Genomic DNA, 72,089 nt, shown 5'->3' with positions numbered 1-72,089 from the left:
AAGTACGGTTATGACGTTCGGACACACCATTATGCTGTGGTGTTCCAGGTGGCGTGAGTAGTGAAACTATTTCACATTGTTTTTAACTGAAGGCCAAACTCGTAACTCAAATATTTGTCTCCGCGATCAGATCGTAGAAACTTTATTTTCTTGTCACGATGATTTTCCACTTCACTCTGAAATTCTTTGAACTTTTCAAATGTTTCATACTTATGTTCCATCAAGTAGATATACCCATATCTGCTCAAATCATCTGTGAAGTTCAGAGAATAACGATACTTGCCGTGAGCCCTAACACTCATCGGACCGCATACATCAGTATGTATTATTTCCAATAAGTCAGTTGCTCACTCCGGAGAACGGAGTCTTAATCATCTTACCCATGAGGCATGGTACACAAGCATCAAGTGATTCATAATCAAGTGATTCCAAAATCCCATCAGCATGGAGTTTCTTCATGCGCTTTACACCAATATGACCTAAATGGCAGTGCTACAAATAAGTTGCACTATCGTTATTAACTTTGCATCTTTTGGCTTCAATATTATGAATATGTGTATCACTACAATCGAGATCCAATAAACCATTTTCGTTGGTGTGTATGACCATAGAAGGTTTTATTCATGTAAACAGAACAACAATTGTTCTCTAACTTAAATGAATAACCGTATTGCAATAAACATGATCAAATCATATTCATGCTCAACGCAAACACCAAATAACACTTATTTAGGTTCAACACTAATCTCGAAAGTACAGGGAGTCTGCGATGATGATCATATCAATCTTGGAACCACTTCCAACACACATCGTCACTTCACCCTTAACTAGTCTCTGTTTATTCTGCAACTCCCGTTTCGAGTTACTAATCTTAGCAACTGAACTATTATCAAATACTGAGGGGTTTCTATAAACACTAGTAAAGTACACATCAATAACATGTATATCAAATATACTTCTGTTCACTTTGCCATCCTTCTTATCCGCCAATCACTTGGGGTAGTTCCGCTTCCAGTGACCAGTTCCTTTGCAGTAGAAACACTTAGTCTCAGGCTTAGGACCAGACTTGGGCTTCTTCACTTGAGTAGCAACTTGCTTGCTGTTCTTCTTGAAGTTCCCCTTCTTCCCTCTGCCCTTTTCTTGAAACTAGTGGTCTTGTCTACCATCAACACTTGATGTTTTTCTCGATTTCTACCTTCGTCAATTTCCGCATTACGAAGAGCTTGGGAATCGTTTCCGTTATCCCTTGCATATCATAGTTCATCACGAAGTTCTACTAACTTGGTGATGGTGACTAGAGAATTCTGTCAATCACTATATTATCTGGAAGATTAACTCCCACTTGATTCAAGCGATTGTAGTATCAGACAATCTGAGCACATGCTCACTAGTTGAGCGATTCTCCTCCATCTTTTAGTGATAGAACTTGTTGGAGACTTCATATCTCTCAACTAGGGTATTTGCTTGAAATATTAACTTCAACTCCTGGAACATCTCATATGCTCCATGATGTTCAAAACGTCTTTGAAGTCCCGATTCTAAGCCATTAAGCATGGTGCACTAAACTATCAAGTAGTCATCATATTGAGCTAGCCAAACGTTCATAACGTCTGCATCTGCTCCTGCAATAGGTCCATCACCTAGCGGTGCATCAAGGACATAATTCTTCTGTGCAGCAATGAGGATAAACCTCAGATCACGGATCCAATCCGCATCATTGCTACTAACATCTTTCAACACAATTTTCTCTAGGAACATATCAAAATAAACACAGGGAAGCAACAACGCGAGCTATTGATCAACAGCATGATTTGCAAAATACTACCAGGACTAAGTTCATGATAAATTTAAGTTCAATTTAATCATATTACTTAAGAACTCCCACTTAGATAGACATCCCTCTAATCCTCTAAGTGATTACGTGACCCAAGTTAACTAAATCATGTCCGATCATCACGTGAGATGGAGTAGTTTCATTAGTGAACATCACTATGTTGATCATATCTACTATATGATTCACGCTCGACCTTTCGATCTCCGTGTTCCGAGGCCATATCTGTATATGCTTGGCTCGTCAAGTATAACCTGAGTATTCTGCATGTGCAACTGTTTTGCACCCGTTGTATTTGAACGTAGAGCCTATCACACCCGATCATCACGTGGTGTCTCAGCACGAAGAACTTTCGCAACGGTGCATACTCAGGGAGAACACTTCTTGATAATTAGTGAGAGATCATCTTATAATGCTACCGTCAATCAAAGCAAGATAAGATGCATAAAAGATAAACATCACATGCAATCAATATAAGTGATATGATATGGCCATCATCATCTTGTGCTTGTGATCTCCATCTTCGAAGCACCGTCGTGATCACCATCGTCACCGGCGCGACACCTTGATCTCCATCGTAGCATCGTTGTCGTCTCGCCAATCTTATTCTTCCACGACTATCGCTACCGCTTAGTGATAAAGTAAAGCATTACAGCACGATTGCATTGCATACAATAAAGCAACAACCATATTGCTCCTGCCAGTTGCCGATAACTCGGTTACAAAACATGATCATCTCATACAATAAAATTTAGCATCATGTCTTGACCATATCACATCACAACATGCCCTGCAAAAACAAGTTAGACGTCCTCTACTTTGTTGTTGCAAGTTTTACATGGCTGCTACGGGCTTTAAGCAAGAACCAATCTTACCTACGCATCAAAACCACAACGATAGTTTGTCAAGTTGGTGCTGTTTTAACCTTCGCAAGGACCGGGCGTAGCTGCACTCGGTTCAACTAAAGTTGGAGAAACTGTCACCTGCTAGCCACCTTTGTGCAAAGCACGTCGGGAGAACCGGTCTCGCGTAAGCGTACGCGTAATGTCGGTCCGGGCCGCTTCGTCCAACAATACCGCCGAACCAAAGTATGACATGCTGGTAAGCAGTATGACTTATATCGCCCACAACTCACTTGTGTTCTACTCGTGCATATAACATCAACATATAAAACCTAGGCTCGGATGCCACTGTTGGGTTTCGTAGTAATTTCAAAAAAATTCCTATGCACACGCAAGATCATGGTGATGCATAGCAATGAGAGGGGGAGAGTGTGATCTACGTACCCTTGTAGATCGACAACGGAAGCGTTAACTTGGTTGATGTAGTCGTACGTCTCCATGGCCCGACCGATCAAGCACCGAAACTACGGCACCTCCGAGTTCTAGCACAGGTTCAGCTCGATGACGATCCCCGGACTCCGATCCAGCAAAGTGTCGGGGAAGAGTTCCGTCAGCACGACGGCGTGGTGACGATCTTGATGTACTACCGTCGCAGGGCTTCGCCTAAGCACCGCTACAATATTATCGAGGACTATGGTGGAAGGGGGCACCGCACACGGCTAAGAATATGATCACGTGGATCAACTTGTGTCTAGAGGTGCCCCCCCTGCCCCCATATATAAAGGAGCAAGGGAGGAGGAGGCCGACCCGAGGAGGGGGCGCGCCAAGTGTGGAGTCCTACTAGGACTCCCTAGTCCTAGTAGGATTCCACCTCCCATATGGAATAGGAAAAGAGGAAGGGAAAAGGAGAAGGAAGGAAGGGGGCGCCCCCCTTCCCTAGTCCAATTCGGACCAGACCAAGGGGAGGGGTGCGGCCACCCTTGAGGCCCTTTTTCTTCTTTCCCGTATGGCCCAATAAGGCCCAATACGTATTCCCGTAACTCTCCGGTACTCCGAAAAATACCCGAATCACTCGGAACCTTTCCGATGTCCGAATATAGTCATCCAATATATCGATCTTTACATCTCGACCATTTCGAGACTCCTCGTCATGTCCCCGATCTCATCCGGGACTTCGAACTCCTTTGGTACATCAAAACTCATAAACTCATAATATAACTGTCATTGAAACCTTAAGCGTGCGGACCCTACGGGTTCGAGAACAATGTAGACATGACCGAGACACGTCTCCAGTCAATAACCAATAGCGGAACCTGGATGCTCATATTGGCTCCCACATATTCTACGAAGATCTTTATCGGTCAGACCGCATAACAACATACGTTGTTCCCTTTGTCATCGGTATGTTACTTGCCCGAGATTCGATCGTCGGTATCTTAATACCTAGTTCAATCTCGTTACCGGCAAGTCTCTTTACTCGTTCCGTAATACATCATCTCACAACTAACTCATTAGTTGCAATGCTTGCAAGGCTTATGTGATGTGCATTACCGAGAGGGCCCAGAGATACCTCTCCGACAATCGGAGTGACAAATCCTAATCTCGAAATACGCCAACCCAACATGTACCTTTGGAGACACCTGTAGAGCACCTTTATAATCACCCAGTTACGTTGTGACGTTTGGTAGCACACAAAGTGTTCCTCCGGCAAACGGGAGTTGCATAATCTCATAGTCATAGGAACATGTATAAGTCATGAAGAAAGCAATAGCAACATACTAAACGATCGGGTGCTAAGCTAATGGAATGGGTCATGTCAATCAGATCATTCACCTAATGATGTGATCTTGTTAGTCAAATAACAACTCTTTGTCCATGGTTAGGAAACATAACCATCTTTGATTAACGAGCTAGTCAAGTAGAGGCATACTAGTGACACTCTGTTTGTCTATGTATTCACACATGTATTATGTTTCCGGTTAATACAATTCTAGCATGAATAATAAACATTTATCATGATATAAGGAAATAAATAATAACTTTATTATTGCCTCTAGGGCATATTTTCTTCAGTATTCCATTGTAAAAACAATGTTTTACTGAATTATAAAGGTTTGTTCATACTTTTGCCTGAAAGTATTATGATGCCTCCTGTGCGGCCGTTTAAGTATATATGTATATAACCTGAAAGTTTGCAGTCGTCGGCTTCAGCCCCCACGCATATAATGCGGGGGTGTTCGCAAAAAACACGTATTCACACTTGATCCAATGTCTTGGTCCATTAAGGAGGTGGTAGCGCAGCGAACGAGGCAATCAGACTATATTGCTTTAACACTTTCACTTAGCCATAGGAGTTTGGCGATGGGACTACTATATAGCCCCTGGTACCTCCGCGCTCGCATGAATACGGTGCGCGTACGTACATGACCGGGAAACGGCCCTTTGTTAATGTGGAGGAATCCCGAAGATTCCGCTAAGTCATCAAGTGGTTGACCAGTCTCGCGCTTTATCACGGCAGTCCGTTTTCGGCTTTCTCTACTGAGGTGCTCATCCGGATGAACCAGGGCACAATCGCAGTAGTTCTCCCGGTGCTGCCTTAGCCGATAGAGCGGAACGTAAGGTAGCAAAACATGGGAGCCGGGCAAACCCAACATTTGACCAAAGATATGATTCGGAGCTGATGCATACAAGGCCAAACTCGCGACGCCGAACACTCCCTAAGGTATTCAGTCTTTATAACATATGCCGGGCTGAACAATGCCCTTAATAATAAACCCCGAGTGTCCAGGTACGTGAAATATTCTGACATGGCGAAATGCCAATAACGTCAGCATCCTTCTCGGTTGTATTGAGTATCCGGAGGATGTGAACAACAAGAGACAGTAACAAAAGGTTTACGAAGGGTCTTAATCTGAAAAGAAACCTTTGAGCGGGTCCCTGCTGCACGTCTGCGCCTGTGTCTCCATTTTGCCGTGTCCTGGACAGGTGTAGCATGATTGTCATCTATACAAGAGAAGAACTTAGGTGAAAGTTGTCGTGCCAAAAAATTGATTATTCTCGATAAACCATTAAAATTCAAGATAAGTCAAGTTGAGCCGAACTAGCCCTGATTACACGCAGGAAGCCCCTGGTACCGTCTATGAGGGTTTAACCATCAAACCAATCTCAGGTATATCTAGTGATGCGCCGGACTCGTCTAACCGTGTCCGCGGTCTTGACGACGTGTCATTTATTCTGGTTGGTGAGGCCGTCTAGTGCTTGGCTGTTAAAGCCGCCGCACGTTCTTCCGCACGTAGAGAACACTCAATATTTCCACTAACTGTGATGGTGCCACGTGGACCAGGCATCTTAAGCTTAAGAGAAGCGTAATGTGGTACCGCATTAAAACGAGCGAAAGCCATTCTTCCGAGTAGTGCTTGATAGCCGCTTCAGAATGGAGCAATGTCGAAGTCTAACTTCTCACTTCAGTAGTTGTCGGGTGAACCGAATACAACCTCTAGTATTAGAGAGCCCGTGGAGCGGGCCTCTGGGCCTGGTTTTACGCCCTTGAAGGTAGTATTACCGTGGCTGATTTTTGTCGGGTCTATCCCCATTTTGCGGACTGTGTCCTGATATATCAGATTTAGACTAGCGTCGCCGTCCATAAGGACTCGTGTGAGATGGTATCCGTTTATTATTGGGTCTAACACCAAGGCAGCCAATCCTTCATGCCGGATGCTTGTCAGGTGATCCCTGCGATCAAAAGTGATCGGGCAGGCCAACCAGGGGTTGAACTTAGGGGTGACGGGCTCTACGGCGCGTATGTCTCGGAGTGCATGTTTGCTTCTCCTCTTCGTCACATGGATCATGTTTACTGTTTTAACCTCTGGTGGGAATTTTTTTGTCCTCCAGTGCTTTGCTGGCGAGGTTCGTCCTCGTCTTCGCTTGCTGTCTCCCTCCCCTTGTGTTCGGCGTTTAGCTTACCGGCTTGCTTGAAGACCCAGCATTCTCTGTGGGTGTGATTTGCAGGTTTATCAGGGGTGCCATGAATCTGACATAGTTTGTCTAGAATCTTGTTTAGGCTGGACGGTCCATCTCTGCTGCCTTTGAAAGGCTTTTTCCACTGACCTGGTCGAGAGCCCCTGAATCCGGCGTTTACCGCCGTATTATCTGGGCTGTCTTCTTTATTTCGACGCTTGCTTTTACTACGTCGTGGTTTTCCATTGCCATCCCTGACTTCAGATGTGCTTGGGTCACTGGCGCTACTGCGGGCTAACCAGCTATCTTCGCCCGTGCAAAAGCGGGTCATGAGGCTTGTCAGGGCTGCCATTGTTCTTGGTTTTCCTTGGCCGAGGTGTCTGGCGAGCCATTCGTCTCGGATGCTGTGCTTGAAAGCTGCTAAGGCTTCGGCATCCGGACAGTCGACGATTTGGTTCTTCTTAGTGAGAAACATATTCCAAAGCTTTCGGGCTGACTCTCCGGGCTATTGAATTATATGACTTAAATCGTCTGCATCCAGAGGTCGGACATAGGTCCCTTGAAAATTAGCCCGAAAAGCATCCTCGAGCTCCTCCGTACTTCCAACTGAGTTTTCGGGGAGGCTTTTCAGCCAGTGCCGAGCTGGTACTTTAAGCTTGAGGGGCAAGTACTTGATGGCGTGGAGATCGTCTCCGCGAGCCATATGGATATGGAGGATAAAGTCCTCAATCCAGACCCCAGGGTCTATGGTCCCGTCGTACGCCTCTATGTTCACTGGTTTGAATCCTTCTGGAAATTCATGGTCCAGCACCTCATCGGTGAAACATAGGGGGTGTGCGGCACCCCTGTATTTGGATGTATCATGGCGTTTGGACGGTTGTAGCATTCGGTTTTGATTTTGTGTCGGAGCGCGCTTCCTTGATCCATAGATGGATCTGGTCATACTGGATTTTTGGCGCAAGTCCTCACGTAGATCGTGTGTTGACTTATGTGCTACCTTGTTAGCCGCTCTATCGCGGTCACAAGGTGGTTGATCCGGCCGGTTGGCCGTTTTATTTTTCGGCTGTGTGGGCTCTAAGGCCTCATCGTCGAATTCAGGTAATAGCTTGCGCTTTGGATAGCTCTGTGTGGTAACTTCCACCATACTTTTCTTTGTTGTCGATCACTTTGTTCCACCTGCTGTTGAGCGTATTTTGTGCGGCCTTAAGCCTTTGCTTCTGCTTCTCCAGACTCCTCGCTGTGGCAATAAGCCTTCTGCGGAGGTTCTCTTGTTCCAAGTGCCTTTCCGGGATGATGTGTGCATCTTCGTCCGGACTGTTTTCCTCCCCAGAGGGAGGTTGATGAGCTTGATCCTCGGCGTCGCCGTGTTCGGACATCGGATCCGTACTATGTTCGCCGTTTGCAGTTTCATCGTACTCTGCCGCTGGGTCGGTGTGGTCGCCGTTTCCTCTGGAGTCGACTGGGGTGTTATTTTCTCTTGCGTTGTTATCGCTGTTTTTGCCGAGGCGGGATTTGGGGCGGCGCCGACGCCGCGCTTTGTTTGCTTCTTGGAGGGGTCATCCTCCGCTGTCTTGTCCCCATTGCCTTCTTTGGGTGTATCCACCATGTATATGTCATGTGATGAAGTGGCTGTGCAACTCCCTGTGGGCACTGGTTCCTGTTCCTCTCCTGCATCGTCGTCCATGCCGTCAATGTCTTCCAAGTCGAAATCGAGCATGTCGGTTAAATCGTCAACAGTGGCTACTAAGTGGGTGGTGGGTGGGCAGCGAATTTCTTCGTCGTCCACATCCCGTTCTAGCCGGACATAGTTCGGCCAAGGTTCCCCTGACAAGGAGAGAGACCTTAATGAATTTAGCACATCACCGAAAGGCGAGTGCTGAAAGATATCCGCGGAGGTAAACTCCATGATCGGTGCCCAATCATATTCGATAGGCATGGACGCAGGCGGCTCGAAGCCTATGGCCGGGGACGAATCCAATGGTTCGGAAACACGGCTCTCGCAAGGGGCGAAGTCAGTATTCAGCTCTATCGCCACTGAGAGTGCGGCCTCCATGGCGGGGTCTATCCACCCGCCCTCGGATGGTGTAATTTGCTCTGGATTGAGGGCCGGAGTAGTTGCAGGTGTAATCTCCCGAACACTGTCCGGCGGAAGAGTTACGTCATGCTCGTCGTGATTGTGCGGCGCACCTGACATGGGCTCGAATCCGTCGAAGATCAAGTCTCCGCGGATGTTGGCAGTGTAGTTTAAGTTTCCGAACCTGACCTGATGGTCAGGAGCGTAGCTCTCGATCTGCTCCAGATGGCCAAGCGAGTTGGCCCGCAGTGCGAAGCCGCCGAATACGAAGATCTGTCCAGGGAGGAAAACCTCGCCCTGGACCGCATTGTTACCGATGATCGAAGGAGCCATCAAGCCTCATGACTACGTCATAGTAGAACTCTCAATGAAAGCACCAATGTTGGTGTCAAAACCGGCAGATCTCGGGTAGGGGGTCCCGAACTGTGCGTCTAAGGTGGATGGTAACAGGAGGTGGGGGACACAATGTTTACCCAGGTTCGGGCCCTCTTGATGGAGGTAATACCCTACGTCCTGCTTGATTGATCTTGATGATATGAGTATTACAAGAGTTGACCTACCATGAGATCGTAGAGGCTAAACCCTAGAAGCTAGCCTATGGTCTGATTGTTGTTGTCCTACGGACTAAACCCTCCGGTTTATATAGACACCGGAGGGGGCTAGGGTTACACAGAGTCGGTTACAAGGAAGGAGATCTACATACCCGTATTGCCAAGCTTGCCTTCCATGCCATGGAAAGTCCCATCCGGACACGGGATGAAGTCGTCAATCTTGTATCTTCATAGTCCAACAGTCCGGCCAAAGGATATAGTCGGTTGTTCGGAGACCCCCTAATCCAGGACTCCCTCAGTGAGGAACATGATAGCCCTGAGGAATTTGATACTCAAAATTCCGACCATTGCTGTGCTATGCGCCAGCTGTCCCAAAATATCTACCCACCTAACGGTCATATCATTGAAGGGCATTTATGTCTTATCATGTCGGGCTGCTCCCTAGGCTATAAATAGCCACCCCTACAACCACTAGCTGGTTGGCTGCTCCGAGAGAAACTGACACTTGTCATTTGAGAGCATCCCATCCTCCGAGGACTTTGAGTGAAAATCATCTAGTGAGGAAAACCCAAACCCAAACACCTACAACCCAAAGTGATTGAGCATCACTGAAGAGATTGATCATGCGTGGATCCGACACTTGTTACCTTTGAAGACTATGCATCTTCCACACGGTTAGGCGTCATGGTCTAGAGCATCCAAGAGGAAATTGTGGATCGCCGAGTGACCGAGTCTGTGAAGGTTTGGATGTCACCTGAAGACTTACCATGATTGATTAGGCAAGGTCTGTGTGACCTTAGCTCAAGGGGAATACGGTGAGGACTAAGTGTCCTGAGCTGCGTGTTCAGGACTGTGTGTCCGGGACTGTGTGTCCTCAGGTTTAAATACCTAGCTTCCCTAACCAGACGTACAACTGTCACAACAGTTGGAACTGGTCTACCCAATCATTATCTTCACCGAGCTAACTGGTTCCATTTCCTCAACCCTTCCATTTCCTCATTTCTGTGTTGTGTGTTTGTTCATATCTGTTTGAAGACTTTGACTGAAGACTTTCTATATTTCCTCATCTCAGATTTCTTCAGTCTGTTTGTCTTCATTCTGTTTATCCCGTGTTTACGCTTTCTGTACTCTGTGCTTGTTTTCATTTCATCATGAAGACCATGCTCATGCTCTATTACATTTACTTATGAGTACTTATTCCGCTGCAAGTAGTTCTTCTCTTAGGAATTTCCTCACCTTGAAATTCCTCAGTGAAGAATTCATAAAAATCGCCTATTCACCCCCCTCTAGTCGACTTAACGCACTTTCAATTGGTATCAGAGCAAGGTACTCCCTTGTTCTGTGTGATTTTGATTTAACCGCCTGGAGTTTTAGTTATGTCAACCGTAGGTATGATCAAGGTTTCTGCTGGGTGTCCTACCTTCGATGGGACGGATGATGTCTACTACACAACCTTCTTCTTGTAGACGTTGTTGGGCCTCCAAGTGCAGAGGTTTCTAGGACAATAGCAAATTTCCCTCAAGTGGATGACCTAAGGTTTATCAATCCGTAGGAGGCGTAGGATGAAGATGGTCTCTCTCAAGCAACCCTGCAACCAAATAACAAAGAGTCTCTTGTGTCCCCAACACACCCAATAGAATGGTAAATTGTATAGGTGCAGTAGTTCGGCGAAGAGATGGTGATACAAGTGGTATATGGATAGTAGATAAAGGTTTTTGTAATCTAAAAATATAAAAACAGCAAGGTAACTAATGATAAAAGTGAGCGTAAACGGTATTGCAATGCGTTGAAACAAGGCCTAGGGTTCATACTTTCGCTAGTGTAAGTTCCCTCAACAATACTAACATAATTGGATCATAAAACTATCCCTCAACATGTAACAAAGAGTCACTAATAGCGGAGAACAAACGAAGAGATTATGGTAGGTACGAAACCACCTCAAAGTTATTCTTTCCAATCAATCCGTTGGGCTATTCCTATAAGTGTCACAAACAGCCCTAGAGTTCGTACTAGAATAACACCTTAAGACACAAATCAATCAAAACCCTAATGTCACCTAGATACTCCAATGTCACCTCAAGTATCGTGGGTATGATTATATGATATGCATCACACAATCTCAATTCATCTATTCTACCAACATATAGAACCTCAAAGAGTGCCCCAAAGTTTCTACTAGAGAATCACGACGAAAACGTGTGCCAACCCCTATGCATAGGTTCATGGGCGGAACCCGCAAGTTGGTCACCAAAACATACATCAAGTGGCACGTGGTATCCCATTGTCACCACAGATATCCACGGCAAGACATACATCAAGTGTTCTCAAATCTTTAAAGACTCAATCCGATAAGATAACTCCAAAGGGGAAACTCAATTCATTAAAATAGAGTAGAGGGGGGAAGAAACAACATAGGATCCAAATATAATAGCAAAGCTCGCGATACATCAAGATCGTGCCAAATCAAGAACACGAGAGAGAGAGATCAAACACATAGCTACTGGTACATATCCTTAGCCCTGAGGGAGAACTACTCCCTCCTCGTCATGGAGAGCACCGGGATGATGAAGATGGCCACCGGAGAAGGATTGCCCCCTCCGTAGGGTGCCAGAACGGGTCTAGATTGGTTTTCGGTGGCTACGGAGGCTTCTGGCGGCGGAACTCCCGATCTATTGTTCGTTCTGGAAGTTTTAGGGTATATGGAGTTATATAGGCAGAAGAAGCACATCAGGGGAGCCACGGGGGCCCCACGAGGCTGGGGGGCACGCCCTAGGGGGGGGCGCCCCCACCCTCGTGGGCATCTCCCGTATCTTCTGACGTGGGGTCCAAGTCCATCAGGTGTGTTTCCTTCCAAAAATAACTTCTCCAGTTGATTTCGTTCCGTTTCGACTCCGTCTGATATTCCTTTTCTTCAAAACACTGAAATAGGCATAAAACAGCAAATCTGGGCTGGGCCTCCGGCTAATAGGTTAGTCCAAAAAATAATATAGAAGTGGATAATAAAGCCCAATATTGCCTAAAACAGTAGATAATATAGCATGGAGCAATCAAAAATTATAGATACGTTGGAGACGTATCAAGCATCCCCAAGCTTAATTCCTGCTCGTCCTCGAGTAGGTAAATGATAAAAAGATAATTTTTGATGTGGAATGCTAGTTGGCATAACTTCAATGTAATTCTTCTTAATTGTGGCATGAATATTCAGATCCATAAGATTCAAGACAAAAGTTCATATTGACATAAAAATAATAATACTTCAAGCATACTAACAAAGCAATCATGTCTTCTCAAAATAACATGGCCAAAGAGAGATATCCCTACAAAATCATATAGTCTGGCTATGCTCCATCTTCACCACACAAAATATTTAAATCATGCACAACCCCGATGACAAGCCAAGCAATTGTTTCATACTTTTGATGTTCTCAAACCATTTCAATCTTCACACAATATATGAGCGTGAGCCATGGACATAGCACTATAGGTGGAATAGAATGGTGGTTGTGGAGAGGACAAAAAGGGAGAAGATAGTCTCACATCGACTAGGCATATCAACGGGCTATGGAGATGCCCATCAATAGATATCAATGTGAGTGAGTAGGGATTGCCATGCAACAGATGCACTAGAGCCATAAGTGTATGAAAGCTCAACAAAAGAAATTAGTGGGTGTGCATCCAACTCGCTTGCTCACGAAGACCTAGGGCATTTTGAGGAAGCCCATCATTTGAATATACAAGCCAAGTTCTATAATGAAAGATTCCCACTAGTATATGAAAGTGACAACATAGGAGACTCTCTATCATGAAGATCGTGGTGCTACTTTGAAGCACAAGTGTGGTAAAAGGATAGTAGCATTGTCCCTTTTATTTTTTTATTTTTTTATTTGGCCTTTCTCCTTTTTTTATTTGGACTTCCCGTTTTTTTATTTTGCCATTCTTTTTTTATTTGGCCTTTCTTTTTTGGGGGGGGGGACAATGCTCTATTGAATGATGATCATCACACTTCTATTTATTTACAACTCAATGATACAACTCGATACTAGAACAAAGTATGACTCCATATGAATGCCTCCGGCGGTGTATCGGGATATGCAATGAATCAAGAGTGACAAGTATGAAAGAATAATGAAAAGTGGCTTTGCCACAAATACTATGTCAACTACATGATCATGCTAAGCAATATGACAATGATGAATGTGTCATGATGAACGGGATGGTGGAAAGTTGCATGGAAATATATCTCGGAATGGCTATGGAAATGCCATAATAGGTAGGTATGGTGGCTGTTTTGAGGAAGGTATATGGTGGGTGTATGGTACTGGTGAAAGTTGCGCGGTACTAGAGAGGCTAGCAATGGTGGAAGGGTGAGAGTGCGTATAATCCATGGACTCAACATTAGTCATAAAGAACTCATATACTTATTGCAAAAATCTATTAGTTATCGAAACAAAGTACTATGCGCATGCTCCTAGGGGGGATAGATTGGTAGGAAAAGACCATCGCTCGTCCCCGACTGCCACTCATAAGGAGGACAATCAATAAATAAATCATGCTCCGACTTCATCACATAACGGTTCACCATGCGTGCATGCTACGGGAATCACAAACTTCAACACAAGTATCTCTCAAATTCACAACTACTCAACTAGCATGACTCTAATATCACCATCTCCATATCTCAAAACAATTATCAAGTATCAAACTTCTCATAGTATTCAACACACTCATAAGAGAATTTTATTATTCTTGAATACCTAGCATATTAGGATTTTAAGCAAATTACCATGCTATTTAAGACTCTCAAAATAATATAAGTGAAGCATGAGAGTTCATCTATTTCTTCAAAATAAAACTACCACCATGCTCTAAAAGATATAAGTGAAGCACTAGAGCAAATGACAAACTACTCCGAAAGATATAAGTGAAGATCAATGAGTAGTCGAATAATTATGCAACTATGTGAAGACTCTCTAACATTTAATAATTTCAGATCTTGGTATTCTATTCAAACAGAAAGCAAAGCAAAATAAAATGACATTCTAAGAATGGCAAACATCATGTGAAGAAGCGAAAACTTAGGATCAACCGAAACTAACCGATAGTTGTTGAAGAAGAAAGGTGGGATGCCAACCGGGGCATCCCCAAGCTTAGACGCTTGAGACTTCTTGAAATATTATCTTGGGGTGCCTTGGGCATCCCCAAGCTTGAGCTTTTGTGTCTCCTTAATTCCTCTCATATCACGGTCTCCCTAAATCTCAAAAGCTTCATCCACACAAAACTCAACAAGGACTCGTGAGATAAGTTAGTATAAACCATTGCCAAAACCTTATCATACTCTACTGTAGCAAATCACTAAAATTATTATTCGACATTGCATACTAAATGCCTATTCATGTTTAATAGTCCTATCCTCAAATAGAATCATAAAAGAAGCAAACATATGCAAACAATGCAAACATAACAGCAATCTGCCTAAACAGGATAGTCTTTAAAGAATGCAGCAACATCCATACTTCCCTAGCTCCAAAAATTATGAAATAAAATTCCCACTGTAGTAAATTTACCAGAGCTTAATATGCAAAAGGTTTCAACATTTTATCACATTCTTAATTTTCTAGGGAATTATTGCAACAGCGGTAAACTTTCTGTTTTCAATCAGCAACATGTATACTTGTAACATAGGCATAGTAAAGACTATCAATGCCACTTTTATTGAAATAAAATATGCAAAACATTGTTATAAATAACATAAAGCAAATCCTAAGAAAATAAATTGATGCTCCAAGCAAAACATGTATCATGTGGTGAATAAAAATATAGCTCCAAGTAAAGTTACCGATGAACGAAGACGAAAGAGGGGATGCCTTCCGGGGCATCCCCAAGCTTAGGCTCTTGGTTGTCCTTGAATATTACCTTGGGGTGACTTGGGAATACCCAAAATTACGCTCTTGCCACTCCTTATTCCATAGTCCATCGAATCCTTACCCAAAACTTGAAAACTTCACAACACAAAACTTAACAGAAAACTCGTAAGCTCCGTTAGTATAAGAAAATAAATCACCACTTCAAGGTACTGTAATGAACTCATTATTTATTTATATTGGTGTTAAACTTACTGTATTCCAACTTCTATATGGTTTATAAACTCTTTTACTAGCCATAGATTCATCAAAATAAGCAAACAACACACACAAAAAACAGAATCTGTCAAAAACATAACAGTCTGTAGTAATCTGGATTAAACGTGTACTTCTGTAACTCATAAAATTCTCAAATAAATTTCTGGACATGAGGAATTTATCTATTAATAATCTTCAAAAATAATTAACTAAATAGAACTCTCCAAATAAAAATGGCAGCAATTCTCGTGAGCGCTAAAGTTTCTGTTGTTTACAGCATGATCAACAAGACTTTCCCCAAGTCTTCCCAAAGGTTCTACTTGGCACAAACACTAATTAAAAGCATAAAACCACATCTAAACAGAGGCTAGATGAATTATTTATTAATAAACAGGAACAAAAATCAAGGAACTAAAATAAAATTGGGTTGCCTCCCAACAAGCGCTATCGCTTAACGCCCCTAGCTAGGCATGATGATTTCAACGATGCTCACATAAAAGATAAGAATTGTAACATAAATAGAGCATCATGAAGAATATGACTTGCACATTTAAGTCTAACCCACTTCCTATGCATAGGGATTTTGTGAGCAAAAAACTTGTGGGAACAATAATCAACTAGCATAGGAGGGCAAAACAAGCATAACTTCAAAACTTTAAGCACATAAAGAGGAAACTTGATATTGTTGCAATTCCTACAAGCATATATTCCTCCCTCATAATAATTTTCAGTAGCATAATGAATTAATTCAACAATATAACCAGCACCTAAAGCATTCTTTTCATGATCTACAAGCATATAAATTTTATTACTCTCCACATAAGCAAAATTCTTCTCATGAATAATAGTGGGAGCAAACTCAACAAAATAATTATCATGTGATTGAAAATTAAGATCAAGATGACAAGTTTCATGGTTATCATTATTCTTTAAAGCATACGTTTCATCACAATAATCATCATAGATAGGAGGCATGCTTTCATCATAGTAAATTTGCTCATCAAAACTTGGGGGACAAAAAATATCATCTTCATCAAACATAGCTTCCCCAAGCTTGTGGCTTTGCATATCATTAGCATCATGGATATTCAAGGAATTCATACTAACAACATTGCAATCATGCTCATCATTGAAAGATTTAGTGCCAATCATTTTATAGATTTCTTCTTCTAGCACTTGAGCACAATTATCCTTTCCATCATACTCACGAAAGATATTAAAAAGGTGAAGCGTATGAGACAAACTCAATTCCATTTTTACAGTTTTCTTTTATAAACTAAACTAGTGATAAAACAAGAAACTAAAAGATTCGGTTGCAAGATCTAAAGATATACCTTCAAGCGCTAACCTCCCCGGCAACGGCGCCAGAAAAGAGCTTGATGTCTACTACACAACCTTCTTCTTGTAGACATTGTTGGGCCTCCAAGTGCAGAGGTTTGTAGGACAGTAGCAAATTTCCCTCAAGTGGATGACCTAAGGTTTATTAATCCGTAGGAGGCGTAGGATGAAGATGGTCTCTCTCAAGCAACCCTGCAACCAAATAACAAAGAGTCTCTTGTGTCCCCAACACACCCAATACAATGGTAAATTGTATAGGTGCACTAGTTCGGCGAAGAGATGGTGATACAAGTGGTATATGGATAGTAGATAAAGGATTTTGTAATCTGAAAATATGAAAACAGCAAGGTAACTAATGATAAAAGTGAGCGTAAACGGTATTGCAATGCGTTGAAACAAGGCCTAGGGTTCATACTTTCGCTAGTGTAAGTTCCCTCAACAATACTAACATAATTGGATCATAAAACTATCCCTCAACATGTAACAAAGAGTCACTAATAGCGGAGAACAAACGAAGAGATTATGGTAGGGTACGAAACCACCTCAAAGTTATTCTTTCCAATCAATCCATTGGGCTATTCCTATAAGTGTCACAAACAGCCCTAGAGTTCGTACTAGAATAACACCTTAAGACACAAATCAATCAAAACCCTAATGTCACCTAGATACTCCAATGTCACCTCAAGTATCCGTGGGTATGATTATACGATATGCATCACCCAATCTCAATTCATCTATTCTACCAACACATAGAACCTCAAAGAGTGCCCCAAAGTTTCTACAGGAGAATCACGATGAAAACGTGTGCCAACCCTTATGCATAGGTTCATGGGCGGAACCCACAAGTTGGTCACCAAAACATACATCAAGTGGCACGTGGTATCCCATTGTCACCATAGATATCCACGGCAAGACATACATCAAGTGTTCTCAAATCTTTAAAGACTCAATCCGATAAGATAACTCCAAAGGGGAAAGTCAATTCATTACAAGAGAGTAGAGGGGGGGGGGAAGAAACATCATAGGATCCAAATATAATAGCAAAGCTCGCGATACATCAAGATCGTGCCAAATCAAGAACACGAGAGAGAGAGATCAAACACATAGCTACTGGTACATACCCTTTGCCCCGAGGGAGAACTACTCCCTCCTCGTCATTGAGAGCACCGGGATGATGAAGATGGCCACCGGAGAAGGATTGCCCCCTCCGGCAGGGTGCCGGAACGGGTCTAGATTGGTTTTCGGTGTCTACGGAGGCTTCTGGCGGTGGAACTCCCGATCTATTGTTCGTTCTGGAAGTTTTAGGGTATATGGAGTTATATAGGAAGAAGAAGCACGTCAGGGGAGCCACGGGGGCCCCACGAGGCAGGGGGCGCGCCCTAGGGGGGCGCCCCCACCCTCGTGGGCAGCTCCCGTATCTTCTGACGTGGGGTCCAAGTCCATCAGGTGTGTTTCCTTCCAAAAATAACTTCTCCAGTTGATTTCGTTCCGTTTCGACTCCGTCTGATATTCCTTCTCTTCAAAACACTGAATAGGCATAAAACAGCAAATCTGGGTTGGGCCTCCGATTAATAGGTTAGTCCCAAAAATAATATAAAAGTGGATAATAAAGCCCAATATTGCCTAAAACAGTAGATAATATAGCATGGAGCAATCAAAAATTATAGATACGTTGGAGACGTATCAACGGACTACCCCTACTGGAAGAATAAGATGCGCATGCATATTGAGGCAATTGACAATGATCTCTGGTACATTGTGGAAAATGGCGTTCCCTCTGTCACTCCTAACATCAACGTTGTTGATGTGAAGAGATTCAAGCAACTCGACTCTCAAGCGAAGAACATCATATGTGGCCATCTGAGCAAAGGGCAGTATGGCAGAGTGAGTGCTTTGGAGACAGCAAAGCTTATCTGGGACAGGCTGTCCAAGGTCAATGAGGGAGTCTCAACACAGCATGACTCTCGAGTTGACGTTCTTCGCAATCTCTTCAACCGCTTCAAAAGACTCAACAATGAAAACGTTCAGCAAACATTCGATCGCCTCACTGACATCTCAAATGAGCTTCAAGCACTTGGTGCCACTGATATCACTGACCATGAGGTGATGAAGAAATTGCTGAGATCGCTTGATTCCTCATTTGATACCTTGGCATTGATGATACAAGAACATGGAGACTATAAGTCACTTGATCCCGCTGATATCCTCGAGAGACTAAACACTCATGAGTTCCAGCTTGCTGAGAAGAGAGATCTCTGTGGACCAAGTTATGGTAGATCACGGGCTCTGAAGGCCAAGGCAGTGTCTGAATCTGAAGGTGAAGATTCTGGCAGCAGCCTTGGTGACCCTGAAGAACTGAGCCAGGAGCTAGCAATGCTCGTGAGAAAATTCCAGAAGTTCTCAAGACATGGTCGCTTTGGTAAATCCTCAAGGAGTGGTGACTTGAAATCAGATTCCTCATCCCATGATTATAAGAAGAGACTCTATCACAAATGCAAGAAACCCGGACACTACATTCAAGATTGTCCTCAGTGGGAAAAGGAATCAAAGAAGAAGAAGTACAAGGATAATAGTTCAGATGATTCAAAGAAGAAGAAGAAATCTTCAAAGTCCTCGTCATCAAAATCTTCCAGGTCCTCATCTCACAAGAAGAGCAGCTCCAAGAAGGCTCGGGCATTCATTGGCAAGGAAATGGACTCTGAGGCTGAATCTGAGGAAAATGAGGAAGAGGAGGAATCTGAGGAGTCAGACTCTGGTGTGGCGAGCCTAGCCCTCGCTATCGTGTTGATCAGCAAGTCCATCTTCAACTCTGAAGAAAAGGTCCTCCCCAACACTACTGATGATGGCGATGAGGACTACGCTCCCACCTATTGCTTCATAGCAAAAGGCTCAAAGGTACTCAAATATCCCTCCTCTGAATCTAGTGAGGATGAATCGGATGAAAACCTCAAACCCAACTATTCTAAATTTGCTAAGATTGCTGTGAAATTGCAAAAGGATCTGGAAAAGGTTCAAAACATGCTAGATAAAAGCAATGATATGTTTGGCGAGGAAATGGATCGCACTAAAATTTTGACTGAAAATCTTCAGAGACTTCAGTCCAAATTTGACAATCTTCAAGGTCATCATAACACTCTCCTATCTGATCATGAAAAGCTTTCTTATAAATTTCTTCAAAGAAAGCAAGATCTTGAGCAGTTAAGAGTGAGTTATGAAGATCCTCAGAAGGAGCATGATTCATTACTTGCTCAACAGATCAGCGCTACTCAGGATGAATTTGTTCTTACATGTTTGAAGTGCATTGAACGTGAAACTGCTAATTCATCACCTGAATGCTCAGATACTTCCATTGCTGGAAATTATTCAACTGCCTCTGCAATCACTAATTCCTCATCTGAGGACATTGCGAGTATCACTGATGATGCAGGGCTAAAGGAATTGTATATGACAGGCATGTACAAAAGCCTCAAAGGGCATTAGGCTCTTTGTGACGTGCTTAAAAAGCAAATCCTCAACATGAACCCTAGGAAATAGGGTATTGCCTTTGAGAGGAAACTCAATGCTGATGGGGCCTACTGGAAACCTGAGCAGTATCCCAAAACCTCATGGGTTGCTGCAAAGGAACCTTCAGTGGATCCATCTACTTTATCTGGCTTTACATGTGAATCTTCATATTCTTCTGATGAGTCATTTCACTCCAATTATAAATTGTTCAAAAATCAGAATGGTGAAGTATTTGCTAGATATGTTGGCACTAACTGCAGGAACGGTCCTCCTATGAAGAAAATCCGGGTTCCCAAAAGGTGCCTTGAAAATCTTCAGGTGAATGTCATCATGACCCCACCTGTGAAGAATAGGAACCCCAGATCAAATTCTTCATATGGATCCAAGTCTCATACGGACCAAATTCCTCAAAAGGATCAAAGTCCTCATATGAGCATCATCGTGCTAACCCGTCTGTTTCGCAGGGAAGATCAAGGATTATGGATATGTGCATTATTCTTCAAATCATTATGTTCATAAATCCTCGAAGAATTTCTCTGCTTACCCTTATGCTTACCCTAATCCCTCTTATGTGATATGAAGTGGATTGGCATATATGCTACCTTTCTCTTATGGAGCTCGCAGAATGATGAACTCTTTAGCACCCCTTCAGATGTGGGTGGTGAAGAACAAGAACTAATCTCTTATGCAGGGTCAGGTCTCCAGACGAACTTAATTGGAAGAATTTGCTGGAGACCTGAATATGCTTGAAGGGACACAAGCTAATCATGAAGAAATGAATATTCATTTCTCACGTCCTCATACTGCTTTATCTGTTCTATTGCTTGATGAAATTGATCTGATGAAATTGATATCATATTCTTCACTGATGAAGTATATGAGTTCTTAAGTTGCACTAATTCATCTGCAGGATGATCAACCCAAAGCCACTGAGTGGGTCCTCGATAGTGGATGTACAAATCACATGACTGGCGACATGAGCTTATTGATGGACTCTGCTTTATCTCCATCACATCTGAAGCATATCACCTACGCTGACAAAGGCAAAAGCAAGGTATTGGGTCTAGGTAAGGTTGCAATCTCAAAGGATCGACACATGGACAAAGTCATGCTTGTCGAGTCCTTAGGGTTCAACCTCATGTCTGTCTCAATGCTTTGTGATCTTGATATGGTTGTTGTCTTTGGCAAGTATGTTGTGTTGTGATCATGGAAGCTGACAATTCCAAAGTCTTCGAAGGCTTTAGGAGAGGAGATTTGTATATTGTTGATTTCTCTACAGGACCACAACCTGCTACATGTCTACTTGCAAAAGCTTCAGAAGGCTGGCTATGGCATCGACGACTTGGTCATGCTGGCATGAGGAATCTGCACATGCTCGCGAAGAAGAAGCATGTCTTGGCATTGAGAATGTCAAATTCCTCAAGGATCACTTGTGCGGAGCCTGTGAAGCTGGAAAGATGACCAAGGCCAAGCATCCAGCGAAGACTATCATGACTACTACTCGACCATTTGAATTGCTTCACATGGATCTCTTTGGCCCTACTCACTATGCCACATTTACTAATGCTGCATCCTTATATGGCTTTGTCATTGTTGACGATTATTCTCGATATACATGGGTGCATATCATCACTTACAAAACTGAAGTGCAGGAAGTCTTCAAACGATTTTCCTCGAGGGCTTCAACCAACTTTGGTGTGAAGATCAAGCACATCAGAAGTGATAATGGAACTGAGTTCAAGAACACCGGTCTTGATGACTATCTTGATGAACTTGGTATTACTCATGAGTTATCTGCTCCTTATACTCCTCAGCAAAATGGCGTCGTGGAGCGCAAGAACAGGACTCTTGTTGAGATGGCCCGCACTATGCTTGATGAGTACAAGACGCTTCCTTGCTTCTAGCCTGAGGCAATTGATACTGCGTGCCACATCATCAACAGGGTATATCTTCACAAATTCTTCAAGAAGACTGCATATGAACTCCTCACTGACAAGAAACCCAATGTGAGTTATTTCAAAGTCTTCGATGCTAAATGCTGGATTAGAGATCCTCATCACAGTTCTAAATTTGCACCGAAAGCACATGAAGGTTTTATGCTCGGTTATGGTAAGGACTCGCACACCTACAGAGTCTTCAACACCTATCACCACAAGGTTGTTGAAACTGTAGATGTGCGGTTCGATGAAACTAATGGCTCGCAAAGAGAGCACCTACCTCCTGTGACAGATGAAATACCTACCGAGGAATCTATTAAGTTCAAGGCTACTGAGGATGTCATTCCTACCGAAGAATCTACTGAAGAAGTCATTCCAGAACATGAAGAACGTCATGCTGATGCACTTGAGGAAAATGGTGCTGAAGAAAATGCTGATCAAATTCCTCAATGACAACCCGCTCATCCTCGCGTTGCAAATGAAGTGAAAATTGAGAAAATCATCAACAACATCAACATTCTAGGTCCTCTCACACGCTCAAGAGCTTCACATTTATCTAACTTTTGTGGGCACTTTGCTTTTGTCTCTATCACAGAGCCCACTAAGGTAGATGAAGCATTTCTAGAGCCTGAGTGGATTCAAGCTATGCAAGAGGAATTAAATCAATTAGAGCTCAACAATGTCTGGGAACTGGTCAAATGTCCAGATCCTCGCAAGCACAATATCATCGGCACAAAGTGGATCTACCGCAACAAGCAAGATGAAAATGTCCTTGTGGTGAGGAATAAGGCACGACTTGTAGCGCAAGGCTACACACAGGTTGAAGGAATTGACTTTGATGAAACTTTTGCACCTGTTGCTAGACTTGAAGCTATTCACATATTACTTGCTTATGCTAACCATCATGATATCATCTTATATCAAATGTATGTGAAAAGTGCATTCCTCAATGGTAAGCTTGAGGAATAAGTATATGTTGCTCAACCCCTAGGTTTTGAAGATCCAAAGCATCCTGACGAAGTCTTCAGACTCAATAAGGCCCTCTATGGCCTCAAGCAGGCCCCTCGGGCATGGTATGATACTTTGAAGGAATTCCTCATGAAGAAAGGCTTCAAACCCGGTTCACTTGACCCAACTCTTTTCACTAAATCTTATGATGGTGAATTGTTTGTGTGCCAAATTTATGTTGATGATATCATTTTCGGCTGTACTGACCAACGTTACAGTGATGAATTTGCCTATATGATGAGTGAAGAATATCAAATGTCTATGATGGGAGAATTGAAATTCTTCTTAGGTCTTCATATTCGTCAACAACGCAATGGCATATTCATATCTCAGGAGAAATACCTCAAGGATGTACTGAGGAAATTTGGCATGCAATATTGCAAAGGAGTCAAAATCCCTATGCCCACAAATGGCCATCTATGCACTGATGAAAATGGTACTGACTTTGATCAAAAGGTATACCGCTTCATGATTGGTTCTTTATTGTCACCATAAGGTTGTGAAGCATATTCTTCGATATCTAGCTCACACACCAACACTTGGATTATGGTACCCCGATGGCTCGGCTTTTGATCTCATTGGATTTTCAGACTCTGACTATGCTGGTGATCATGTGGGCCGCAAGTCAACATTTGGCACATGCCATTTCCTCGGACGATCCTTGGTCTGTTGGTCCTCGAAGAAATAGAACTGCGTATCACTGTCTACTGCTGAAGCTGAGTACATTGCTGCTGGTTCTTGCTGTGCTCAACTGCTATGGATGAAGCAAACTCTCAAGGACTACGGTGTCAACGTGAAGAATGTGCCTCTCTATTGTGACAATGAGAGTGCCATCAAGATTGCTCATAACCCAGTTCAGCACTCGAAGACAAAGCACATTCAGATTCGTCATCATTTTCTTCGTGATCATGTGTTGAAGGGCGACATCTCTATTGAGCATGTGAAGACTGAAGAATAGCTAGCCGATATCTCCACTAAGCCCTTGGATGAGAAGAGATTTAGCAAGTTGCGGTGTGAGCTAAATATCCTAGAATCTTCAAATGTTTTTTGAAAAGGACACTCATCCTAACACTTATGCAAAATTGATGACTTAGATGTGCAACACATGAAGAAACATTTTTCTTCAATCAATGAAGACTAACACTCTAAGTGTGAAGAAATTAATGAAGAATTTGATTCTCAGAACCCTACGACAATTGTACGCGGTGTCTGAAATCATTATTCTTATACGGTGGGTCATGCCACCACCAAAAGTTGAATATCCTCAATCTGAGTTTTTCCTCACTTTGAAATTCCTCACTTGTTTCTTCAACTTGCATTGTCTTCACTCTTTCTGTCGTTTTTTTCTTCATTGGCTATATGTACATATGTGAGTTTATGTCCTCTACAACATTCACTTTTTGCTATTTCTTCAAGTTGCTTGTTCTGCTAAGTGAATGTGATCGGACCCTTTCCCCCTCTATGCTAAACTCAACCTAGTATATTCACAAATTTTTCATGTGCGTTTTATTTGAAACTCGTTCAATATCTTCACTGTGTCCTTGTCATCTGAAGAAATTGCGAACGGAACTTTAAACTTATCTTATCTGAATTTTTGGCTTTTGCCGCCCAAACCGTTACACATTCCACGATAATACTTATCCTTTTCACCCACGATCGCACACGATCGTCACCTCTCAGTATGTGGGTGACACAAGTCACACGAATGAGAAGGGTCAGGGGCACGTTCGTCCAATTTCCTCGGGCAAGCAGATTTTCACTTCGGCTATAAATACCCCTCTCCCTTCCTCACTTTGTTTTTACTACACTCGAACTCACTCCCTCGCTCAAGCTCTCAAACCCTAGCGCCGCCGCTACTTCCATCGTCGCCGGCGAGGAAGAGCTTCATTGCCTCGACCTCGTTGCCGCCGTACTCACGCCGGCCGCGGATTTCTTCACTCCGCCGCCGCCGTAGTTGTCTTCCTCAGCCAAGTTAGGGCGTGGAAGATCTGAACCGACGAGCTTCAAATCTACACTTCACAGTTCGTCGTGTTCTTCGTCAAGGGTAATTAAAAGTTACTTTTACTGCCCTCTTTGATTCAAATGTTTTCTACAAAATCTTCAAAAGGTGTTTATTCGTCAATTCTTCACACACTGGACACATCCCATAACATCTGTTCTTGATATGTTTCCCTAAGCAACATTTTTCTTCAAGATTCCTCAATTGTGTGAAATTCTTCAAGACTCAACTGGTCAAATTCCTCAAACTTGTTCTTATTGCAAAACCTTCTGAGAACGCATATGACCTCTCCAAATTCCTCGCAACTATACTCTGTTCACAGGTACACATGTCCGTTGCTGAATCACTAGGTTCTCATCAACTTAACTCATTTGCAGTGTTCCTTGAAGAAAAGTTGCACACCTCTTCAGAGAATTCCATTGCTCAAATTGCTCAGCTGAAGAAAATGGCTGACAGTATGAAGCCACAAAAGGGAGGAAAGAGGTCTGAGGTGTGACGCCCCAAGACCGATGCTCGAGATTAGTTCCATATGTTCTGGGTTTTCTTTCCGTGTGTTTCTTTTGGGCCTGCCCTTTTATTTTTGCATTGCATCATGTCATCATGCCATCATCTCATAAATCTTTTGCAACTCAACTAAGTAAATGGCATGTATCTTTGATCCATTTAAACCGAGGGAATTCACATGGTGATTCTCTTTATAACATATCCTCCCAATATTTAGGGAGCTATATAAAACCATTCCATTGTTTTGGAATTCACCTTAACACACTTGCATATTAAATCCCTTGGCCTTTTTCTTCTTCAAGTGTTGACTCTCTAACCTTGCCTTATATTTCTTTCATCATTTTCCGGAGATCCACCTAAATTCTCAACATTTTTGGGCACTTTGATAAACCTGTCCCAGATCAAACCTTTTGAATTAAATTCAAAGGAATTTGAATTTAATCTTTCAAACTTGACCTTTTCTATTTTCCCCGACCGTGCACATTTTTCTGAGTCCATAAAAATTACCCCCATGCCCAAATTCTTCCTCTAACCTTCTCTTCTCTCTTTTCCCTTCTTTTATTTCTTTGTTTTTTTGTAAAGAGAAGGAGATGGGAGAGAGAAGTGCCCGGCTGGGCCTCCCAGCACAGCTGCAACCTGCCAAGCAGGCGCCATCCCCGCGGCCCACCTAGGCCTAGCGGCCTCCAAGGCCCAGCAGCGCCCCGCTACAGTCCCTAACCCTAGGCCCAACATCTCCCCTCGCTACCCTCTCCCTCAAACTCCTTCCCTCGTTCCCTCACTGCCGCTAGAGCCATCTCCTCGATCCCCCTCGCTCCCTCCTCTCACCTTCTCTCTCGCACTCACAGAGAGCAGCCCGATCCCCATCGCCATCAGCTCGAGCCTCCTTCCTCCTCGATCCGGCCCGCCGCCGGTGCCCTGCAGTCGTCGTCGCCTTGCCGCTATGCTGCACCCCACCTCCATGGCCGCCGCGCCCCACCTCGACGCCCGGATGCCACTTCGCGCCGCCGCCCGACCCTGCTGGTCGAGCTCGTCGACTCGCGGCCGAGTCCTCCTCCTGCGCCGCACCTGCAGTCAGAAAAGGGAGGGAGAGCTCCACACGCCATTCACTTCTCTCCCTCGACACCCATCTCTCCCTCTCGGCCATGGCATCACCACCCTCGAACCGTCCCCTTCGGCCTCGACTCCGGCGAGCGCCGCACCCTGCCAACTCTTCTCCGCATGAAGCCTCCCCTCTGCTTCCTCGTTCCTTTGCCTGCGCACCGTGCATTTTTGGTTCAGCCATGGATGGCCGGCTCTGCCAAGTTCCCCGCTGCCACATCATGGCCTTGCCCTCCTCCCGTGCTCGACGCCGTGGCCACACACGAGGGCGCCTCCTCCCGCCTGCGCCTCTCTCTCCAGCATGGCTGCCCTAGGCTCCTCAGGAAGCCGCGCCGCCCGCCTCTGGCCATGGCTCCGGCGAGAACCGGGCAGCCCCACACCAGAGCTGTCGTTCCTAATGCTGCCGTGTTTTCCCGTGACAAACGAAACGGGCACGCCGCCTCCCCGCCATGGTGCTGCCTTGTTTTGGTTCGCTAAGGTCCGCACCGAAACATCGTCATGGTCGACTACGTTTTGCTGTCCCGACCGGGACCATCAAGTACTCGAGACACAATGGCGCCAAGTACCAATACGAACGTGAACGACTACCATCGATTGTGTACAACTACCACCGCCGTGGTTTTCGACAAGATGTCGTGAGCCTCTACTTCCACTACCGCCGAGGCGTACCTCTCCGTTGCCGTGGGTTTCGTCAAGTCCAATGGTGAACCCCGAAGTCATCGGATCCGTCAAGTCCAACAACGACTATGTACAACTATCGGCGACCACGAACGTCTACGAAACATGTACCACGACCATCGCGGAAGACCCCGTGGACATCAAGTTCCGTGTCGTGACCCCGAACATCTACGAAGCGAGAACGACTACTTCCACTACCGCCGCCGCGAGAACGCCTACTTCCTTCTACGAACTTGATCCGTTCCGAAAAGTCTCACCTCGAAGGTATAACCCCGAGACGATGCCCGTGAACGAATGAATGCATGTGGGATGAGCTGCACCCTTTGTCTGCACCGTGTTCGTTTTGTCACTCATTTCCATGCCACTAACTCGTGGGACCCCCGGAATCCGGGAGCGCCCCACCATCTTTTGAACGCATCCGCACCCTTCTCCTTTGCATCGGTGTCTCAATCGAGTTACCGGAACCGGAACGCTGCCGTGGTACCGTTTTCGTTATCGTTGACGTGGCACCCCTTTCCTTTCCACCACGGTGACAAATGCTTCATAATACTCTTGTCAAATTTTTAATAAAAATTGCATAAACTTGTTCATGTCATCCGCATCATGACAACAACAATTAAAATGTTTAAATTGTTGTTGCAATATATTACTAATGCATATGGGGATTTACCGGATTCGTTATTTGTTATACCCGGCCCCATTTAAATTGTTTAGATGGTGTAGTTTTGTTATGCCTCACCTCTTGCCATGTTAACCAACATTTAATATTTTTGAGTACCTAACCGAGAGAGAACTAAATAATTGATGTGGTGTTCCGTCAATATGCAACTCGTTGCATATTGAGCTCCACTTAATTTGTAGGATTGTGTGTGCTCTTTGCCATGCCATGCCTCTTTAATCCGGACATGCATCATACTTGGTTGTGCATCATGCCATGTTTATGTGTTGGTTGTTTACTATGTTGTGTGCTTCTTTCCGGTGTTTGCTTCTTCGAGTTGGTTCCGGTAACGTCGTGTTGTGAGGATTCATTCGACTATGTCCGTTTGTCTTCTTCTTGGACTCGTTCTTCTTCCTTGCGGGATTTCAGGCAAGATGACCATACCCTCGAAATCACTTCTATCTTTGCTTGCTAGTTGCTCGCTCTTTTGCTATGCCTATGCTGCAATACCAACCACTTGGTTATCATGCCTCCCATATTGTTGAACCAAGCCTCTAACCCAGCTTGTCCTAGCAAACCGTTGTTTGGCTATGTTACCGCTTTGCTCAGCCCCTCTTATAGCGTTGTTAGTTGCAGGTGAAGATTGGAGCTTGTTCCATGTTTGGAACATGGATATTTTGTTGGGATATCACGATATATCTTATTTAATTAATGCATCTATATACTTGGTAAAGGGTGGAAGGCTCGGCCTTATGCCTGGTGTTTTGTTCCACTCTTGCCGCCCTAGTTTCCGTCATATCGGTGTTATGTTCCCAGATTTTGCGTTCCTTACGCGGTTGGGTTATAATGTGATCCCCTTGACAGTTCGCTTTGAATAAAACTCCTCCAGCAAGGCCCAACCTTGGTTTTACCATTCGCCTCCTAGCCTCTTTTTCCCTTGGGTTAGGCCAGCCCAAGGGTCATCTTTATTTTAACCCCCCGGGCCAGTGCTTGTCTAAGTGTTGGTCCGAAATGGGCAGCCTGCGGGGCCACCTCGGGGAAACTTGAGGGCTGGTTTTACTCGTAGCTTGACCTATCTGGTGTTGCCCTGAGAACGAGATATGTGCAGCTCCCATCAGGATGTCGGCACATCGGGCGGCTTTGTTGGACTTGTTTTACCATTGTCGAGGATGTCTTGTAGAACCGGGATAGGGAGGAGGTCTAATCCATCGTGGAGCTTGTGATGGGCTAAGTTTGGGACACCCTCAGGGATTTGTGAACTTTCGAAAGGCCGTGCCCTGCGGTTAATGGGCAGATGGGAATTTGTAATGTCCGTTTGTAGATAACTTGAACCTTAACTTAATTTAAAATGAATCAACTGTGTGTGTTACCGTGATGGTCTCTTCCGGCGGAGTCCGGAAGTGAACACGGTGTTGGAGTTATGCTTGACATAGGTTGTTCTAGGATCACTTATTGATCATAGTTCTCCGTTTGTGCTTTGCCTTCTCTTCTCGCTCTCTTTTGCGAACAGTTTAGCCACCATATATGCTAGTCGCTGCTGCAGCTCCACCTTCATACCTTTAACCTTACCATAAGCTTAAATTAGTCTTGATCGCGAGGGGTGCGAGATTGCTGAGTCCCTGTGACTCACAAGATACTTCCAAAACCAACTTGCAGGTGCCCGTTGAACCGTGGTAGATGACGCAACCAAGCTCAAGGAGGAGCTCGATGAAGATCTTGTCCTTTGTGTTGTTTTCGTTCTAGTGATTCAGTTAGTGGAGCCCAGTTGGGGTCGATCGGACCTTGTCGCATTTTGGGTTTATTTTGGTTCCATGGTCGGACCTTGACTGTATCTGGATGATGTAATGCTTTATTCATGTAATTGTGTGAAGTGGCGATTGTAAGCCATCTATGTATCTCTTTCCCTTATGTATTACATGGGTTGTGTGAAGATTACCTCACTTGCGACATTGCTTTCAATGCGGTTATGCCTCTAAGTCGTGCTTCGACACGTGGGAGATATAGACGCATCGAGGGCGTTATAAGTTGGTAATCAGAGCCTTCCCCGACCTTAGGAGCCCCATTGCTTGATCGTTTTTAGTGGCCGAGTTGAGTCTAGAAAAATGTTTTGAGTCATTTAGGAATTATATATCGGAGAGTTTAGGAATTCTTTTTACTCCCCAGTCCCTTCATCGCTCTGATAAGTCTTCCTGACGTAGAGTTTTGACTATTCTCTTCTCAAATTTCACTAAATTTTTTTTAGGATCACGCGGGTATCTTGGAATCGTTCCAATGGTTTTGTGACGAGAACATTGTCTTGGTGCCTCCTGTCAGGGGTTTGTGGAAGTGTCCCGGGGAGTTGAGCTCTGAGGTGTTGTCGTCATAATTTTATCGTTGTAGTTCTGGAATACCTGAGTCTAGTACGCCGACATCGAAAATCTCTTTTATGTAGTTCGTTGGTGAGATAACCTCGACGCCACCCAGTACTGGGGCGGGAGTTCGGGAGTATCGCCATAACTTGTATAACGGATGCTTTTCGAAGGTTGAGGTAGACGATTTCCGAAGGTTTCTTGGTTATGTGTTGAAGGATGGATACAGCTGGATGTAGGATTTGCTAGTTTTGGGTGAGATATTATGCTTCCCCTGTATCCCCAACACCTGATTGCATAACCGGAAAATTTCAGGAGTTTATAAGTGGGAATTCAAGTAGCTCTTAGGGTATCTTCCCGATAGATGTATGATATGAAATTGGGGTTCGACGTCTAGTGGTCCGCCTATTCACGGTTGGTTTTACAGTGGTCTCGTTGTGTCTTAAAGAGTCCTTGGCTATGCCGACTCGGGGACGCTTCGTATGTCATGTGCACTGCCTTGTACATGATGGTGCTGTACGATCGAGCCCGTGTAGGCCCCACCACAAAAACTTCGGACGAAATCTCTATCATATGTTTGTTCCGGCTTATTCTGCAAGCCAATCCTTTGTTGTGGTATTCGAGTTGCTTCTAAGTCAAATGTTGATTCCATACATTTTCTAAACGGTGTTCTCATGTTCCTATGTGAATACTAATCCTTCATAATAATCGAGATTGTCATGTCAATCCTTTTAACCGGTGTTTTCTCTCCTCAAGCGAACCCGATCATTTCAACGCCCGCAAGATCAAGTATCAGTTTTCTTCTGAACGGTGTTTGTTTCATCCATCTCTAAGTTGCCTTTGTTTTTTTTCCCGCCCTCCCTCCCTTGCTTTTCTCCGAGGACTCATATATCTCAATCAAGTATCATTTTATTGATGTGAAGTCTCTTCTTTCATTCAAGCTATTTCGAGGATGTTATATCATTCAAGCCTTTTTATTCAATCGATGCATTCTCCTTTTCAAGTAATCATTCCAACGGTGTTTCTTTTGAGTGGGCCCTAACCCACAGGTCTTTCTCCAGGATCTTACCTGACTCTTCTTATTTTACCGGAGTTTTTCCTCAAATCTTCTAAAGTTTGTCATAAGAATGAATTTTCAACAGTCATATGTCTTTCTCCAAGATCCGTCAAATTCTTTCATCGTTGGCTCAACCTTTTCCATTTTTATCCCAGAGTGTCCCAACAATTCTTGGTGGTGTTTCTCGTTGTCATTCTCAGTTTTTGAAGACCGAAGAAGACTTGTTCCTCCATATATTGCTCCATTCTCTTCAAGATTTGTGATTCCAGCTTATTGCCATCCTCTCATAATTGTATTCGATTGTGAGAATTCTTTTCACCCATCCGGAGTAATTCAAGATTCTTTTCAGTTTGTTTCTCCGGAGCCCATCACCTCAGAAGTATTCATTCTCAGCTTTCAGCTCTCTTTCTCTAAATCTTACCGGTGCATCATTCAAGTAGTCTCTAATCAGTTCATGATCTCTTCGTTTCACTGGTATGTAAATCCTCTCAAGCATCTTCGTTCATTTCATAATTCTTCCCGGTGTTTCTTTATCTTCTCTTCATTCATTTTTAATTCTTACGGTGGTTCGTTCAAGAGTTCTCGTCATTCGTTATCATATCAATTTATTCGTTGTTTTCAATCCTTCTGGTGGTTCGTTGAAGACCTTCCTAAAGTTTGAGCTATATTTATATTTAATCCTTTCGATGAGAATAAGTAATATGTCAAATCCGTTGCTTGTCATCAATTTAAAATGGTGAAGGATAAGCATAATGTAATTCTTATTCTTGCTTCATCGAGTAAATTCAATTCCTTATTCCGGGGGCTCATCAAATTCCTGATTTCAATTGTTTCATCTCCTCTTTTCCCGGAGTTCCAACATTTTTCAATTGTTTCACCACGGAGATTCATCTAAATTGGTACAAGGTTTCAGCTTGTGTTTTCAGCTTCTCTTCCTTTCCGTTTGATCATTCTTTTGTTTAACGGAGATCTTCATGGAGGATCTACATAATGATTCATCAAGGATTTAATCCGTTCTTGAAACGTTCATCAAGATTATTTTCAGAGGAGTTCAAGCATTCTTCATCTTGCAATCCGGAGTGAAATTCTTTCTACCGTATCATTGGAGGTGGTATTATGTCATTCTTGATAATTTGAGCTGATGTTCCGTGATTCACATGTTGTTAAGAATGAGATATATTAAATCCATCAACCTCTTCGTTGGAGTTATCTTGGGTTATATTTCACCTAAAGCTTTCCTTTAAGGATTGTCGCTCTTATGGTGTTTATCAATGATCCAAGTTCTTCATTTATCCTCCCAGTGAGATAGCTTCTCGTCTACCTGTCCTTATCAATCCAATTCTTTTTCCCGTGAGTGGCAGGTTGTCACCTCATAATTTGAGATGTATTCCATAAGACCATATCAAGCGTTTTCTTTTCGTTGTTGGTGTTCCAACAACTCCGTTCGACCCTTCTCCTAAAGATGCCTTTTCAAGCTCTTTTGTGGCAAAAGTTGGCATTTTCTTCTCCATTCTTTTATTTCAATTATCTTTATTCTATTCTTTCGTTTCGGAGGCATTGTGATGTTGTTCTTTTCACCCATCATCTCGTTTTGTCAAAGATCATGTTCTTCTCGTGCTTATCCTTTTAACCTGAGTGTTGTGTCTATCATTCCTCTTCTAACCGGACTCTCATCCCAGTGCTTTCATTTTGCCAAGCTCATATCCTTTACCTTCCATTCCCAACCGGAGTGTTGTCGTAATTGATCCTTATCGCTCCTTGTACATCTTGTTTCTACCGTTGTGCTTGCATGTACTTCTTGTCCATTGCAACCCTTTTTCTTATATCTTTCAACCTACAAGGTTCTAGTAATGTTCCTGGTTCCTCTTTTCTAATGGAGTGTTTTCAACTTTGTTCATCTTCGTTGTTTTCTTTCTTTCAATTTGTTCAACCTCGGAAGGTTCTTTGGTTTCACTCATTGGTCATAGAAGCAACTTAGTTTTACCTTTTCTCTTCCTCTTCCGTTTTTCTCCGGTGCCATCCTAGATCTCGGGACGAGATCCTCTCGTAGTGGTGGAGTGTTGTGACGCCCCAAGATCGATGCTCGAGATTAGTTCCATATGTACTGGGTTTTTTCCGTGTGTTTATTTTGGGCCTGCCCTTTTATTTTTGCATTGCATCATGTCATCATGCCATCATCTCATAAATCTTTTGCAACTCAACTAAATAAATGGCATGTATCTTTGATCCATTTAAACCGAGGGAATTCACAAGGTGATTCTCTTTATAACATATCCTCCCAATATTTAGGGAGCTATATAAAACCATTCCATTGTTTTGGAATTCACCTTAACACACTTGCATATTAAATCCCTTGGCCTTTTTCTACTTCAAGTGTTGACTCTCTAACCTTGCCTTATATTTCTTTCATCATTTTCCGGAGCTCCACCTAAATTCTCAACATTTTTGGGCACTTTGATAAACCTGTCCCAGATCAAACCTTTTGAATTAAATTCAAAGGAATTTGAATTTAATCTTTCAAACTTGACCTTTTCTATTTTCCCCGACCGTGCACATTTTTCCGAGTCCATAAAAATTACCCCCGTGCCCAAATTCTTCCTCTAACCTTCTCTTCTCTCTTTTCCCTTCTTTTATTTCTTTGTTTTTTTTTGTAAAGAGAAGGAGATGGGAGAGAGAAGTGCCCGGCTGGGCCTCCCAGCCCAACTGCAACCTGCCAAGCAGGCGCCATCCCCGCGGCCCACCTAGGCCTAGCGGCCACCAAGGCCCAGCAGCGCCCCGCTACAGTCCCTAACCCTAGGCCCAGCATCTCCCCTCGCTACCCTCTCCCTCGAACTCCTTCCCTCGTTCCCTCACCGCCGCCAGAGCCATCTCCTCAATCCCCCTCTCTCTCTCCTCTCACCTTCTCTCTCGCACTCATAGAGAGCAGACCGATCCCCATCGCGTTCAGCTCGAGCCTCCTTCCTCCTCGATCCGGCCCGCCGCCGGCGCCCTGCAGTCGTCGTCGTCTTGCTGCTATGCTGCACCCTACCTCCATGGCCGCCGCGCCCTGCCTCGACGCCCGGATGCCACTTCGCGCCGCCGCCCGACCCTGCTGGTCGAGCTCGTCGACTCGCGGCCGAGTCCTCCTCCTGCGCCACACCTGCAGTCAGAAAAGGGAGGGAGAGCTCCACGCGCCGTTCACTTCTCTCCCTCGACACCCATCTCTCCCTCTCGGCCATGGCATCACCACCCTCGAACCGTCCCCTTCGGCCTCGACTCCGGCGAGCGCCGCGCCCTGCCAACTCTTCTCCGCACGAAGCCTCCCCTCTGCTTCCTCGTTCCTTTGCCTACACACCGTGCATTTTTGGTTCAGCCATGGATGGCCGGCTCTGCCAAGTTCCCCGCTGGCACATCGTGGCCTTGCCCTCCTCCCGTGCTTGACGCCGCGGCCACACACGAGGGCACCTCCTCCCGCCTGCGCGTCTCTCTCCAGCATGGCCGCCCTAGGCTCCTCAGGAAGCCGCGCCACCCGCCTCTGGCCATGGCTCCGGCGAGAACCGGGCAGCCCCACACCAGAGCTGTCGTTCCTAATGCTACTGTGTTTTCCCATGACAAACGAAACGGGCACGCCGCCTCCCCGCCATGGTGTTGCCTTGTTTTGGTTCGCTAAGGTCCGCACCGAAACATCGTCACGGTCGACTACGTTTTCCTGTCCCGACCGGAACCATCAAGTACTCGAGACACAATGGCACCAAGTACCAATACGAACGTGAACGACTACCATCGATTGTGTACAACTACCGCCGCCGTGGTTTTCGACAAGACGTCGTGAGCCTCTACTTCCACTACCGCCGACGCGTACCTCTCCGTTGCCGTGGGTTTCGTCAAGTCCAACGGTGAACCCCGAAGTCATCAGATCCGTCAAGTCCTACAACGACTATGTACAACTATCGGCGACCACGAACGTCTACGAAACATGTACCACGACCATCGCGGAAGACCCCGTGGACATCAAGTTCCGTGTCGTGACCCCGAACATCTACGAAGCGAGAACGACTACTTCCACTACCGCCGTCGCAAGAACGCCTACTTCCCTCTACGAACTTGATCCGTTCCGAAAAATCTCACCTCGAAGGTATAACCCCGAGACGATGCCCGTGAACGAATGAATGCATGTGGGATGAGATGCACCCTTTGTCTGCACCGTGTCCATTTTGTCACTCATTTCCATGCCACTAACTCGTGGGACCCCCGGAATCCGGGAGCGCCCCACCATCTTTTGCACGCATCCGCACCCTTCTCCTTTGCATCGGTGTCTCAATCGAGTTACCGGAACCGGAACGCTGCCGTGGTACCATTTTTGTTATCGTTGCCGTGGCACCCCTTTCCTTTCCACCACGGTGACAAATGCTTCATAATGCTCTTGTCAAATTTTTAATAAAAATTGCATAAACTTGTTTATGTCATCCGCATCTTGACAACAACAATTAAAATGTTTAAATTGTTATTGCAATATATTATAATTCATATGGGGATTTACCGGATTCGTTATTTGTTATACCTGGCCCCATTTAAATTGTGTAGATGGTGTAGTTTTGTTATGCCTCACCTCTTGCCATGTTAACCAACATTTAATATTTTTGAGTACCTAACCGAGAGAGAACTAAATAATTGATGTGGTGTTCCGTCAATATGCAACTCGTTGCATATTGAGCTCCACTTAATTTGTAGGATTGTGTGTGCTCTTTGCCATGCCATGCCTCTTTAATCCAGACATGCATCATACTTGGTTGTGCATCATGCCATGTTTATGTGTTGGTTGTTTACTATGTTGTGTGCTTCTTTCCGGTGTTTGCTTCTTTGAGTTGGTTCCGGTAACGTCGTGTTGTGAGGATTCATTCGACTACGTCCGTTTGTCTTCTTCTTGGACTCGTTCTTCTTCCTTGCGGGATTTCAGGCAAGATGACCATACCCTCGAAATCACTTCTATCTTTGCTTGCTAGTTGCTCGCTCTTTTGCTATGCCTATGCTGCGATACCTACCACTTGCTTATCATGTCTCCCATATTGTTGAACCAAGCCTCTAACCCACCTTGTCCGAGCAAACCGTTGTTTGGCTATGTTACCACTTTGCTCAGCCCCTCTTATAGCGTTGTTAGTTGCAGGTGAAGATTGGAGCTTGTTCCATGTTTGGAACATGGATATTTTGTTGGGATATCACGATATATCTTATTTAATTAATGCATCTATATACTTGGTAAAGGGTGGAAGGCTCGGCCTTATGCCTGGTGTTTTGTTCCACTCTTGCCGCCCTAGTTTCTGTCATATCAGTGTTATGTTCCCGGATTTTGCGTTCCTTACGCAGTTGGGTTATAATGGGAACCCCTTGACAGTTCGCTTTGAATAAAACTCCTCCAGCAAGGCCCAACCTTGGTTTTACCATTCGCCTCCTAGCCTCTTTTTCCCTTTGGTTAGGCCAGCCCAAGGGTCATCTTTATTTTAACCCCCCGGGCCAGTGCTTGTCTAAGTGTTGGTCCGAAATGGGCAGCCTACGGGGCCACCTCGGGGAAAGTTGAGGGCTGGTTTTACTCGTAGCTTCACCTATCCGGTGTTGCCCTGAGAACGAGATATGTGCAGCTCCCATCAGGATGTCGGCACATCGGGCGGCTTTGTTGGACTTGTTTTACCATTGTCGAGGATGTCTTGTAGAACCGGGATACCGAGTCTGATCAGAATGTCTCGGGAGGAGGTCTATTCCTTCGTTGACCGTGAGAGCTTGTGATGGGCTAAGTTGGGACACCCCTGCAAGGATTTGAACTTTCGAAAGCCGTGCCTGCGGTTATGGGCAGATGGGAATTTGTTAATGTCCGGTTGTAGATAACTTGAACCTTAACTTAATTAAAATGAATCAACTGTGTGTGTCACCGTGATGGTCTCTTTCCGGCAGAGTCCGGGAAGTGAACACGGTGTTGGAGTTATGCTTGACGTAGGTTGTTTTAGGATCACTTCTTGATCATACTTTCTCGAACGTGCTTTGCCTTCTCTTCTCGCTCTCTTTTGCGTATGTTAGCCACCATATATGCTAGTCGCTTGCTGCAGCTCCACCTCATACCTTTACCTTACCCATAAGCTTAAATAGTCTTGATTGCGAGGGTGCGAGATTGCTGAGTCCCCGTGGCTCACAGATACTTCCAAAACCAGCTTGCAGGTGCCGTTGAACCGTGCAGATGACGCAACCAAGTTCACGGAGGAGCTCGATGAAGATCTTGTCCTTTGTGTTGTTTTCGTTCTAGTTGATCAGTAGTGGAGCCCAGTTGGGGTCGATCGGGGACCTTTGTCGCATTTGGGGTTCTTCTTTTATTTTGGTTACGTAGTCGGACCTTGATTGTATCTGGATGATGTAATGCTTTATTCATGTAATTGTGTGAAGTGGCGATTGTAAGCCATTTATGTATCTCTTTCCCTTATGTATTACATGGGTTGTGTGAAGATTACCTCACTTGCGACATTGCTTTCAATGCGGTTATGCCTCTAAGTCGTGCTTCGACACGTGGGAGATATAGCCGCATCGAGGGCATTATATGTGATGGCCTGGCTTATTAGGGATGATAGACTACTCATATCAATAAGGAATTCCTTCTTTTTCGGGAGCCCATTCGGACAGAACTTCAAAGTTAAGCGTGCTCAGCTTGGAGTAGTGTCAGGATGGGTGACCGACCGGGAAGTTGCTTCCGGGTGCGCACGAGTGAGGACAAAGTGCGCAGAAAAGACTAGTATTGATCTGTGGGGCCAGTCTAGATCATGTTAGGAGTAACGACCACCGGCGGGTGTGTTCAGGGCGTTACAAGTTGGTATCAGAGCCGACCCTCGCAGTTACACGGATGGTTGCGGACAGGTGCGTGGTCATGTTGTTCATGACGTTTGTGACCCGTCGTGGCACCCGGCATGGCACATGTACCGGCCTAGCTTATTAGGGATGATAGACTACTCATATCAATAAGGAATTCCTTCTTTTCCGGGAGCCCATTCGGATAGAACTTCAAAGTTAAGCGTGCTCAGCTTGGAGTAGTGTCAGGATGGGTGATCGACCGGGAAGTTGCTCCCGGGTGCGCACGAGTGAGGACAAAGTGCGCAGAAAAGACTAGTATTGATCTGTGGGGCCAGTCTAGATCCTGTCAGGAGTAACGACCACCCGCGGGTGTGTTCGGGGCGTTACATGAGGTCAATACTGCTTTCGAGATTCCTGATGACATATACAAGGATTATTGCACTCCTGATGAGGCCACACATGGAAAGGAGGACAAAAATCAGCGCAAGGTGCGCAAAGGATAGAGAGGAGATGGGCACGGGAATAGAGGGAGTACAGATATGTTACTCCCGAGTATATGAAGAAATTCACTCTTAATCCTCCATGCCCAAGACCTCCATTGGCACCTGGCCAAGAGACTGATCCCACCAGCCTCAACCGTGGTGAGGACTATCCTGATGAATGGGCCAAGCGCCATGCCAAGCTAGCCAAAGTAGCTAAGGAAGCAGCGAGGAAATTTAATGAAGACTCTGCTGCTGCTGCTACCACTGCTGTGGCCTCTGCTAGCAAGCCGAAGAAGTCCATGCCTAAGAAGCCCGCACATAAGCCCAATGCTCCTTCTCTTCAATGCCCTCACGGCCAAGCTCCTCAGCAATGCCCTCAAGGCCAGATTCTTCAAAGCCCTCACGTCCAATTCCTCAAGCTGCTCCATCTCCTACAAAGTCCTCAGCTCCTCCATAAAAATCCTCATCACTTGTGCATCTCGCCACGTGCCAAAGGAAAACACGCATCTCTATTGCCTCAGCAGCTTCTGCTAGTTCTTCAGCTGCACCCAATTCATCAACTGGCCCCTCTCTGCTAAAGATAAAGGCCACTGCTGGACGAGGCTCTCAACCAAGTCCTCACAAGAAGCAGGTCGCCTTTCAAGTACCGTCCGAAGATGACGAAGCTAATGATGAGGAACTTGCTGAAATCATCAGAGACAGGCAGCTCAGGCCGCTAGAGCCAAAGGCAGCAATGTGCCATTGATACTGGATCCGAAGTTGATCCTAGACTTCATCGACCTATGGCACAAGGATCCCAACACACCTTTGCCGGAGATGAACCTCACTCCTGGTCAAAGTCATGTGCTGACTCACTTCATTGACGAAGAAAAATGGAAATATGAACAGGGGAGGAAGGTGAAGAAAGCGCATTATAGGAAAGAGCCCTTTCTGAAGCAAAACGTTCTAAAGCTTTCACCTGAAGAACTTGTTGCTCTTTAATCTGAGATCAAGCAACTAAGTGATGAATTTGATCGCTACTATGCTGACTGGCTTGGTTCCAAAGTCAGATTTGTCAAGATAACTAAGAAGTTCACTTCCAATATTGCAGCCCCAACGCAACAAGAAAATCCTCAGGCTGAGGCATCTGCTCAGCCTACTGAAGAGCATGCCAGCACTGCTGATGAAAATCAGGCTGCTGAAGATTCTCATAGTACCAGGGCTGATGACTGCATTCCAGCCGCTGAAGAAATTTCCAGGGCACCCACTAGTGTTGCGCCTGAACAAAATGAAGAAGTCAGGGCAACCACATCAGTTGTGCCTGAAGTTGTTGAACCAAATTCCTCTGCTCCTCCTGCACCTACCCCAACTCCAATCCTTCCATCTGCATCAGATGTGAAGAAGACCAAGGCTACAGAGCGTACATCTGTGAAGAAAAGGAAAGCATCAACTGCATCAGATTCTTCAGCTACGGAGAAGATGAAGCCGCTGGCTAGCTCTTTTGACAATCCAATTGATGTTGTTCCTGTCTCATCCATGCCATCAAAGGACCTTGTTCCTTTTGATGAAGAATATGAGATCCCAAGTGGATCTGATGATGACATTCCTTCTGCTGCTTCTTCAGAGCAGTTGGATGAAGAAATTGAAGTGGATGCAATCCCTTCAACCCCAATAGTCTCATCGCCCATGCCTCAGTTCACTGTTGAAGAGGCCGGCGTTGAAGAAAAGAATGAAGAAGAAGATGTGGACATTAGATGCACAACCCCAGTGTTGAACGATGAGTTTTGGGAAAGTCAGCACCCCAATTATCTTCCGTTCACACCCCTTCAACAAATTCCTCAATCCCCTGTAACCACTGAAGTTCAAATGGGATCTGAAGAACCTCATGCCACACCGTATGTCCATGAAGAGATTCCAGCCACTAGTGCGGAAGAAAATGTTAATGAAGAATTGAAGACTCGGGCTGTCACTGAAGAAGAAGCTGAAATTCCTCAGCCAGTGGATCCTGAGATTGCGATTCCTGAGGTGGTGATGCAATTTACCGATACCCCTCAGCCCAAGCCAAAGGATCCCTTCTTGAAGAAGCAGAAATTTAAGGTTGATGACTTCTTCGACGAGCATGTGTTCTTCACAAACTATAACCCTTATGACTCTGCTTGTCTTAGAAGGAAGCGCTTCTAGACTGCCAGCCAAGCAAACTTTTATTCTTCACTACTCGTCAACAAGGAAAAAGTCTTCGACCATGCGCATATTCCTCATGTGGACATGGAATCACTGCCTTGCTTCACCCCAGTCCTCAGTGTGCTTCATGATGCAGGACTGCTCAACTTTTGCACGGATATTTGCGATTGGAATGAAGAGCTCATTCTTCAATTCTTTGCAACTCTGCATATGACAAGCGATGCTGACGATGTGAACTCTTGGGTTTTGGACTAGATGACAGAAAACACACATTTCAAAGCACCGTCCTCTGAATTACTTCATGCCCTGCCTGTCAGTGCTCCCCTTGAAGGCTCTCGTTGCATTTACCATGAACCTAAACTCACTACCCATTACATGCAAGTGCTAATGAAGCCTCTGAAGCCAGGTCAAGCTCCAAGGACCAAATTCCTCGTGAAGGAGTTGCTGTTTGTGCCTAGAACTGCCTATCGCATTCTGACGAAGAAAATGAGTCCAATCAAAGGCCACGATTCAAATGATGAAGAAGTTGTTGGCATCATAAAGATTCTGCTATTCAATATCATACATGGCATTCCTATCAACTATCATGATTTCTTCATGAGTACTCTAGCAAATGTTGCCCTCTCTCCGTTTGAGTTGAAGCCTTACGCTCCCTGGATTATGAGATTCCTCAGAACAAGGTCTTCACTCAACTACAAGGCTGATTTTCAGAATCATGTCAGTTACCCGCCCCCGATAGAAGTCCTCAAGCAGACATTTTCCTTGTCTGATGAAAAGGCAAAGCTACTGCAATTATTGATGAAGGCATTCGTACATTGGATGGTCAGTTTCGCAAAGCTGCATCTTACTCCACCAATGATGATTCTCCTACTCATGATTCTGCTGCTAATGCATCAAAGCCAAATACTCAAGCAACAGCTCCCCGGGTGATGACTGGCCGTCAGCTTATTCTTAGTCTTCACCAGAAGGTGGATCAAAACCACAAATGGGTTAAGCGTCAGTTTGGTTCTATTCTTCACAACATGACTGCTACACACAATGCAGTGAAGAAAAACCATTACTACCTCCATGAAGTCTTCGGTCGCACCTGGGCTGATTTGTCACATCTTTATGGTGAAGATGATCTGAAGCAAATGGGTTTCAAGCAGGACTTTGAATGGTCTCAGCCGCCACCGGCGAAGAAATTCAAGAAGACTAAAGTTCCTTCCTTGGTGGCCAGCTCATATTCTTCATCACGCGAAACCGATGAGCGTGAAGACTTGGATGACACTACGGTAGGCCCTACAACAACAAACAACCCCAACAATGCTGACGCTCCTCCTTCAACTTGATATTCTTCAGGGGCGTTAGTCTTCATTTTTCGTCCCTTTTGGTCATTTGATGACAAAGGGGGAGAAATTTGAGTTAGTCTTCAAGCGGGTCTACTTATATGGGCATTTTTTTTTCTAATTTACAACTCTCGTTCTTCTGAGACTTTATTCGATCGATTTGTAAACTTAAACTCTATGGTGGTCTCATGCTTTTTGCTGAGCTTTTCTGCATGCTTATTCCTCATTAATGTTAATGCACGCATGCTGAATTACATCAGTCACCATATTTCATCATGCATTTCAAATTCTTCATATTATATGTTACATGCATGTATGGATTACAAGATATAGGGGGAGATCTCCATGATTCTACTCTTCAAAGTGTGCATTGCTTCAAAAGAAAATTCCTCACTATGCACATCTTCAGGGGGAGTTCTTCTATATCTTGCAATCAAATTCCTCAATATCAGTATTTACACTTCATATGTTTATCCCCGTTGAAAACTTAACCTATATTGTCATCAATCACCAAGAAGGGGGAGATTTTAAGTGCATCTAGTGCCCCTTAGTGATTTTGGTGGATTGAAGACTTATAGGTTCAGGGACTGATGTGTTTGTGAGTGTACAAAGGTCTATAAGTCTATGAGGAGTTTGATATTTACAGAGAAAGTCAACCCCTAAAAATGAAGTTCTTCGACTAAAGACTTTGTATTTCTGAAGACTTCGAAAGTGAAGAAATTGGTGTGATCCTGAAGACTTGGTATTCATTTGAGAAACATGAAGCATGAAGACTTTTGTTTTCGTAGTTTCATTTTCTCTTTCTTGAGTCATAGGAAACACCATACTGTTAAAGGGGGTCGAGGAAATACTAAGGAAAAATTTCCAAGTGATGCTCAACTCAAATCCTACACCTACCAATCCCTTCGAGTGAAGCCATTGGAAATCTCATACAGCTTAGTCAATTTCTTCAGTGACAGAGACGAAGTTCTTCTGGTCTCTGAGGAATTTGTTCTGACTAAGGAGTTAGGAATTCACCAGTGCAGATTGCCTACACAGTGAGGAACATGATAGCCCTGAGGAATTTGATACTCAAAATTCCGACCGTTGCTGTGCTATGCGCTAGCTATCCCAAAATATCTACCCACCTAACAGACATATCATTGAAGGGCATTTATGTCTTATCATGTCGGGCTGCTCCCTAGGCTATAAATAGCTGCCCCCTACAACCACTAGCTGGTTGGCTGCTCCGAGAGAAACTGACACTTGTCATCTGAGAGCATCCCATCCTCCGAGGACTTCGAGTGAAAATCATCAAGTGAGGAAAACCCAAACCCAAACACCTACAAACCTAAAGTGATTGAGCATCATTGAAGAGATTGATCCTGCGTGGATCCGACGCTTGTTACCTTTGAAGACTGTGCATATTCGAGACGGTTAGGCATCATGGTCTAGAGCATCCAAGAGGAAATTGTGGATCACCGAGTGACCGAGTCTGTGAAGGTTTGGAAGTCACCTGAAGACTTACCACGAGTGATTGGACGAGGTCTGTGTGACGTTAGCTCAAGGGGAATACGTTGAGGACTAAGTGTCCTGAGTTGTGTGTTCAGGACTGTGTGTCCTCAGGTTTAAATACCTAACCGCCCTAACTAGACGTACAACTATCACAGCAGTTGGAACTGGTCTACCAAATCATTGTCTTCACCGAGCTAACTGGTTCCATTTCCTCAACCCTTCCATTTCCTCATTTCTGTGTTGTGTGCTTGCTATTTGAAGACTTTGACTGAATACTTTCTCTATTTCCTCAGCTCAAATTTCTGCAGTCTGTTTGTCTTCATTCTGTTTATCCTGTGTTTACGCTTTCTGTACTCTGTGCTTGTTTTCATTTCATCATGAAGACCATGCTCATGCTCTGTTACCTTTACTTCTGAGTACTCATTCCGCTGCAAGTAGTTCTTCTCTTAGGAATTTCCTCACCCTGAAATTCCTCAGTGAAGAATTCATAAAAATCGCCTATTCACCCCCTCTAGTCGACTTAACGCACTTTCATATTTGCTTGCATCTTTTCTTTCTAAAAATCTATTGATATGGATCCACTTAAAGTTTTCTACTTGGATCATCTTTGATCCATTTGTGCTCATGCTGAAACCCCAACTAGTTTAGTTGAGGGAAAATCATTAGATGAGCATGCTCATTTTGTGAGTCACCATTTGTCTGAAAAAGGGAAACTCTTATGGAATCAAATAAATTGTTTGCTATGCTATGCTTGGAATATTTGTGAAATTTGTGATTTTCCTTGTTGCTCCAAGAACCCTAAAAAACACCTTCCCTACCTATGTGAGTTTAATGATAATAAAAGCTTATCTTCTTATGAAAAGGGTGTTTACAGTTACTATGAAATTGAACAAATTAAAGAATTTGTTGCTTTTAGGTGTGCTTATGAAGTTTCTTCTTTGATTGAAAAATATGATATTACTCTCTACAAATCTTAAAATTTTGACATACTTAAATATTGCTATGAAAACTATGCTCACAATGTCGATATCAAAGAATTTATTGAGAGAATGACTATTGCTTTGGAAGAAAATAATGATATGCATGAATCTATAGATAGTTATGATTCCGATGATTTGATTGAAATATCTCTTGATGAACATGATGCTTGCTATTCTTGTGGCCATGATGCCAATATTTATGGAGATGAATTTGCTATAGTTCCTTATGTTAAACATGAGATTGTTGATATTGCACCCACACTTGATAGTTCCTTGAATAAAAAGCATAATTGCAATGATGTTATTATAAATTCTATTAATTTCAGTTGTGCTAATCATATGCAAAACCCCAAGCTTGGGGATGCTAGTTTTGCTATATCCGCTACTTATTGCAATGAACATGATTGGGATGATTCTTCTTTTGATCTTGACAATTTATCTAAGCCCCATGATGAATATGAGATTGATAATAATGTTTGCAATAATACTCAAAGTGGATTTGGAAGTGTGTCAAATTTAGATCCCACATATTTGGATAAAGTTCAATCTTATGAATTTTTTGATAAAAGTGGGTTTGGAGAGGTCATGACTTTAGTTAATGATATTCCCACTATTTGGAAGAGTGTCAACTTTCCATGCATGTGGATCATGTAGAGAAAATTTGATGTGATAACTATATTGTTGAATTTGAAATATGATACCACAAATAATTATTATGAGAGAGGAAAATATGGTTGTAGAAATTTTCATGTTACTAAATTACCTCTCGTTATGTTGAGATTGCTATTGTTTCTTTCTTCTTCCATGCATATGCTAGTTTTTGCTTGCCTTGATAATTTGTTTGCTTATAAAATGTCTATGAATAGGAAGCATGTTAAACTTAAACTTGTTTGTCACATGTTTTATGATTCTCTCGTTGTGTTTCAATTGCTATCTTTCATGTGAGCATCATTAAAATTATCAATGCCTAGCTAAGGGCGTTAAACAATAGCGCTTGTTAGGAGGCAACCCAATTTTATTTTTGTTCTTGCTTTTTAGGTCCTGTTTTGTATTAATTAATTTATCTAGCCTCTGGTTAGATGTGGTTTTTGTGTTTGAATTAGTGTTTGTTCCAAGTAAGACCTTTGGGATAGCTTACGATGATAGTTGATTTGATCTTGCTGAAAACATAAACTTTTGCGCCCAGAAAATTAATTTTCATTTATAACAGAAGCGTGATAAAATACTGATTATTTTTCCAAAAGATTAATAAAAAATTGCTTAGGCTGTCCTAAAGTTTTCAGAATTTTTGGAGTTACAGAAGTATTCGAGAGTTACAGATTACTACAGACTGTTCTATTTTTGTCAGATTCTGTTTTCTATGTGTTGTTTGCTTATTTTGATGAATCTATGGATAGTATCAGGGGGTATGAACCATGGAAAAGTTGGAATATAGTATATATTACACCAATATAAATAAATAATGAGTTCACAACAGAACCAAAAGTGGTGATTTATTTTCTTATACTAACGGAGCTTATGAGATTTTATGTTGAGTTTTGTGTTGTGAAGTTTTCAAGTTTTGGGTAAGGATTTGATGGACTATGAAATAAGGAGTGGCAAGAGCCTAAGCTTGGGGATGCCCAAGGCACCCCAAGGTAATATTCAAGGACAACCAAGAGCCTAAGCTTGGGGATGCCCAAGGCACCCCAAGGTAATATTCAAGGACAAGCAAGAGCCTAAGCTTGGGGATGCCCCGGAAGGCATCCCCTCTTTCGTCTTCATCTATCGGTAACTTTACTTGAGGCTAAATTTTTATTAACCACATGATATGTGTTTTGCTTGGAGCGTCTTGTATAACTTGAGTCTTTGCTTTTTAGTTTGCCACAATAATCCTTTCTGTACACACCTTTTGAGAGGGACACGCGTGAATCGTGATTTATTAGAATACTCTATGTGCTTCACTTATATCTTTTGAGCTTGGCAATTTTTCTCTAGTGCTTGACTTATATCTTTTTAGAGCACTGCAGTGGTTTTATTTTGTAGAAATTAATGAACTCTCATGCTTCACTTATATTATTTTGAGAGTCTTTAAACAACATGGTAATTTGCTTTGGTTATAAATTTAGTCCTAATATGATAGGCATCCAAGAGGGATATAATAAAAACTTTCATATAAAGTGCATTGAATACTATGAGAAGTTTGATTCCTTATGATTGTTTTGAGATATGAAGATGGTGATATTAGAGTCATGCTAGTGAGTATTTGTGAATTTGAGAAATACTTGTGTTGAGGTTTGTGAGTCCCCTAGCGTGCACCTATGGTGAACCGTTATGTAACGAAGTTGGAGCATGAGATATTTTTCAATTGTCTTCCATATGAGTGGTGGTCGGGGACGAGAAATGGTCTTTTCCTACCAACCTATACCCCTAGGGGCATGCACATAGTACATTGTTTCGATGGCTAATAGATTTTTGCAATAAGTATGTGAGTTCTTTATGACTAATGTTGAGATTATACGCACTCTCACCCTTCCACCATTGCTAGCCTCTCTTGTGCCACGCAACTTTCGCCGGTACCATAAACCCACCATATACCTTCCTCAAAACAATGACCATACCTACCTATTATGACATTTCCATAGACATTCTGAGATTTATTTCCATACAACTTTCCACCGTTCCGTTTATTATGACACACAACATCATTGTCATATTGCTTTGCATGATCATGGAGTTTACATCGTATTTGTGGCAAAGCCACCTTCCATCTTTTTTAGCCATGTCTCTCTTGAGTCATTGCACATCCCGGTACACCGCCAGAGGCATTCATATAGAGTCATATTTTGTTCTAGTGTTGAGTTGTAAGTAAATAAAAGTGTGATGATCTTCATTATTAGATCATTGTCCCATGCGAGGAAAAAAAAAAGGAGAGAAAGGCCAAAAAAGAGAAGGCAAAAAATGAGAGAAAAAGATAGAAGGGGCAATGTTACTATCCTTTTTCCACACTTGTGCTTCAAAGTAGCACCATGACTTCATGATAGAGAGTCTCCTATGTTATCACTTTCATATACTAGTGGGAATTTTTCATTATAGAACTTGGTTTGTATATTCCAACGATGGGCTACCTCAAATTGCGCTAGATCTTCATGAGCACGCTAGTTGGATGCACACCCACTTAGTTTTCTTTTTGAGCTTTCATAAACTTATAGCTCTAGTGCATCCGTTGCGTGGCAATCCCAACTCACTCACATTGATATCTATTGATGGGCATCTCCATAGCCCGTTGATACGCCTAGTTGATGTGATACTATCTCCCTCATTTTGTCTTCTCCACAAGCACCTTCTATTCCACCTATAGTGTTATGTCTATGGCTCACCCTCATGTATTGCGTGAAAGTTGAAAAAGTTTGAGAACATCAAAAGTATGAAACAATTGCTTGTCTAGTCATCGGGGTTGTGCATGATTTGAGTATTTTGTGTGATGAAGATGGAGCATAGCCAGACTATATGATTTTGTAGGGATAAGCTTTCTTTGGCAATATTATTTCGAGAAGACATAATTGCCTTGTTAGTATGCTAGAAGTATTATTGTTTTTATGCCAATATTAAACTTTTGTTTTGAATCATACAGATCTGAACATTCATGCCATAATAAAGAAGTATTACATGGATAATGTAGCGACCAGACCTCAAACAGTCTGATCTCTGTGCATCAGTGTCATCCCTGGATCAGTAATGCTGACACACACAATACTTGAGGATTTATAACAGAGTAGCAATCACACACTTATTACATCGAATGTCTCAAAAGAGAACTTATTACAATAAATATGGCTTAAGGCCATCTAATACGATAACAGCGGAAGGCTTGGAAGATAAAGTGAGTCCATCAACTCCAACGGCATCACTGAATGAAAGACAACGACCTAAGGCTCCTTACTCGTCGTCTGAAAAGTCTGCAACATAAACGTTGCAGCCCGAAACTGTAACATCCCAAATTTTCAATTTGGAATAGATCATCACTGCATATCATATTTTATTTGCTTTTGGTTGATCCTAGAAATTCTACGCAACTCAAGGACCCTCGGAGAGAGTTGGGGATTTCGTTATTTTCATATTTGGGTTTTCTCAAATTTTGAAAATAGGATCATTTGATTTTAATTATTTTACCTTCAATTATTTCTATTATAAAAATATGAGAGAGAGAATAAAATGACTTTCCCAAAATAAAGAAATATTGAGGATTTAATGATAAAATCAAATAAGATTTTATTTTGGAGTTAGTTGCTATTTTATTTGAATTTAGGAAAAATGCGCGTTTATCAAAATTGCATTTAGGCCCCAAATAAATGTTCATCTAGACCGGCTTGATTTTAGAAGTCGGGCAAAATTTATTTTAGGATTTTTGGAGTCCATTTAGTATTTCTTTTATTTGTTTTTCTGCGCGTAATTATTTAAAAAAACGTGCAACCGACTTAGATCTGGTTTCGGTCAGGACTCTTCGGGCCGGCCTTTATAAGGAGCCGACCCCGAGTCCGTAAGCCCACTCTGCGCCTAACCCTAACCCTAGCCGGCCCAAGCCGCCGCCGCCAGACGCCGCCGCCCCACCGCCCCGCGCCGCCGCCGCCGCCCCACGTCGACGCCGCCGCCGGACGCCGCGCCGCCGCCGCCCCGCCCGCTGACCCCGCCGCCGCCGCCGAGGTTGACCCCGCCGCCGCCGCCGACGTTGACCCCGCCGCCGCCGCCGGTTTTCCCTAGAAAACCGTTCGGTTTTTTTAGATTCGTTTTTTTAGATTAGTTTATTTTCCGGTTTAGTTTATTTAGCGAGCGTTTGATCGTTCGTTCGTTTTAACGAATGCATTCACTGTTTAGTTACAGAAAACGAACATTCGTTAATCTGTTCGTCGTTTTTCTTTTTCTCAGATTTTCCGTGATTATTTCTAATCGCGATTTCAGATCCGATTTTCGTTCTAGTATATAAATTTTCGCTCGTTTATCGGAATCAGGCGATTCAAGCGCCTGGAGTTTCGTCTCGGAACCCTCTTTCCGTTTAACCAACTCAAACAAGTTTTTGCTTCTGTAAAATTTGACCTAGATACAGATTAGGAAACGAAGCTTGTTTCTTTCGTCGTTTGACTTTCGTTGCTTCGTTCGTTTTGATTCTTTTTGCAAACCGGAGTTCTTAACACTATTAGAAAACAGGGCTTTGGTCCAGGCCGGGTCAGCCCATTAGTCCCGGTTCAGTCTAGAACTGGGACCAATGTGGGCATTGGTCCCGGTTCGTGAGCCCAGAGGGCCGGCCGGGCCACGTGGGCCATTGGTCCCGGTTCATCTGGACCTTTTGGTCTCGGTTGGTGGGATGAACCGGGACCAATGGGCCTCGCTCCTGGCCCACCACCATTGGTCCCGGTTGGTGGCTTGAACCGGGACCAAAGGCTCCCCTTTAGTCCCGGCTCATGTCACCAACCGGGACCAATGAGGTGCCTATATATACCCCTCGCTCGCGAGCAGAGCACCCCAGTGCTCTGTTTTTCTCTGGCCGAGGGGGAGAGGGCTTTGTGGTGCTCCAGCTCACCTCCTACGCACATGAGGTGTTCGATGGAATGCCCGAGCCACACTACTTAAGCTTTCTCCTCTCGAAGCTCGACCTCCAATCTCCATTTTCCTCGAGATTTGTCTAGATTTAGCGGTCTGTCACGCCCCGTCCCCGTCTTCACCGCCGTCGATCACCCGCGCCGATCTCATCACCGACACCACCGTGGTGAGCCTCTTGTTCTTTTCTTCTTTCTGAAATGAAAAATATTCTTGCTTGTATGTTTAGATAGATACTTGTATCATTTTCTTACATTTATTATTGCATCTTATAAAGTGCGATGGTTTTGGTATCCGCCCCCGTCGGCCCTCGTCCTGTCTATGATTCGGATGTGGTATGTATATTATCTTTATAACTATTGGTTCATTTATTGTTTATGAAAATTATGCCGACCAACGTGACATAGATTTTATTTATCTAGGATGTATGTGAATCGGAAATGCCAACCGACCCTATTGTCGAGAGGTTAAATTTAGTTGAAGAAGAAAACAATTTGTTGAAGGAAAAAATAAAAAAATGAGGAGGAGAAGATTATATTGGAGTTGCATGTTGAGGATGTCGTCGATGATCACAAGATCAAGATGGATGCAATGCGCTTGAAGATTAGAAAGATTAGAAAATATGCCATTCATACCGAGGCTTGGTATCATTATGTCGTTGGATCAATTGTTACCTTGGTTGCAATTATGATCGCATTTGTTTTCGCATTGAAATGTTTTACATAGTTTCAATGTATGGTTTAATTAATTAGATGCTCTGGAGAGCTATATGTTGTTAGATGAGAACTATGTATGCACTTTGGTTTTAATGTGATGATGAACTTCTATTAATTTGGACACTTAATTATATATAATGCACGCAGATGAACCGGCAATGGATGTACGGTGACAGACACACCTGCGAGTATATTAAGGGCGTGCATGAGTTTCTCGATGCGGCTGAGGCAAACAAGCAGAATGGTTTTATGTGTTTTCCATGCACTGAATGTGGGAATACGAGGTCTTACTCTAACCAGAAAATCCTTCACTCCCACCTGCTTTACAAGGGTTTCATGCCACACTATAATGTTTGGACGAGGCACGGAGAAATAGGGGTTATGATGGAAGACGGTGAAGAAGAAGACTACGATGACAACTATGTGCCCCCTGAATACGGTGATGCTGCAACGGGGGGAGCTGGTGAAGATCAAGAGGAACTAGACGATGTGCCCAATGATGCTGCAACGGGTGAAGCTGCTGAAGATTAAGAGGAACCAGACGATGTGCCCGATGATGATGATCTCCGCCGGGTCATTGTCGACGCAAGGACGCAATGCATTAGTCAAAAGGAGAAGCTGAAGTTCGATCGCATGTTAGAGGATCACAAAAAAGGGTTATACCCCAATTGCGAAGATGGCAACACAAAGCTCGGTACCGTACTAGAATTGCTGCAGTGGAAGGCAGAGAATGCTGTGGCTGACAAAGGATTTGAGAAGCTACTGAAAATATTTAAGAAGAAGCTTCCAAAGGATAACGAATTGCCCGACAGTACATACGCAGCAAAGAAGGTCGTATGCCCTCTAGGATTGGAGGTGGAGAAGATACATGCATGCCCTAATGACTGCATCCTCTACCACAGTGCATACAAGGATCTGAACGCATGCCTGGTATGCGGTGCATTTCGGTATAAGATCAGACGAGATGACCCTGGTGATGTTGACGGCGAGCCCCCAGGAAGAGGGTTCCTGCGAAGGTGATGTGGTATGCTCCTATAATACCATGGTTGAAACGTCTGTTCAAAAACGAAGAGCATGCCAAGTTGATGTGATGGCATAGTGAGAACCGAAATAAAGATGGGAAGTTGAGAGCACCCGCTGACGGGTCGCAGTGGAGAAAAATCGAGAGAAAGTACTGGGATGAGTTTGCAAAGGACCCAAGGAATGTATGGTTTGCTTTAAGAGCAGATGGCATTAATCCTTTCGGGGAGCAGAGCAGCAATCACAGCACCTGGCCCGTGACTCTATGTATGTATAACCTTCCTCCTTGGATGTGCATGAAGCGGAAGTTCATTATGATGCCAGTTCTCATCCAAGGCCCTAAGCAACCCGGCAACGAAATTGATGTGTACCTAAGGCCATTAGTTGAAGAACTTTTACAGCTGTGGAATGAAAACGGTGTACGTACGTGGGATGAGCACAGACAGGAGGAATTTAACCTTAAGGCGTTGCTGTTCGTGACCATCAACGATTGGCCCGCTCTCAGTAACCTTTCAGGACAGACAAACAAAGGATACCACGCATGCACGCACTGTTTAGATGACACTGAAAGTATATACCTGGACAAATGCAGGAAGAATGTGTACCTGGGCCATCGTCGATTTCTTCCGACCAACCATCAATGTCGAAAGAAAGGCAAGCATTTCAAAGGCGAGGCAGATCACCGGAAGAAGCCCGCCATGCGCACCGGTGATCACGTGCTTGCTATGGTCAATGATTTACACTACGTAATCTTTGGAAAGGGTCCCGGTGGACTACCTGTTCCGAATGACGCTGAGGGACACGCATCCATGTGGAAGAAGAAATCTATATTTGGGACCTACCCTACTGGAAAGACCTAGAGGTCCGCTCCTCAATCGACGTGATGCACGTGACGAAGAACCTTTGCGTGAACCTGCTAGGCTTCTTGAGCATGTATGGGAAGACAAAAGATACACCTGAGGCATGGGAGGACCTGCAACGTTTGCACGAAAAAGACGGCATGCCTCCGAAGCAGTATAAAGGTCCTGCAAGCTACGCTCTTACAAAAGAAGAGAAATAAATCTTCTTTGAATGCCTGCTCAGTATGAAGGTCACGACTGGCTTCTCGTCGAATATAAAGGGAATAATAAATATGCCAGAGAAAAAGTTTCAGAACCTAAAGTCTCATGACTGCCACGTGATTATGACACAACTGCTTCCGATTGCATTGAGGGGGCTTCTACCGGAAAACGTCCGATTAGCCATTGTGAAGCTATGTGCATTCCTCAATGCAATCTCTCAGAAGGTGATCGATCCAGAAATCGTACCAAGGCTAAGGAGTGATGTGGCGCAATGTCTTGTCAGTTTCGAGCTGGTGTTCCCACCATCCTTCTTCAATATCATGACGCACGTCCTAGTTCATCTAGTCGACGAGATTGTCATCCTGGGGCCCGTATTTCTACACAATATGTTCCCCTTTGAGAGGTTCATGGGAGTCCTAAAGAAATATGTCCGTAATCACGCTAGGCCAGAAGGAAGCATCTCCATGGGCCATCAAACAGAGGATGTTATCGGGTTTTGTGTTGACTTCATTCCTGGCCTTAACAAGATAGGTCTCCCTAAATCGCGGTATGAGGGGAGACTGACTGGAAAAGGCACTCTTGGAAGAGACTCAATAATATGCAGGGACGGATATTCTTGGTCTCAAGCACACTACAAAGTTCTACAGAACTCTACCTTGGTGACCCCGTATGTCGATGAACACAAGAACAGTCTGCGCTCCAAACACCCGGAGCAGTGCGACGATTGGATTACATGTGAACACATCAGGACTTTCAGCAGTTGGTTGGAAACACGTCTCAGAGGTGACAACACTGTTTGTGATGAGTTGTACTTGTTATCCAGGGGACCATCTTTGACTGTATTGACTTACAAAGGATACGAGATAAATGGGAATACATTTTACACGATCGCCCAAGATCAAAAGAGCACCAACCAAAACAGCGGTATCCGCTTTGATGCAGCAACCGAGAGCGGAAATGATACATATTATGGTTACATAGTGGACATATGGGAACTTGACTATGGACCTGATTTTAAGGTCCCTTTGTTTAAGTGCAAATGGGTCAATCTGTTAGGTGGCGGGGTACAGGTAGACCCACAGTACGGAATGACAACAGTGGATCTGAAAAATCTTGGGTACACTGACGAACCGTTCGTCCTAGCCAATGATGTGGCACAGGTTATCTATGTGAAGGACATGTCTACCAAACCGAGAAAAAGAAAAGATAAGGAAGCGAATACATCATACGATGATCCAAAGCACCACATAGTTCTTTCAGGAAAAAGGGACATCCTGGGAGTGGACGGCAAGACAGACATGTCTGAAGATTATGAAAAGTTTCATGAAATTCCTCCCTTTAATGTCAAGGCTGACCCAAGCATCCTGATAAACAATGAAGATTATCCAGGGTTACGGCACAATAAGCAAATGACACAAGCGAAGAAAAAGTGAAGACTTTCTCCCGCAACTTTGTAACACACGAACATGCTACCATTGTCCGTTTTGTACATGCACATGCTATGTGGGTGAAATTATGATACCATCCCAACCTTCAACTTTTTCAGAGTTCATTTGAAATGCTTTCATGTCTTATGGTTCGGCCCTCGTAATACCATGACCATTAGTCCCTGGCCCATGCGAACTTTCAAACCGGGACTAAAGGGTTGGTCCTCGTTGCGGGCCGAGTTTAGTCCCACCTCGCCAACTGAAGGGGGCTCACACCGGTTTATAAGCCCTTCCCTCTCTGCCTTGTTGAGCTCCTCTCAAAGTGAAAATAGATGCCCTAATAGAGAAAAGTTTAACCTAAATTCATAGTGAATTTCTCTGAAATTCATAGAAATTTACTAGGAATTTAGGTTGAATTTTCTCTATAAGCGCATATATTCTCATTTTTTTAGTAAGTTAATCACAAACTTGTGATTCAAACAATTTTCAAAGAATTCAAATTTTAACTATTCAAATTTGAAAACTAATGGCACTAACAGAAAGTTTATAATTTTTCTAAAACTAATGGTACTAACAGAAAGTTTATAATTTTGCTAACCTAAAAGCAAACAGAATTAAAATTTAAAGCAAAAAACAAAAGAAAATAAATAATGCAAAAAACAAATCAAAAAACAGGAAAAAACTATTTTTATAGTAAAGTTAATCACAAAATAAAATAAATAAAGCAACAAAGAAAACAAAAAAACTAAAAAAGTGTTTTCAAATTTGAAAACTAATGGCACTAACAGAAAGTTTATAATTTTTCTAAAACTAATGGTACTAACAGAAAGTTTATAATTTTGCTAACCTAAAAGCAAACAGAATTAAAAATTAAAGCAAAAAACAAAAGAAAATAAATAATGCAAAAAACAAATAAAAAAAACAGGAAAAAACTATTTTTATAGTAAAGTTAATCACAAAATAAAATAAATAAAGCAACAAAGAAAACAAAAAACTAAAAAAGTGTTTTCAAATTTGAAAACTAATGGCACTAACAGAAAGTTTATAATTTTTCTAAAACTAATGGCACTAACAGAAAGTTTATAATTTTTCTAACCTAAAAGCAAACAGAATTAAAAATTAAAGCAAAAAACAAAAGAAAATAAATAATGCAAAAAACAAATAAAAAAATAGGGAAAAACTATTTTTATAGTAAAGTTAATCACAAAATAAAATAAATAAAGCAACAAAGAAAACAAAAAAACTAAAAAAGTGTTTTCAAATTTGAAAACTAATGGCACTAACAAAAAGTTTATAATTTTTCTAAAACTAAAAGCATAAAGAATTGAAAAATAAAGCAAAAAACAAAAGAAAATAAATAAAGCAACAAAAAAACAAAAAAAAATGCCACCTACTGGGCCATCACGGCCTGAATACGACTAGAAACCCTACCATGGGCCAGGATTCAGGCCCACAGCAGGCCCAGTAGGCCCACAGGCATTGCAGTGACAGATTAGGCCCGAAAGCCTGCAGTTGAGAGGAGCTCGGGAGGGTGGGCGCAGCAGCGCTTATAAACCACTCCCGAGCCCTCTCAACTAGCGAGGTGGGACTAAACTTTTGGGCGCGGGGCAGCACAAGGCCATTGGTCCCGGTTGGTGGCACCAACCGGGACTAAAGGGGGCATTGGTCACGGTTCGTGGCACCAACCGTGACCAATGCCCCCCTTCGGTCCCGGTTGGTGCCACCAACCGGGACCAAAGGCCTCCGCTTCCCGCCCTTTGGGCTGCTAAAAAGAGACCTTTGGTCCCGGTTGGTGCCACCAACCGGGACTAAAGGGGACCATTGGTCATGGTTGGTTCCACGAACCGGGACCAACGGTCTCAGTATATAAGAAAACACTTGTGAAATTTTCATTCAGTTCCTCATTCTCCCGCTGCCCCACCGCCCTCTGCCCCGTCGCCCGTGCCCGTCGCCGCCGCCGTCGTCGCCCGCGCCCATCGTCGCCGCCCCCGTCGCCGCGCGTCACCCCGCGCCGTCGTCGTCCGCCTCACTGCGCCGCCCCGCTCCACCGCTGCCCCGACCTCGCCGCCTCGACGCCACCGCTGCCCCGCGTCGCCCTGACGCCGTCCCTGCCCCACGCGCCACCGCCTCTGCCTCAGGCCGACCCCGACCCCTCCCCGTGCCCGTTGTCGCCGTCGCTCCGGGGAAGCACCACGCTGGCTCCCGCGACCCGTTCATCCCCGAGGCCGTTCGTCCGCCGCCACACTGATTCCGGCCGGCGACCTCGACCTCTCCCCGCGCTGTGAGCCCCTGCCTCCTCCCCTTTCCTTCTCATTGCCGTCCCCGCATGCCATCCGTAAGCTCCACCGCCAACCATCGTCGCCGTCGCTGACCACCGCGGCCTATTTTTCATTTTTTGTTAAGATGTATGTATGTATAATGCTCTTTATATGCTCTGTATATGCTCTGTAATGCTCTGTATATGCCGTATAATGCTCTTTATATGTTCATATGTAACATTTAAGAAAAAAAGTGGTGTGTTGGAGAAGAAAAGAGGAAGAAGGAAAAGAAGGAGCGTGTATATGTCCTTTTTTAGATTTTTTGTTGTTTGCATTTTTATAAAAATGTATATATGTATGTATGTTCTCTGTGTATATGGCAAAATTTCAGAATTTTTTGATTGGTTTAGAATAGGTTTTCAGCAAGGAATAGTTTTTATATATGACTATGGATATATGAGCAATGATGATCCATGGATGTATGCATTGATATATATGTATTTTTGTTCATAGCATTTTTTCCATTTATATATGTATGTGGCTATAGATGGATATATATGAGAGGTTTCCTAGTGTCAAATTAGTATTGAAGAAATCCATGGAAGAAGGAAGAAGAAGTAAAAGAGGGTCGAGGGGGGGGGTCGATATACTCCCTCCTCGATAACAATTTTTTCCATGTATATATGCAAAAGTTACATTTTTAGAAAAGTTTTATATATCTAGCTAGAAAGAAGGAAGAAGAAGAAAAAGAAGGAGAGGACAAAAGAAAATAAGAAGAGGAAGAAAGGAGAAGAAGAGGAGAGGAAGAAGGGGAAAAATAAATAAGAAAAAGAAAAAAAAGAAGAGGAGAAGAAGAAAGGAATAGAGGAGAAGAAGAGAAAATAGAATATATTCCCTCCCTGATAACAATTTTTTCCATGTATATATGCAAAAGTTACATTTTTAGAAAAGTTTTATATATCTAGCTAGAAAGAAGGAAGAAGAAGAAAAAGAAGGAGAGGAAAAAGGAAAATAAGAAGAGGAAGAAAGGAGAAGAAGAGGAGAGGAAGAAGGGGAAAAATAAATAAGAAAAAGAAAAAAAAGAAGAGGAGAAGAAGAAAGGAATAGAGGAGAAGAATCGAAAATAGAATATATTCCTTTCTTCTTCTCCTCTTTTTTTTCTTCTTTTTTTTCTTCGATCTTCTCCTCTAGATATTCCTTTCTTCTTCTCCTCTTTTTATTTCAGGGTCGTCTAGGGGTCGAGGGTTCCAGGGTCGTCGAGGGTTCGAGGGGTCGAGGATCGCCGAGGGGTCGAGAGAGGTTTCCTAGTGTCAAAGTATTGAAGAAATCCATGGCTTCATCATTAGCCGGAAGTAACCAGGGCATGACGAAGTCCTCCAAAGTTATTTTGGAATGGTGTCCCGAATAGGATAATTTGCCTTTTTGTATGAATTTCAGCAAAGGCCTTCCAAATAACGATATTTGGAAGGTGTTGCTGAACTTTGTACCAAAAAGCGAATTATCTTATCTGGGACTCCGTTCCAAAATAACTTTGGAGAGCTTCGTACCATCATGCACATGTTACTTTCGCTTAATGATGAAGACATGGTTTTGTAGAATCCTTTGACACTAGGCAACCTTCCGACCCTTGACGATCCTCTCGAACATGAGAGGAAGAATAGGATAAAAAAAGAAGAGGAAGAAAAAAAAGAGGAAAAGAAAGAATAGAGGAGTTCTTCTCCTCTATTCTTTCTTCTCCTCTTTTTTTTCTTCTTCTTCCTCCTTTTTTGTCAGGAACGAGGGTCGTCGAGGAACATATAGATGTAGTGTCGTCATTGTCGATATATACCCCCTCCCGATAGCTTCAACACGTGGGGGGGGGGGGTCGAGGCCACTAATTAATATATATGATTCCTTACTATGATTAGGTAGCTAGTTCTACGTTTGGCACTAATATATCCATCTGTCATGTTTGAATAATAATTGCCATGTTGTAAATATTTGTAGAAACTATGGACACTGCCCTAGACGAAGCAAAAGAAGCGTTGTTGAGGGACATAATCGCAGAAGGAAGTGATGCCGTCTCGTTGTTTCTCAACGACACCGATGGTCTGGAAGGAGAGGGTGAACAAGCTGGCTACGGTGACCTAATGCCGGTGCAAGAAGAAGAACATGAGGACGGCTCCGGTGACCCAATGCCGGTGCAAGAAGGAGACCGTGATGACGGCTCCGATGACCGAACCAAGTCCGGCCAGGTATATATATTAGTTAAGCCTGTGCTGACTAGCTGATTGATGCATTCATTGTTTTGGTATGTACACATATTAATTAAGTCTTTGTTCTTTTTTCTAGCCCTCCGGATCGAGCACAACTTCGGTAAAGAGACGAGGCCCGAAGAAAAAGTTGAGCTCGAATGAAAAGTTTGAGATCATAGCAATCGCGCCCAACGGCCAACCGATTGAACCCCTCCGGACAAAGAGCGCATTTGTTGCTCAGTGCGGGGTTCTGGTTAGGGACAAGATCCCGATAAGCATCCAGCAATGGTTTATGCCGGCTACAGAAGACCCTGAGGTGTCTTATGTCAATGATATGCAGAAAAATGATCTTTGGACTGAGCTGAAGTCAAATTTCACCCTACCGCCAGAGGATAATCCAGAGAACCCAGTTAAAGAGCAATTAATCAAGTCTTTTGCTCTTAAGAGGATGGCAGAACTATTCAGGAGGTGGAAGAAAGAGCTGAATAAGTTTGTCGAAAATAATGAGACACCAGAATTCAAGGGCAGATATGAGAAGATCAGAGATCACTGGCCCGCATTTGTGGCCCACAAGACATCGGAAAAGAGTAAGAAGATGTCGGCAACAAACAAGCAAAATTTTGCGAAGAAGATGCTTCACCATCGCACGGGGTCAGGTGGCTACCTCGTAGCCCGGCCTAAGTGGGCCAAGACTGAGAATGATCTGGTTGATAAAGGGATCGAACCAGAGACAATTAGCTGGCCAGACCGTTGCCGGACTTGGTTCTTCGGGGCTGGCGGAACCTTGGACCCTGTAACAGGGAAGTGCATTTGGACGAACGATCAAATGGACATACCAGTCAGGAAGCTTAAGCAGTATATCGAAGCAGCACAGCAAGGGAAGTTCTTTCCAGACAGAGAGAACGACGAGCTCACAATGGCCCTTGGGATCCTGAGCACCCTGGACGGACACGAGGCACGCCAGGCTCCATTCCGTGGAAGGTTGGGTTTCCGGACGCAGGCGGTTACAAATCCCATGAGAGGAGGAAAAAAGTCAGCAGACCCAAATGCGGGCGCTGCAAGCAAGGGTAGACGCGATAGAGGGACGAGAAGCAAATCACAGCAAATGTACTGCCGAAGCCTCTCCCGAAGCTATCCCGCCATCTCAGCGCAGAAGCAGCGTGGCTTCCACCGAGCTGCTTCAGCCGGAGCATGCCTTGATGGCTCCTGCCAGCTATCCCGTGGATGCTATCACGGAGTCTCAAAATTGCCACCTTATGACGCAATGGATGAATTTGAAGGTCAAGGCGGCTATTGGCTCTGTTTATCCTACTAAACCCGGCGCAACTTTTCACTGTCGGCCGATTCCAGAAGGATATGCTAGGGTGATGGTGGATGAAATAACGGAGGGATTTGAGGACCTCCAGCTTGACCACCCTACCGGTGAAGGGGACACTCGGCTGGGGTCTGCTCTGAAGACTCCATGCCTATGGCGGAAGGAGCTCATCAACCTTCCGAACTGGATGCCTCCGCCTCCTCCTCCTCCTCCGGCGAGTCAGGGCAGTCCGCCTCCTCCATCGCCTCCTCCTCCGGCGAGTGACTATCAGGGCCCTCGGCCGGCTCCTTCTCCGGCGCGTGGCGGCACTCCGCCTCCTTCTCCGCCTGCGCTGACGCGCCCGAGCAGCCAGCCTCCTCCTTCTCCGCCTCGTCAGCAAGGGCGGAAGAGACCTGCTGCCGCTCCAGCTGCTCCGGCGCGTCGTAGTCCTTCTCCTCCGCCTCGTAAGCAAGTAAAGAAGACAACCGCTCCGTCTGCTCGGACGGCATCTAGCAGTACAACCAGAGGCGGGAGGACATACAGATTCGGTCCTTCTCTAAAGACTCGAGAGAAGTTACCATATGAGAGGACCCCGGAGGAGAACGCCGAGATCGCGCGAACCGAAGTGGATGACTGGTTTCAAGGGTTGAGAGCAAAGAGACATCCACCTCCGGAGGAGAAGGTAGATCTGGTGAAAGTGAAGCGCACTCTGGCTGCCCTGGCAAAACCACCCAAGTCTCCGCCGAAAGGCAACTATGAGCGCATTATTGCAAAGACATGGGCCGAAGCGGAGCGGTCGGGAAGTACAGTCAGTGATCAAAGGCTGAAAGAACGACGAGCAGCTGGGAAACAAATTGCCCAGCTCAGCGAACAAGCGAAGCAATCGTGCCCCCCCCCTCAAGGTGCCTAGCGACATCGTCGATCCGAGGATGGTGCCCGGTTATGTCAATGTTGATGATTACCTGCCCGACGATGTACATTATGATACCATGGAGGTGCAGATACACAGATACGAGTACGGGAAGCCTCTTGTCAAAGATGAAAAATCTTTAACAACGATGATGCGAAGATTACATGATTGGTACTTGAAAATCTGCAGAGAGTCTGGGGGGAGGAGTACTTTGTATGCGAGAGTTAAACCGGAGCATGACCTCGTTGGAATTGAACTGTTGCCTATTCCATTTGAGGAGTTCTATCAGTTTTTCAATCAATTGGCCCTCGATAAAACAACGATCACCTGCTACTGTCTGTAAGTGCTACTACTTCTGTCATTAAGTCTCTCTATATAGCTCATCTCTTTCATTGCATGTATTTATAATTATCCTCACTATATTATGCAGAATGAAGATCGCCGAATTAAAGAAAAGACAAATCGGTGATATTGGGTTCGTTAACACATATCTCATAGATGCAACTGAGGTTCAGCATCGTCCCGGAGATACCGAGGCCAACTTGCTACGATCATTAAAAAAATATGAAAACAAAGATATAATACTCTTTCCTTACAACTTCAAGTGAGTGTTACTGTCTTGTGCATATTCGGTTTCCCTTATATATTAGTCCAAGTTATAGTAATGTAATTGATGAGTTATTCATGTGTGTGCAGTTTCCACTATATTCTCCTAGAGATTAGGCTTGAGCAGGGAGTAGTAACCGTCTTGGACTCTAAACGAAAAGATCCCCAGGAGTATGCGGACATGACTGAAATCCTCAAGAAGTAAGTTAAATCGATCATTATCCACCATATCAGCAACTTTGTTCATTTCCTGATATCAAGTAATTGTTTTCTTTGTCCGGCAGGGTTTGGAGAAAATTCACCAGAAAAGTTCCGGGACTGCCGAAGGAGCTGGAATTTAGACACCCGAAAGTAAGTACTATAGTAGCATGTTCCGCGCATCTCCTAGTGATTCAAGCGCAAGTTTCATCAATACCATTTAGCATTCTTGATTATCAGTTTGATTGACCTCTATTTCTTGTAAAGTGGTTGTGGCAGGAACAAGGGAATGATTTCTGTGGATACTACGTCTACGAGTCCATCCGCCACACGACCGGGTACTCTGACGAACAATATGAAGTACGTAAATAACAACATTCACAATTTTATTTTATTACCATCATTTGTATTGAGTTTCATTCATTCATATATATATGTATTGACCCCCTTCTTCAAATTAGATGTTTCGGAAGCGGATGAACTCCTAGCACCAACTCGCATGCGAGCAATTCAAGAGGAATTGGCGGCATTCTTTCTTGACCATGTGATCGCTGAAGACGGAGAATACTATGTGGACCATGAGTCCGTATGATTATATTTGTAAGAGATAATTATTGTATATATGTAGCCGGTAGTGTCGGATAGATATACGAGAACTTGTTGTTCGACCAATCTCTCGGAGAAGGAGAGGTGGTCGATATCACTTCTCTCTGTATGCATATATGTTCATGACGATCTTCTGTTTCCTTCGTTTGCTTACTAGCTAACTAACGTGTCTAGTCCTCTCTATACGTATGTATAGTACATAGCGTCGACCAAGCACGGACATAAGAGAGGACACTTCTCTCTATTAATTATAGCTAGCTAACACAATATATGAAACACCTAAATTAACCCCCCAAAACCCCCAAACCCCCCCCTTTAAAAAAAAACAAAAACCCCAGCCACAGAAATGCTGACGCGTGGATGCCTATTGGTCCCGGTTGGTGCCACCAACCGGGACCAAAGGGTCTCCTGCCTGGGCTCCACGCACAGGCCACGTGGAGGCCCATCAGTCCCGGTTCTGGATTGAACCGGGACTAAAGGGGCAGGGCATTAGTATCGGCACTTTAGTCCCGGTTGAGGAACCGGGACAAAAGGCCTGAAAGTGCGTTATATCGACTAGAGGGGGGGTGAATAGGCGATTTTTATGAAAGTCTTCAAAACGTGAGAGTTATGAAGAAAAATAGTGAAGATTATGCCTATTACTATGCAGCGGAAGTTAGATTACACTAGACCAGCCATGGTCATGTATTCAATAGAGTGAAAGCGCAATGACAAACAACTTCAGTGTAATAAGGATCAGGTAGGAAGAAGTTATGAAGCCGAACAGATCATACATTCATGTTGTGAAGACAAAAGATAAAGCAAGCATGCAATGGCTTCACAATGAATAACTGTAAGTGAAGGGAAGTGAAGATGAAACCAGTGACACGTTGAAGACAATGATTTGTTGGACCAGTTCCAGTTGCTGTGACAACTGTACGTCTGGTTGGAGCGGCTAGGTATTTAAACCAAAGGACACACAGTCCCGGACACCCAGTCAAGGACACTCAGTCCAAGACACCCAGTCCTCACCGTTTTCTCCTTGAGCTAAGGTCACACAGACCTCGCCCAATCACTTCTGGTAAGTCTTCAAGGTAGACTCCCAAACCTTCACAGACTTCGTTCACTGGCAATCCACAATTTCTCTTGGATGCTCAGAACGCGACGCCTAACCGTCTGGAGGATGCACAGTCCTCAAGTGTAATAAGTCTTCAGATCACACAGACACGAAGACTTAAGTGATGCCCAATTTACTCTGGCTCTGGGTGGTTAGGGCTTTTCTCCTCACTGGGAATTTTTCTTTCAAAGGCTTCGAGGTGGGTTGCTCTCAAACGACAAAAGCCGTGCACTGAAATCTGAGCAGCCAACCATTTAAGGTTGTGGGGGGTGGACTATTTATAGCCACTTGGCAACCCGACCTGATCTGTCCGAAATGACCCTGGGTCACTAAGGAACTGACACGTGTACCAACGGTCGGATTTCGAACTCACACGGCAACTTTACTTGGGCTACAAGTAAAGCTGACTTGTCTGACTCTGGACAAGATTTTCTCTCATAGTCTTCGCTCGAAGACATAGGATTTGAATTTGGCATCACTTCAGTCATTCTGACTGGTTCTCTTCGACCCCACTTAACAGTACGGTGGTTCCTATGACACAACATGAATGAAATAAAACTACGAAGGATCTAGGTCTTCGAGTTCCAAAAGCTTCATAGGGAGTCTTCTCATGTCATTGTCTTCAATATGAATATCTTCATAAACCACCATTGTCTTCAATGTCTTCGTACATTTTTAGGGGTCATCTCTGGTAGTAAAACCGAATCAATGAGGGACTTCTACCTGTGTTTTCCTGCAATTCTCACAAACACATTAGTCCCTCAACTAGGTTTGTCGTCAATACTCCAAAACCAACTAGGGGTGGCACTAGATGCACTTACAATCTCCCCCTTTTTGGTGATTGATGACAAACTAGTTGAAGTTTTCAACGGGAAACATAATTTGTGAAATTGTAAAAGAATTGTCTTCATAAGTTGCAAGGGCTCCCCCTGAAGATGTGCATATAAGTAATTTGCTTCTTGAATGCAAATGCACATGGCAGGTTGTACTTGTGGAGATCCACTTCAACTTATGACAATCCACTATGCATGTGAAAGTATATGAAGATAATGACATGCATAATGGAAAATGGACGTCTGCAGAATGAGATGAGTGCGGAATTTATCGTCGCACATGCGGAATTTATCTTCGCAAAACCGGAGTGACAAACAGGTAGCAGACGACCATCAAGGCTAAGTGTTACAACTCAATGAAGCAAATGTAGCAAAAAAACGGGAGTTGTAAGCACGAAGCAAAATGTAGCAAAATATGAAGGCACCCGCCCATAGTGACCCGCTTGAAGACTATAACCATCATATGCTTCTCCCCCTTTTGTCAGTGATGACCAAAAAGGTTTGAAGACATAGAGGTTTCTACGCGTTCCCAGGCGCAGCAGGGTCGGTGGAGTTGTTTGGCGGCGGTGCAGACGAGCTTGGTGCAGATTCGACGCGCGTTGAAGCAGGTGGAGATGATGTCGCGTCGTCTTCTTCTTCAATAATCCGGGCAGACACGGTGGCAGCAGAAGAAGAGAACTCTGACTCTTCAAGTGATGGTGTGCTGCGCATCACCGCTCTTCTTGGAGGCGTGGAGTCAAATTTGAAGTGCTCTGTGAAGCCATCCTCATGCAGTTCAGCTTCAGGGCACATCATGGTGAGGCCCTTCCAAGTGCGGCGACAGGTCTCGTGTGTGACAAATGCATTCTTGGTTGCCAGATTTCTGATGCGATTGACGTCTTGCATGATGCTTCTCATCTGCCTCTTGAGCCAGTCGTGATGCCTATCTTGCTTTTGGTGAAGAGCCACAAGAAGCTCTCTGTCATTGAGTGCACGAGCGCGCTTCTTGGGTCTCTTTGCAGCTGTGCTGTTGGTGGCTTCAGTTGATGCAGGGGCACGTGTGGTGCCAGCCATTGGATACACTCGGGAGAGAGCTTCAACACCTTCAATATTTTGAGTGAAGCTCTGGTGTTCTGCATTCTGAAGACTTAGTGGTTGCTTGGCCGGCTCTGGATATATTGCTTCAGCAGATGTGTCCACATCTGGCAAAAATATCCTATGATTGCGGGCTGAGGGTTGATAGGAGATTGCAGAGTGAAGCTTGATCAGCCTCATAACCCAAGGAGCATAAAACTTTAATCCAAACAGTTCTGAAGCAGACGCTGCAAATTGACGGATGAAGAGATCCTGTGCATTGAAGCATTTGCGTGAAGAATGCAGAAGATGAGAGTCTTCATTGCACCATCAATCGTTGCATATCGAGAGTGTCCCTTGACAGGCCATAGAGTCCGCCTTATGATATGATATATTGTTCTGGGCAGGTACTCTAAGTCTTCAACGAAGAACCTAGTTGGATAGGGTGCATTTGGAGGAAATGGCTTCATCATTGAGAGCATCTGACTCATATCTGGCTCAGGACGCTGAAATATGCTCTCAATTGCTTCAGCATGGAGTTGGCACCCTTCTTCAAAGAATTCGCCAGGAGTGGGAAGGCCGGTAAGCTCAATTAGGTCGAAAGCATTGGCTTCATGATGGATATTGCCTGTCATCCACTCCAGGATCCATGTCTTCGGATCTCTGTTATAGCCTTTGATATGCAAAGTGGCATAGAACTGGAGCAGAAGCTCTTCGTTCCAGTGCTCTTCGTCAGTGATAAATGGCAGCAAACCCACTTGCTTGAAGCAATCCAGTGCTTCTTCCAGACCAGGCAGACCTGCAACAGCTTCAACCTCAAGGCGCTTGTGAGGAAAGATGCGGCCTTGGTTGTAGAGGATGCATGAATAATAGCTGCGCTGTTGATGGCTCCAGAACCTATCTGATACAATCCGTTCCCTTGAATAAGGGTTCTTGGAGCGGTCGAAAAACGTGTTATCTGCCCTGAAGCCGTTGATGTTGAAGGAACCAGGAGCTGATGCAGGACCTGGGAACCTTGGTAGTCGTGGGATCGGCTTCTGGACCTGGGGCCTGTGCGCAATATGATAGTTGAATTGTGGTCCGGCAGCAGACTCAGGCACAGAATGTTCAGGAGCAGTAGCTTCGGTGTCTTCTGAAGCTGTTGTTGGGGAGGGCTCCACATTTGCTTCGGCGTTGTTTGTGGCAGCCTCAACATTTTCAGCTTCAGGCACGTTCTCCTTGAGAACTGCTTCTTGTTGGTGCGGGGGAGTTGGAGCTTGTGGTATTTCTGCTTGCTCTTCGGCTGATGCAGCCGGAATGTCTTCAGCAGCCTGAGCCCTTGGCCCTTTGCGAAGCCTATGGAGTGTAGGCGCGTGGTGGAGTGCAGTGGGTTGGGGCTCATCTTCCTCCTGTGGGCGATCTGCCCACGACGCATTTTGTGTGATTGGCGTCAATGGACGACCAATACTGATCTGTTCGCTTGTCTCAAGCTGAGGAAGGGCTGCATCACCTTGCACATTGTCTTGGGGACCAATGTCTTCAGCAGCATTGGGGTTGGCTGCTGGAATGTCTTCAGCGTGCGGAGCCTCTATGTAAGCAGGCTCATGCACTGTCAACTGACGATCTGCGTCAGGATAGCGGACGCAGAGTGGTTCAACTATCAGGGGCTCTGTGGGAGCAGCCCGAGATTTCTTGGTCTTGCGCTTCTTGATGATGGGTTCAGAAGGAGAGGCTTCAGAATGTTTTCTCTTCTTAGCTTTAGCCTCTGCAGTCCGTGTCTTCTTGTGCTGTGAGGCGGTTGATCGACTCTTTGGCTTCGAGCCAGTCGTTGCAGCGGGGAAGACAATCGGAGCATCAGGTTCTGACCTTGGTGCTTCAGGTTCGGGCACAGCCGCCTTCTTTTTCTTCGCGGCCATCCTGGGGTCAATGCCGGGACGTCCAAGCGCCTTGCGCTTTTCTGCCTCATTGTAGGCCTGCACACAGTGATCAACCAAAGTCTTCATGCGTTCTCGCGAGCCTTGAGCTTCAGCACGCGTCTTCAGGAAGCTCTCTTTCAGCTCATGCAACATGGTTTTGAAGTTTTTCACTTCTTGCACACTGAGCTTGGCCACGTGCTTCTTGAACTGAGCTTTTTCATAATCAATTTTCTGCTTCAGTTCTACAATGCGCTGGGCTATTGCAAGTTCTGAAGCAATTGCACCTTGAAAGGCAACGCTGAGGCCTATGGGTAGCTGCAGATCATTGAAGCTTATGTCTGGTGTGTCAAACCATTCATCGATGAAGTTGTGGATGATGGCGACATCAAACAGAGGCAGATTGTTGAAGATTTCAGCCTCCTCCTTGCTCTTGATGAGCTGCTCAAGAGCATCATCTCCAAGATCTTCATCGCTTGAGAGATCAATGGCTTCGCAGCGCAGAATGTCAGCAGCTGTGAGCTCTTTGCCTGTGTGTGGCTGAGGCTTCTTGGCTTCTTGGGGCTTGGACACTCGTGATAAGCCTTCTGACTGCACACTGGCTTCAGGAGGTGCAGTTGCTAAAGGCTTCACTCTTGCGATCTTGGGAGAAATGGCTGGCTTTGAAGCTTTAGGAGCTTTTGGTTTCTTCTGCTTTGGCTTCGGAGCAGCAGGGGCGTCATCTGACTCAGTATCTGCTGGAGGGTCATTCACAGCAGTCCCTTGGACTAGGATGCGAGTGATGAGGCCTGCAAGATTGGCATACGGCCCGATGATATTGGGATCGGCGTTGCGTGTGCCATCTGCCCTTGGTGAGGAGGGACCAGGGTTGAAGTCAAGCCCAAATTTCTTCTTGTTTATCTTTGCTGACTGTTGTGCAAACTGAAAGTTGCGCTTGAAGAGATTATCATCGCGACACCAGAGAAGTGATGACGGATGTGCCTCAGCTGGCTGTGGTCCTCTCACCATGCATGGATAGAAGCCTTGAGCAATGGCTTCGTCTCTGGACCTGGGTACGAGATTTTTGTATAATACATCTCCCCAAGGTCTCTTGATGGCGCACTTCTCCGCATATTCCTGAGTGACGAAGCGGTAGTGGAACCATTGCTCTGCCCAATATCTTCGAATCCATTGGATTCGTGTCTTGCGCTGACCATAGCTTTCTTCAGGATCAGTTTTGTACATTTCTGCCAATTCATCAGGCAGATCTTTGGACGTTTCACCACGTCGCTGTCTGCCTCCCTTCCTTGCTGCTGTTTCTGAAGCCATGAATAACTTGGAAGGCTTCAAGATGTTCAAAGGCTTCAAAGGCTTCCTTTTGCAAGAACTGGCTTCAGGCGAGTTGATGTGATGCTGCAAGTACTCTGCAAATGAATGCAGACTATGAGAACCAAAGGATTCTCCCACGGACATGTACCTGTGACAGCATTAAGGTGCGAGGGAAGGGGAAGAGGTCATATGCATTCTCAGAAGATTTTGAAGATAAATCGGTTTAGAAGACATTGACCTCATTATGCGAAGACATTCACTTATAGATAAGAAGTTGGTTCCAGATTTGTACGAACCCATAGATCAGTACAAGTGAGGAATCTAACTACTTTATGAATCACAAGTGAATATACTAGGCATGTTATGAGATGCAGCGAGAGATTTAACTGGTGTGAAGAGAAACTTCTTATGGCAGAAAGTGACTGAACTGTAGGATCAAAAGAAGCTGTAAAAAGAGGTTTTATTTACCACACTTGGAACTGCTAGACGAAGTGAGAGTTGAGGCCGAGCAGTTCGATCCTCCGTGCCCTAACTTGGCGACGGAAGACACCTACGGCGACGACGGAGAAAGTGATGTCCGCTGTCGGCGTGAAAACGGCGTCGGAGAGGTTGCGGCAGTGAAGCGCTTTGTCGCCAGCGTCGTCGAGTGCTAGCGGTGGCGCTAGGGTTCGTGCGAGGGTGGAAGAAGGAGATAATGACCGCAGTGAATCGTATATTTATAGGGATAGAGGCGGCACTGCGCTATTACGCAAGTACCCCTGGCGGTTCGCATTTGAGGCACGCGTGGCCAGTTAGAGGACGATTGGGATTTGTTCCACGTCCCACGCACGCCTAAATTATCGGGCAGTCGTTCCTGCTTCTCTGGATCTTATGTGGAGGAATGAGCATTAAAACTGACTTTTATGGTTGTCTCAATGTCTTCGGCTGACAAGGACAGAGTGAAGACATTCGACAGTTTCAACAGAATGCATATGACTTGGAGAGATAGAGTTTGAGATAGAAAGCATAGAGAGGTTAGGGTCCGATCACATTCACTTAGTTCAAAAGATTCAACCAAGAAGACATAGCTATAAGTGAATGTTGTAGAGGACAGAACATCAGTACATATATATCCATATAATCAACGCAGTGAAGATAATCATGAAGACATACAGAGAATGAAGCCAAACCAATTGTGAAGACATTGAGAGGTGACGCCATGAGAGAAACACTTCAAAATGGAACGTTTGGTGGTGGCGTTGCCCACCGTATAGGAAGTATTAGACCCAGACACGGCGCACAATTATCGTGGCGCTCCGAAGTCAAATTCCACATTAATGTATTCACACTTAGAATGTATGTCTTCATTGATTGAAGATATACGCTACATCGTGTGTTGCACATCTAAGTCATCAATATGCATAAGTGTTAGGATGTGTGCCTGATCACAGGACATTTGAGGATTCCAAGATATTTAGCTCACACCGTAACTTGCAAAATCTCTTCTCATCCAAGGGCTTTGTGAAGATATCTGCCAATTGCTCTTCAGTGTTGACATGTATGATATCAATGTCTTCCTTCACAACATGATCTCTGAGAAAGTGATGACGAATTTCAATGTGCTTTGTCTTCGAGTGCTGAACTGGGTTGTTGGCAATCTTGATGGCGCTTTCGTTGTCACAGTAAAGTGGCACTTGCTTCAGATGAATGCCATAATCCTTGAGTGTTTGCTTCATCCACAGAAGCTGAGCGCAGCAAGATCCAGCAGCAATGTATTCAGATTCAGCAGTGGAGAGAGATACACAGTTCTGCTTCTTTGAAGACCAACATACAAGTGATCGTCCCAGAAAATGACATGTGCCTGATGTAGATTTGCGATCAACTTTGTCACCAGCATAATCAGCATCCGAAAATCCAACCAGATCAAACTCTGAGCCCTTTGGATACCATAATCCTAGAGTTGGGGTGTGAGCCAAATATCGAAGAATTCGCTTCACAGCTAAGTGATGCGACTCCTTTGGTGTCGCTTGAAATCGAGCACACATGAAAACACTAAGCATGATATCTGGCCTAGATGCACATAAATAAAGCAAAGACCCAATCATGGAGCGGTATACCTTTTGATCGAACTCTTTACCATTGTCGTCGGGACCCAGATGATGCTTGGCTGGCATTGGTGTTGTGAAGCCTTTGCAGCCTTGCATACCGAACTTCTTCAGGCACTCTTTAAGATATTTCTCTTGAGATATGAAGATGCCGTTGCGTTGTTGCCGTATTTGAAGACCGAGGAAGAACTTCAGCTCCCCCATCATGGACATCTGATATTGCTCTTGCATCATATATCCAAACTCTTCACTATACTTCTGATTGGTGCAGCCGAAGATAATGTCATCCACATATATTTGGCACACAAACAGTTCACCATCATATGTCTTCGTGAAAAGAGTGGGATCCAGGGAACCAGGTATGAAGCCTTTGCTTTTCAGAAAGTACTTGAGTGTATCATACCAGGCCCTAGGGGCTTGTTTGAGGCCATACAGTGCCTTGTTGAGCTTGTATACCATATCAGGATGTTTTGGATTTTCAAAGCCAGGTGGTTGTGCAACATACACTTCTTCTTCAATCTTGCCATTGAGAAAGGCACTTTTCACATCCATTTGATATAGAAGTATGTTATGATGATTTGCATAGGCCAGCAGTATGCGTATGGCTTCAAGCCTAGCCACAGGAGCAAATGTTTCATCGAAGTCAATGCCCTCCACTTGAGTATATCCTTGAGCAACTAGACGAGCTTTGTTTCTGACAACTTGACCATGCTCATCTTGCTTGTTGCGGTATATCCATTTGGTGCCTATTATGTTGTGCTTCTGTGGATCAGGACGCTTAACCAGCTCCCATACATTATTCAGCTCAAACTGTTGAAGCTCTTCTTGCATAGCTTGAATCCATTCAGGTTCCATGAAGGCTTCTTCAACTTTCTTGGGTTCTGATATTGAGACAAAAGCGAAATGCCCACAGAAGTTTGTTAGCTGAGTTGCCCTTGAACGAGTGAGTGGACCAGGTGCATTGATGCTGTCCAGTATTTTGTCAATTTGTACTTCATTTGCAACACGAGGGTGTGTGGGGCGAAGACTTTGCTCTTGCTGATCCATGTGGTCATTTGAAGGTATGTCTTCAGGCTGTGCATTGTCTTCATGCGGATCAGGTGCTGAGATGATAAGTTCTTCTTCAGGTTGAGCTTCAGAAGGTACAATTTCTCCAGTTCCCATA

This window comes from Triticum urartu, chromosome 6 (assembly GCF_003073215.2).
Source record: "Triticum urartu cultivar G1812 chromosome 6, Tu2.1, whole genome shotgun sequence".
NCBI lineage: Eukaryota > Viridiplantae > Streptophyta > Magnoliopsida > Poales > Poaceae > Triticum > Triticum urartu.
The sequence above is the reverse complement of the archived record's forward strand: the minus strand, read 5'-3'. Positions refer to the sequence as shown.